The sequence below is a fragment of the Nelumbo lutea genome, chromosome 6, assembly GCF_056320005.1.
Source record: "Nelumbo lutea isolate HS-2025 chromosome 6, American lotus-T2T, whole genome shotgun sequence".
In the NCBI taxonomy this organism is placed as follows: domain Eukaryota; kingdom Viridiplantae; phylum Streptophyta; class Magnoliopsida; order Proteales; family Nelumbonaceae; genus Nelumbo; species Nelumbo lutea.
Window position 1 is genome coordinate 37649280 of NC_142689.1, and position 72089 is coordinate 37721368.

Sequence of the window (72089 nt, forward strand, 5' to 3'; positions counted from 1 at the left end):
TAAATGGAAACCAAACACCAAATAATGTTTGATTTGTTTTTCTTAAAAAAAAAAAATTATGTCACAGATATGATCAATGAACCTTCATTCATAATGGAAGTCGGTCATTTTTGAACAAAAAATATTCATCCCTTTGAACCCCATATTAGACATATATAACTGCACTTTAGCTAATCAATTTCCATTTCCCACTGGACAAAAATAATGAAAACAAACACAATGGTCGATACCTCACTATGACTTAACAAAAGATAAAACCAATTACTGAATTATGGAAGAAGCATCCAAACCTAAAAACCATATCTAATTATTCACTGTTTCAACCAAATGATTCAAATTTGACAGAAAAAAAAATATAGAAAGAGGGAGGGGGATAAAAGCTTTCTAAAATATGGCTACTTGGTACAATTTGAGGGCACAAACCTTAAGCCTTGATTGGCCTTGATGGGAAATGTGTGCATGAAGAATAGCTATTCAATCGGCGATGAATCCAAGAATGATAGACAACAATAGTGATGTTGGCATGGCATAGTCAACTAGTTGGCCAGTTGGGTTTGGGTATAGATTGTTGTATTCGGCATTGTGGATTCGACGACAGTGGAAACAAGAGTTCCTATTCAGGATAGTCGATGCTACCAGTAGCAGGAGGTGTTGTAGTGCTATGGGAAAAGTGAGATGGAGGTGGAGGAGTTTTTGTCAAAAGGAAGCTGCTAATGAGGGTCACAATAGTGCTACCTTCTTAGGAGGTTAAGTGTTTGATATTGGAGAAGTGATGAAGTAGGACTGTGTGGGCCCTCATAGAAATTCTTTACCATTGTTGGATCTTATCGCACGTACAACTGTATTCAATTGTGTGTGTGTCATATTACAAAATGAGATGAACAAAGAGTATGTGTTTGATTTGTGTTTCATAAGAAAGATCCAAGTTGCACGGTTGTAGTCATCAACAATGGATAGAAAGAACCGAGCATCATCATGTGTTGGAGTATGGTAGGAACCCCAAATGTCGTAGTGAATCAGATCAAATAGAACAGAGGCTCGAGACGCACTTATTGAGAATGGAGTGCGAGTGTGCTTGGCCCATTCACAGATGTCACAAGCATGTTTTGGTGGAGCAATGCTGCATTTTGAGAAATGAGATAACTACCTTGTTGATGCATGCCCAAGTCTTTTGTGTCAAATATTGTAACTGCCCGTATTAGTGATTGAAAGAGTAGCAGAAGGATGTGCAAGCTGAAGGCAGTAGATCCCATTGGTCAGCATTCCTTTGCTAATCACAATCATGGGTGTTGCGTCCTGAATTACACATGAAGTAGAAGAAAAAACAATAGTGTAATGTAACCATGTGGTGAGTTTACTTATGGACAATAAGTTGTATTGAAAACCAAAAACATATAGCACATCATGAATAAGGAATCTTGGGCTTATCATGACCAAGCCTTTATGTGTGGTAGACAGAACTAAACCATTTGGAAAATTTATTGATAGAGGAGAAGGCAACGATTCATGATGCAGGAATAAATATTTCATTGGGGTCATATGATCAGATGCCCTACTATCAAGAATCCAATCAGAAGGACCAACTGTAGTTAAAAAACTCTTACCAGACATATTTGAAGCACATATGGGCTGCATGTCCGTACTCAGTAAGCGTAAGAGTTGGCTGTATTGGTTAGGTGCAAGGGATACTTGTGAACTGCTGGTAGAATCAATCTTTGCCTTGGTTCCACGACCTGGCTTTCGCTTTTCCCAACCATCAGGATATCCAATCAGCTCGTAGCACCTATCTTTAGAGTGACCTTGGTGCTTATAGTGCTCGCACTGTATTCTGGGCCGAGGATTGGGTTTTCGATCAATAGGTCTGGAGGCAACCAGGGCAACAACATCTAGAGGATACATAGTCTTCTGAGACATCAGAATTTGATGTTTTTGTCTTGAACTATGAGTACATATGCTCGATTGATGGTAGGAAGTGGATCTAAATCCAGAATGGTGGATCTGACATTATTGAAGATGTCGTTCAGACCCATCAAGAATTGGTATAGCCTGTCTTTTTCTCGATCTGTTATCGTTTCTTTGATTGCACTACAATTAGTTCCACAGTCACAGTTGGGAATGGGTGACAAATTACCCAACTCATCCCTAGGACCTTTTCAGCTTTATGAAATATGAAGAAACTAGAAGATCTCTCTGGTTCAGGTTGGAAAGATCTAATTTGAGTTGATAGAGTTTTGCAACTTGTCCTTGAGAGAAACATTCTTTGAGTTCTTTCCACATGTCTGTAGCTGACTCTATGTATGCAACACTTTCATGGAGCTCACGAGCCAAAGAGTTGAAAATCCATGCTATCACCATGGAATTGACTTTGATCCATGCCTGTTCTTCCACCATAGACGGACTTAGCCTTTGCATTGAACCATCCACAAATCCATATTTGTTTTTCGCTCTCAGAGTGATGTGCATTGCACATTGCCAAGTGAAGTAATTGTCTCGGGTGAGTGGGCAAGAAACTAGAATAGCTCTGGGATTATCAGAGGGATGCAAATAATATGGAGAACTTGGATCCAAATTTGTATTCATCTTTGGTTTCTTGGAAAATATAGTTTAATGAAGAAACTTGATATCTGCAAACTTTGGCAAATGTTGTTACCAGAATGAAGACCACCACCCGATGGGAATTTTGCCATCGAAAACAGGAGGTGGAGCTCACACAACAAAAAGGGATGCAGCGAGTCTTGATCGTTGTCAAGGCTCTGATACCATGACAAACCGTGGAGGTTTGCGATGAGAAAAGAAAAACTCAATGCAAGAAATGGTCTACGATGAGGTTTCAACAGAATGGAAACAAAGCTATTGAAGGAACTTCTTTATTTCATGTATTAAATACAAGAGAGCTTTTACATATTTATAAGGGATGGGGAGGTTGGTTGGTTCCGATCTTGAATCTTGTACAACTAGTACAACTGTCTTGCCAGGTCAGCATAACCGCCTAATCGTCATGTGTTCTCACTAACAAGGGGAGAAGAAAAAGCAAGGGAAAAGAATAAGATAAGAGAATAACCAACTTGAATTGGCTCTCCTCCTCTTTGGTTTGTTCGGTCAGTCGAACATAAAACGAAGAGAGCTGTAAGGATTGCCGATAGCAAGACTCCTCTAGTAGTGTTGTAGTGGTAGGGGATGCCTCGATTGACATGTTTGTTGGTTCATTGTGGTGGGTTTACACCAAATATCAAAAACAACAACAACAACAACAACAACAACAACAACAACAACAACAACAACAATAATAATAATAATAATAATAATAATAATAATAGTAATAATAATAATAATAATAACAATAATAATAATAATGAAACCTTTTTTGCATCTGAATTGCTTAAATCCACCCACCCATGGTTATAAAAAAATCATGCTCACATCAAAATCCTTCACCATCAAACCGAACTGGTTTTACCTGTCAAGAAACCGTCATCCTATTTTTTGTCGATAAGGCCAACTTTTGGCCCTTAATATCAATAAAAGCAATATTTTTAATATAATCTCTAAAATAAGTTAACGTTTTTGAAAAAATATCAAATAAGGGTGGGGATACTATTCACCACCTTCCTCTGGTGAACAACAGTGACAATCTCTACCACTTCCGGTCTCTCTCCCTTCCTCTTCTTCTTCTTCTTCTATCTGGCTTAGATCTGATCCATGGAATTGTGGACCACACTCTTTGAGCCACAGTTGTAGAACTCATCGTAGACGGGAACCCAGCAAACCCAATGCACTCAGGTGCAACAAATGTTCCTTAGTGTCAAATATCTCCACCATGTTCCAACCACCCAAATGGTCCTTAAGGTTGTACTTCGAAACAATGCAAATAGAATGTTAATCCTGGTTAGGAATGTCCTATTTTTTGTTTTTTTATTTTATTTAAAAGAATATAATTAAAATAATTAAAATTTATGTTCCTATTAGAAAAGATTCAACCATATTTTAAAAATATTAATATATAGATGTATGTATACATATATACATATATAACGTATGCATACATATATTAGTGGGGATCCCATAGGGCGGGGATCGGGGACCCCATGGAGCGGGGTGTGTTGTCCCCATCCCCGCCTCGTCCCCACTAACAGGATGAAAATTTCCCCATCCCCGTCCCCACGTGGGGAAAATCATCCCCATCCCCACCCCATTCAGGGCAGTTCCCCACGGGGATCTGTGAAATGTGGAAAATTGCCATCCCTAATCTTGATTTAGGGTAAATTTGCACTCTAGTTCATTGCATGTGTTTAGCAACATTACATTTATGCATTGACAAATGATAGACCAATGCATATTTTCATTGATAATAAGATGTAAAAGTACATCAAATAAAAAAGAAGTAAATTTGCATTCAAGTGGACTTTTGATAAAAAAGTATATGCTTTATTGAAATTCATGTTTGCATCCATTACGGCTAAAAGTCTATTTGATAAAAAGGAAAATTTGTCAGTGCAAAACTAACCCAACTTTACAACTTATATGAACCGGTTTACACACTACATATTTGAATGCCCAAAATCCCCCTCAAATCGCTATTGAACATGGGGTTCAGCACACGAATAGCGATACGTTAGGCCTCATGTTGAATAAGGTCTAGCTGAATTACCTAATGACATCCGGCACGTCTACTCCCACTACTAATAACGCGAAGCCATTAACCCACACCTCGTAATTATCCTCCATTGTCGAGAATACCTTCTCAATCTCTCCCTGCTCGAATCTGTCATGGAATCTAAAGTCATTTAAGAACCTATCAAGTAGATAGGAAATTCACCTAGGCGAGGCACCAATAAGGATGAGTTTGTTGAAGAGATTGGGTCATTGGTACGGACGACCCCGACATTGAGGGATTTTAAGAGTGTTTCTCATGCTTTTCTGTTTAATAAAAAGGAGATAGTGATTTTGGTGCGAGAGGCAGCCTTAGTAGGATGTCATTAATTTAGGCAGTGTTCGGCACCACATTTATCTCGTGGATGTTTGGTCCTATCCACGGGATGAAGAATTATTCAGCTAGGTGTGGACGGGACTAGTCCACGCCACACCCCAATATAGCGTGGACCGGTCCTGTCTACACCCCAATATAGCATCAACGAGAAAAACTCGTGGATGCATCCCTTCCACGATTTACTTTTGATCCCATGCTTCACAAGTCTCTCTGAAACCCTATTGTTTGTTTTACATTACCGTTAGATCAAAACCCTATTTTTGATCCCATGCTTTAATTGTTTAAATATTATTTTTAATATTTTTTTGTTAATAAAATATTAATTATTTTACTTAATTTTTTTAATTTTTTTAATTTTTAATGTTTTTATCAAATAAAATAATATTTTTAAATATTTAAAATATATATATTTTAAAATTTTTAATTATTTTACTCTTGTTTTATAAAAAATTAATATTTATTGGTTAGTATTAATTCATTGATGCTTTTTTCAAAATATTTATCATATAAAATGTAAAAATTAGATATTTATGATTAATTGTGTATATTATTCATAAAATGTATATGAGATACATGAAATAAAAAAAGTGGGTGTGAACTGGTCCACACCACACTACAGAATGCCACTGTGGGTGTGGACTGGTACAGTCCACACAGTTTGTCTAGAGTTCAGAATAGTTGTGGATTGTGATATGGTGTGGATTGGTCCCTACCACAAGGAGTGGTGTGGACCAGTTCACACCCATCAATTTCTCATCCATACTACAAAACACCTCCTTAATGAGTAGAAAAACAGATATAGATGGGGCAAAATTGGTGAGTTGTTCATTTGTACTATCTGCTCTCTCTCTCTCTCTCTCTCTCTCTTTCTCATCGTTCATATAGCAGAGCAGAGTGGAGAGGGATCTCATTGTTGTGCTCTACTTTGAGTTTAGAACTTAAAAGTGAAGAAGAAGAAGAGAGAGAGAGCCCGGACGTGGGAGAGATTTGCATATGTTATTCAGCATTAGTAAGGAAGAAGGAGGTCAACAGTAACTTTGCCCTTGATATTTTCTAAAAAAAAGTAAACCTATTTTAAAGTTATATTAAAAAATAAATTTTATTGATATTAGAGGCCAAAGTTGCCCTTATCGACAAGAACCCCTTTTTATTCTTATTTCAATTTTCTAACCGGCGGTTATAAAAACAGTCGGATTAACCCATTTTTCTTTGTAATGAATTTATTTAAAAAATAAAAATTAGGAAAAGAATCTATTGAACGTGAAAATTTGGCAAATTAGAATAATTGGCTGACGTTTGATGTACGAGGTCTTATCTGCAGTAGTTTCATAAAGTAATGGCCTCAAACGCAAGATTGACGTGAGGGTCGAGGAACTGAAATCCAGTAAATGCTACGCTTAATTTAGGCACCTAAATGCTACGCCTACGCATACTTTTACCGTCGTGGATTGCAGTATAGATTTTACTTTAGAATATTTACGGTTGACTTTTATTGACGTAAAAGGGCTATAGGTAGACAAAAAGTACATGGGGAAGAGTAGTAATAAATGATTTTAACGGTCCGTTTGATTAGTAGTTGGAATCAGAATCAAAACCTTTTAAGTTAAAATCAGAATGGTTTATTCTCTTAATCTGTTTGGTTCATATAAGAATCAAAATGGGAATTGAAATTAGTTGGAATGGAATTTTTATTCTCACATGAGGGTGAATGGTCATGCCCTCAAATAGGGGAATGTCATTTCATCAGGAATGAGAATGGAGTTTCAATTCTACCCAACCAAAGAGTAGGTGGGGCCCTAAATGTTTAGAAACAACTTATACATGCCTTGTAGGTTTGCCCCACACAACATAAATAGGACCATTATTAGTGCACCCATTTAGAGTTGTTAATACCTTATTCCAAATACTTTCATAATACCAAAATTGCCCTAGATTCTATGACAAAAAACCAGAACCTAGAACCCAAAAATGAGAGGCGAGTTTGTCAATTCTTTGTGACTCGTATTCAGAATGTGGTTCATTCCTTAAGAAGGTATTCAGAATAGTGTTAGGCCCCGTTCACTTTGACTTACCTGGGTACATGAGTTTTACCTAAGGAAAGTGTTTTATAGGCAAAACTTGCTCAGGTAAGATAGGTTCTAGCGTTATTGTGTGATATAGGTTACTTGGGTAAAGGGAAAGACGAGAGGGAGGGAGCGTTATTTTAGCTCGCGTAATTTGCTTACCCTATCCTCCTGGACGGTATCAGTTACTTAGGCAACTGAATACTAACAAACAAACAAACGGGGCCTTAAAGGCACTACTATAATTATAATAATATTGTTAGTTCATTATTATATTTTATTACTTTTATTATTTTCCTTATTGTATTACTTAGTTTTTCTCTTATTTCTAATATTTTTTATTCATCTTATTTCAATATTAAGTTTTAACTTAAACATTAATATTTTAATACATGGATGAAAAAATAAATGCATATGTGTGGAAGGTGGATAAATATATAAAGAAAATAAATAGATAAATAGAGAAAAAGATAAGAGAAAGGGAAATTAAAGAGACATTAAAATTAGATAATTTATTGGGCAAGTGGGATAAATTAGGAGGTACTTTAGAAGGGAGAGACAGTTCAATAGAAATTTTAGGAGAATTGGTTTAGGTGAAGGAGAGAAAGATAGATGGCTGCTGATATGACAACATGAGAGAGCTAGAGCTGGGGAGGGTATAAGGAGGAAAGAGATTAGGTGGGAAAGGGGAGAAATGAGCGGCACTTGACCCGTTCATTTTGTTTTAGAGAGAGAGAGATGGGATATTTTATTATCTTACTTAGTAAGGTACATAGGAAATTGAAAAAGCAATGGAATGATTTGCCACCCACATAGGATTCGGATTGAATTTGATTACATCTACACCGAATCAATTTGATTTGGATCTGATATGAAATCCGATATGTTGGACTTGGATTGGATTTAGATTTTACTCGCATCTAAGTTATTGTTCTCAAGGCTTATTTTGTATGTATGGAAGGAGTGTAAATACAATAAATATATTTTGTATTCTTTATAAATTGAGCCTAAATGATAAAAAAATTAAAATATTTCAAACAAATTGACTAATTACTTTTAGATTAAACATGTATGTTAAATGTATATGAATATAAAATATTAAATTTCAAATTATAAACCTTATATAATTGTTTACAATATCTAATGTGTTTATATAATTGTACTATATATATAAAGTAATAATTAATTTTTAATTAGGCTCAAATTTTGGAGTTAACTCCATAACTTATCAAATAATTAAATCGGATGCAAGTTCTAACTTCTATATTATCATTCATGAGGAGATGTTCCCAATGTACACTCTAATGCCTTGTGGGTAGGTCTAGTAGCAGATCCAAATGCTAAACACAACACTTGTACACCATAGTAGATCAACTGGTTCAACCAATTTCAATGGCAACGTGTGTAACTCCAACTTCAAAGGCAAAAGTGAGCCCTTTAGAGAGTGCTAGGGCTTAGCAGAAATTCAAATAGAGGAAGAGGCACTGCTCTGGCAAATAAAAATTGACCATGGTGATCATTAGACTTGTTCATAGGCTGAGTTCAAATTTGGCTTTTGCCAAAATTTAAATGGATCTGACTTGAAACCTGAATCTGACATAGTGTAAAGTCAGGCTTGAATCTCTGATGACCAAGAATCACACCCATCCTGAATAATAGATAATACATATGAGATGACAAACCAGCCAGATAAGAGCTGAAATGGAATTGCAAGAGAACGTGGGGTACTCCAAAAATGTTTGTTCTAATAAGATTCCTTCGTACGTAGCTTGTGGTCTTCTCATCTATCATATTCATAGACAGAGGCAAAGAGAGATCATATCCATATCCATGGAGAGAGAGAGAGAGAGTAAAGCTACCATCATCAAGTTGTTGTACTTTCCTTCTTTGCGGTCTGGCTTTTATTATTCCCATCTTTTCATGCTTTTTCTTTTTATCCAAGATAAAAGATGAAAGCAAATGATAATGGTAAATAAAATTATGATTTAATTCGCCCAGAGCTTAAACCCACCCAAAGCATGTCATATTGGAGTCCCCCCCCCCCCCACCCCCACACCTTCCCTCCTTGAATTCCCTAAAGCTGTGTTTGGTTTGAAAGAAAAAGTAGGAAAAGGTAAGAAAACCTATACAAGCTTTGTAAATGTTCCTTTACCTTTCTCTTCCTTTCCTTACTTTTTCCTTCAAACCAAACATAGCCTTAAAGTCAATCCATGTTATTATTTCCCATTTTCCCATTAAAATCTAAAATCTCAGTTAGCACCCGCTTATACGATGAAAATTGGGCTGTTTTTTTTTTTTATAATAAATAAGACAAAAATGAAAAATTGAAGGAAAGTTCTTGAAAATTTTTAAACAAAATGTAAGAACCCAACCCTCTTATGTCTTTGTGCCCATAAAGTCTGAACTCTTACTTAAAAAATGTCTGAACTCTTAAGACAACCATGAACGTTAACTAATGAGTAACTATTTTTTATTTAACACTTAATATTTCTCATAACATTCTTTTTTTTTTTTTAACCTTAAGGCAGTATTTGGTTTAAAAGAAAAGGCAAGGAAAGGTAGGTACCTTTCCCTTTCTTTTCCTACCTTTCAAAACAAACACAACCTAGGGAATTACAATAAATACTTATCAAATTCGATAAATTACAGAAATTTGTTGCCAAAATCATTTTGTGATATTTGGTCCTTTACGTAGAAGAAATAGTTTTTTTTTTTAATTTATTTTTTCTCATTGAATGAGCAGCTGCTGAAAAATCTAATTTAAATAGAAAACTTTAAATTACCAGCTTGCCCTCATTATTTATTTATTTTTATAAGTTTGCCTTCATGAATACAGCAATAATGGGGAGAAACAGAATAATGAAATTAAATAAAAAAAGGAAGCTTCTATTTCCAATTTTTTTGCCCATTCTCACCTTCATAGTTAATACTGATTTGATTGGGCCCACCCAATTGAATTGACATTAACACTTCGAACTCACACGCAAGAGGAGGAGACCATTTCTACTGGACCACCCAACTGAGCTTCTCCACAGTCAAGAGTTGGTTGCAATTATATAACGACAACTAGCTTGTTACGGTTGAAGTAAAGCTGAGTCAATTAAAAAGAATGAGAGAAGAAAAGAAGCACATCAATAACGTCATTCATCCTATTAATTCGAGTGTTGGAGCCATTCTCGGATGATTTTTCACAAACAGATTGTGGTCAAGGTGGGGATAACGCCCTGAACGAGACTTCATTCAAGGACTTCAGCTCTGGCGTCCTTCATGCTGAATGGTGGGCTTTTCAGTCCTTTGCTTCCTGCACAGAGAACCAGGTTCTCATTTGTTAAAATAATGCAACCAGTTCCTGCAGTCTCTGAGTCAAACAAAAGAGCCATCAACATACATGGAAATACTCTGTGAATGATATTATATGATCATGATGGTAAGCTTGTTGAATAGAGTTCTCCTGCGATATTCTGGGCAAGTAGGATTGCATGCTTTCCACCAGTTGAACCGGGTTGACCTGCATGCTGAGAGAGATCTGTTAGCTCTCAAAGTAATTTTGGTGGTATTTCGTTCTTCCTCGGTTAGTATTCTCTTTTCCAGCTAAAAGGGGGCTGGTTTTCTGTTTTCTTTTTTCTTCTGCCGCTAATTGATCTGGGTTTCTGAGAAAATTTGGTTTTTTTGTTGAAGAATGTGAATGTGGATTGTAATTGGGGTTTTGGCAGGATATATTTGGACAATGGCGTATGAAATCGAGAAGGGTTTAAGAGGCTCTCTTTAATTTTCTAGAGAATTTACATCGGAGCAGAAAATTGGAGCTTCCGGGCAAGATTACAACGTTGGCCAGTTGAAAATAGAGGAAAAATATAAGATTTTTTGCAGAAGAAATGGACTTCAGGTCCAGCAATTGGACTTGCAATAGCTAGCAGTGTCGCCAGATCTGAATGTAAGAATAGGCTTCAACGGGATCTGGTCACAACTCACTGCCGGATCTGGATAAGCACAAGTAGTACCACCAGAGCTGGATACAGGCTCGTGGTGGGAGTTGCTCTTCACTCGAACTGGTCACAGAGTCGCCACTAATTTGTTCCTTGGTTGCAGGTTCCGCTGCCGGATTACAAAATATCTTAAAGTATAAACGCGTGGTTACAGGCTCGTGGACGGGGCTTTCAGAGGTTGTGGCCGGAGTTTTCAGCTAAGATTGCAACTGTGGTCTTGCTTGAGGCTAGTTGAAAACAGAGGAAAAGGATAGATTTTTACAGAAGAAATGGACTTCAGCAAGGAGTTCTCGGTTCCAGGAGATATGGAATTTCCGAACCAGGGCGGCTCCTGGATTCCGGTAACTCCTGCAAAGCCTGTTCCTACGAGACCGCAGCCAACCTCCGGCAACACTCAGGGTAACCAGCTAGATCGATCAAATTGGCTACAGACGCTAGGTCACCTACCTGCTCTCCAGGAGACTTCAATTTCAAATGAGTTGGCTGCATGCTATGGTTCGATGCATTTTATGGATCAGCATAGAAGTCTCAACAATTGCGAGGCGGCATTGGATGGGAATAGCAGAGGTTCTGTTCGCATGGTTGGCACTCACACACAGGCTTTAGCGGATACCTCTGCATGTGGGCAGTATGTTTCTTTTGGGAACCTCCTGGCTTTCACAACCCCGGCTTCAGCAACTTCTGCAGGTGCCCCCCAGAATGGGAACAATAATGCTGGAAGCAGCCTTTTGTTTCCTATACAGTATTCTGACATTGGGCGAGGAGAATCCAACTCCGCTACCTTGTTGCTTGCAAACCAGGACTTATCACTCAGATCAAACCACTGGAATAACAACTATCCGCAACAAATTCCACAGTGTGAGTAACTGTGTCTACTTTTTTTCTTCTTTAATGCCTGAGATTTTCCCTACATCTCATATTGAAAGAAATACTCCTTGGTGGCTTGCATCTAAATCGTTGAATTCTTGTTATGGTTTTCTTCTGACTAATGAAAACGTAGAGTTGTGATTTTACAGATGGGTTTCCTGTTCCTTATCTTCCCTCCTATGATCTTAATGCCTTACCTAATAGAACACTAGATGACACCTTGGATGAAGTTATGTCCTTTTCACCAGTAACACCAGATAAGGGCAACAGAATTCAGAATGAACAGCTTTCTGAAATACACAGTATCTCAGTAAAAGAAAGGTCTAATAAGGAAAAGGATAAGGCGCTAGTTACACAAAATGGGAATGAACCTACAGAGCTTGGTGGTAAAAAATTTCCACAAACCATGCTGGGTATGCCTTCTACTCCCTTGGTTGCCTCATTAGAGGAAAATCACAATCTTAACAAGGAAAGTAGCCACAACATTCCAGAAGATCACAATCATAGCAAAAGAAGTGACAACAAGTTGGAAGAAAATCAAAATCATAGCAAGGGAGAAGACCATAGCATTGTGGAAAATCACAATCTTGATAAGGGAGGTGACGACTACATTGATCTGAACAAGAAACCCCAGCAGAAGCCAAAAAGGAAAAAGATTAGACCCAAAGTCATAATAGAAGGCAAACCCAAAAGGACACCAAAGCCAACAACTCCTAAGCAGGTCAGTACAAAAGAAAACCCATCTGGGAAGCGGAAGTATGTAAGAAAGAAGGGCCTCAAAACCTCAGACACCCCTCCAGAGGCAGTATTGGAGATCAATGGCCCATCACTTGAGCCTTCTGTAAAATCATGCAAGCGTGCTCTAAATTTTGATTTGGTGGATCAAGCAGGAGCCGAAATGCATAGCTATAGCACATCACTCTCTCATCAAGAGATAATTTTTCATGGCAAGGACAACTCATCATGTAGGCAGACTCTTAATTTGAACTTAGAATCTCAAAAGCAAGACTTAGGCATCCAGGTGAACAATGACTCTCAAACAAAATCTACAGTGCAGCCCAGGCAAGGTATTGAAGTCACAGTAAATAACACAACAGGGGGGATTGCACATGACCTGGACTCTTCTGTGAATCAACTGATTCAGAACTACTTTTCGCTGCCTGAAAATCCAGCCCCTACAACCCCAGTACCAGCAAGGCAACACCCAACAAGGGTGAATCTGAAGGCCCTTGCAAGGAAAAAAAATGACACAAGAACAGCAAGTGCGAGCCCAAGTACTGGAGAAAATGGTCATCATTTTAAGCATCAACATTTACATGGAGAAGGCACAGGTGATACAGTCTTAAAGATAGGGATTACCCCTTCTAACCAAGAGGGAGTTATACAATCAACATCACAGAATGGTCCACAATCAATACTAGTAAGTTGTGATCATCCTGATAATGGTGCGCATCCACTAGTTACTGATACCACAAAGACAAGGGGCTCAAAGAGGGAATATTCTCATACTATAAATGGGGCACATCTAAGAAAAATAAATCTGATTGGTACCCATTACAATTCATTACAATTTTACCAAAATATACTTCATGGAAATGAACTCCAAAGCAATTATGGGATGCATCTTCCAGAAATTTACAAAAAATACAAGACTGAGAAGGAGCCTAATACTTCCACATCTAGCACTTCATCTTTTATGGTAGTCACAAAAGACGGTCACAAACATGCATCACAGAGTAACCATGAAACACTGGGCCTCCAACTCAATGATGGCACACAGAGGCCAAAGATTGGAGTTAGTAAATCTCTACCAAATGTCTATGCTAATTGTACTGTTGTGGAGCACAATCAACCTGTGCAAAATATCTCCAAAGAATTGCTTTTATGCACAGAAACAGAATGTGGGGCTGCCATTGATAATCTGGAAACTTCAGAAACTTTTGACCTCAAAGAAAAGACCAAAAAGAGATCCAAGGGTCCAAATGAGGTTCACAACTTGGTCTCAACTGCAATTCCTCATTGCACCCAACTGCTGCAAGACACTCCTAAGACACTGACATCTGGTGATGGGCAAAGAACTGAGATTTTCCATGGACATCAAGCTTGCATGAAAGCCTTCTCTTCAGATAACAATAAAAAGACTATCAGAAAAAAACGAGCTAAGAAGGGATCTCTTAATGATTCAATGTCTTGCTCCAGCACAAATGCAGGGTGGTTGCAAGAACAAAAGGGTTCTTTGTACCAATCCTTGGCCAAATCAGCAGGTACTTTCCCCCATGTTCTTTGAAGCAAATCCATTTTATAATAATTGTAGTAGCAGTAACAAGATATATGGCACATTTGATGCAGGTCCACCAGCTGGAACACATCCTCAAATCATTTCAATAGATGAACTTGTTCACAGATTGAGGCATCTAAGCATTAATGGCAGTAGCAGCACAAATACAGAGAAAGAGCAAAAAGCACTAATTCCTTACACTGGATATGGCACAATGGTTCCCTATGAAGGGCCAAGACGTCGCTCCCGGCCCAAAGTTGACCTCGACCCAGAGACAAATCGAATATGGAATCTTCTGATGGGGAAAGCAGTCAGTGATAATATTGATGAAATGGATGCAGATAAGAGAAAATGGTGGGAAAAAGAAAGGACAGTGTTTCAAGGAAGGGCAGACTCATTCATTCATCGCATGCGTCTTGTCCAAGGTACCACAATGACACCAAAGAAATATGTGTTTGACAAGCTTTCAAATATATACAAAATCAGCTGCATTAGCTGTTTTTCTTTTTTCACTGGTATGTCTCCTCTAATAATATTTCAGGATAGCTAACTTGGAGTCAAATAGATGCACCTGTAGTATTTGAATAGCCTCAATGAGTGAATGAAGACAGATTTAGCGTGCCAGATACAAAATAGGAAGCTGCATCAAAATAAAAAATGAAGAATCCTTAACTCCCAAGTTTTCTAAGAAAAATACTAGAACCTCCCTTCAGTTTACCCTAATCCTTGAACATCCCCTATCAAAGGACTTTCCCTTTAAACTTGACAGAATAGAAGGAATATCAAGAATATTCTTATGGGATTTCGGATGCCTCTCAAAAGACTTGTGTGTAGAGGAAAATCCATTACTTCCAAATTTGGGTCTGGTCACATTCGATCACATGGACTTATAATTGTCATAATATAAATGGATTAGATCTGAATTTTATGTATTAGATTTAGATCAGATTGCATCCAAAAGATTGTCTTAATGCTTTGGGTGTAGAGTGTGGAATGCTTTAAAGCACTTTGGGATATGGATCTTTTTTGTATTTTCACATAAACATATAATACAATAAAATTTTCATTTACTTAATCAAAATATGACAGCATGAATCTAGAGACACCAATTCGACATATTAAAAAAAAAAAGAAAGTAAAGGTTAAAGAACCACAAGAGGAACAAATAATAGAAATATTAAGATCTCAAATACCTAATTACTTCTAGCAGATACCGGAGCTTGTACCTTCTGCATATATTTACTAACAGTAAGGCAAAACTCTTCACAGGAGATAGACGCTTTTCACGGTGGAAGGGATCTGTTGTGGACTCAGTGATTGGCGTCTTTCTTACCCAGAATGTATCTGACCATCTTTCCAGGTAAGCCTGTTTACCAAGTAGATCTTAGAATAAAGTGTCCTCTACACTCTGATAGAGAAACTCTCTCATTTCTTTCTGCTTTGCAGCTCTGCCTTCATGTCCTTGGCTGCACGATTTCCACTTCAGCCAACAAATAGCCGGAACACATGCTATGAGGATGGGACAGTTGTATTAACAGAAAAGCCAGAGGTGTGCATAATAGATTCAGATGAAACCATGAAATGGAATGAAAAATTGTCAAGAAAACCAGTCTACAATAAAAAATCCATGATGCTCCATGAAGCTGAGCAAATGGAAGAGAGAGAAGTGGCAAACAGCAATGAATCATTTGGAAGCAATATGGGAGGTGACAGCCTGGCAGACAATTCAAGTAGCAGGCAGAGAGTTGTCCAGAGCAGGGCAGCAGAATTGTACCAGGGATCACCAGAAAACAGAACAGAGAGCCTGGCCAGAAAAGAAGGATCTCTGAGTTTTGCAGAAGCAGATGATAGAAGGGCACAGGAGGATGCAGTTTCATCTCAAAACTCTGTAGGCACATCCATTTCTCAGACCACTGAAAGGATTCGATCATGTTTGGAGTCCAACTCAAAAGATCTAACAACAGTTCACAGATCTATTGGTTTCAATGCTACCACTTCTTTTATGGAGCTTCTTCAGATGGCAGGAACAACCAGGTTTCAAGAATTTTACAACTATGGATATGACAGATTGTCATTTAATCTAAACTCCATGGATGGATGTTACCAATCAAAAAATATGGAGTCTGACAAGAAAAAGTCAAGTATGGACAGATTAGCTAACTTGGAAAGCTCATTTGCATCCATCTACCAGTTCAATTCCCTTCACCCCCATACACAAGTACCCATTATCCCTTCCAGTAAATATAGTTTGCACATGACACCAGATTCAGGAGTACTTGAAGTTGAGTGTCTTGACCTGTTAAGTGAGGAAAGCAGACCTTTGCCTTCAGCTGTGTCACAAATTTCTGAGTTAAATAGCACAGACATCACAAGCAAAGGATTTGGACCAATTCCAGATTCTTTAAGTGAAACAACAGCTCTACAAAATGAGATATTAAGTGCTCATGCAGGACCAAGAGCTGACCCAAATGGATCTTTAAGCAAGCATGCAGTGCACCAATTCAGTAGATTAGAACCAGAAGCTTGCAGAGAAAAGAATCCACACTCTTACAAAAATAAAAAAGAGAGGACAGAAACCTCCCAAGCAGAAAGGGCTCCTAATGCAGAACCTAAAAAGCTTCTTGATGAACTTGTTCAAAGGCAGCAGAATACCATAATGCAGCAAGTTTCTAGATCAACAAGTTTTTCTGGGGATACTATTGACGTTGTGGAAAGAACATGCTTGGTGGGTGAACTGAAACCCATGAACAGTAAGACAGCAAAGTTAAACTCAGAAGAGCAAGTGCGTGCTTCTGGAAAAACATCTAGTGGGATAACTGTGGGCACAATGAAAGACAAGAAGGAAAAAGTTGAGAAGAAGAAAAATAATGCATTTGACTGGGATATTTTAAGAAAGGAGACTTGTGCCAAACATGGAACAAGAGAGAGAAGTAATGATACAATGGACTCAGTGGACTGGGAAGCAGTGAGATGTGCAGATGTTAATGATATTGCTAAATCCATCAAAGAACGAGGAATGAACAATATGCTTGCAGAGAGAATAAAGGTGAATTGCATCATACATGTGCAGAAAAGAAATCACAATATTATTTTCTTCAGTTGAATCCATCAATTTGAATTTTTTATTAGTCATAATAGGTCTAATCAGCTAACTACAGTCAGCATAATTTGTGCAGGATTTCCTCAATCGACTGGTTAGAGAACATGGAAGCATTGATCTTGAGTGGTTAAGAGATGTTCCCCCTGACAAAGCAAAGTAAGCGTAGACATACTTCCTCCTTGAAAACATGAGTTGAAAAATCATAGTAGGTCAACAAATTGATTAATGCATCATAAACAGCAACTGTGTATGATACATAGTGTACTAGGTTCTATATATTCTATAATTTTTAAAATGTTTTATTGCTCATAGGGAATATTTGTTAAGCATAAGAGGCTTAGGGTTGAAAAGTGTGGAGTGCGTACGCCTTCTGACACTTCACAATCTTGCTTTTCCGGTAAGATTTATGTTGTCAAGTACTTGTTGTATAAGGCAAATATATGAAAAACTAAACCTTCAACTGAACATTCTACTGTTGTCATTAATAAGGTTCACACTTTTTTCCCTCAAGGTTGACACAAACGTTGGTCGCATAGCTGTAAGACTTGGATGGGTTCCACTCCAACCACTGCCTGAGTCACTTCAGTTACATCTTCTAGAACTGTAAGTATTTGTATGCTAACCAATCAAAAATATTGAAATTTTCCATCACATGAGCATGCTAATCTTAAGGTCCTGCACAGGTACCCAGTGCTGGAGACAATTCAGAAGTATCTTTGGCCTCGTCTATGCAAACTTGATCAACGAACATTGTAATTCCAGAATTAATCCTTACTGTTGTTTACATTCGTTTAGGTTGCAAGTATTTCGTATGTAAATTATATAAACTAGCAATGGCACCAGAAACTATGGATCCAAAGACCAAAGAAATCTGTCATTAATTTACTTTATGGTGTCTTTACAGGTATGAATTACATTATCAATTGATTACATTTGGAAAGGTACAATATGGCACTTCAAAGAAAGATGACATGATTTCTTTCCTCAACTTGGAATTAGTTGCAAGCAGAATAAAGGGATATCATGATTTGTTTTGTGCAGGTTTTTTGTACTAAAAGCAAGCCAAACTGCAATGCATGTCCAATGAGAACAGAATGCAGACACTTCGCAAGTGCATTTGCAAGGTTCTATATTATCTACTTTACCATAGCTTAGATGTTTACAACCAAGTATATCAGATCTGAGATCAAATTCCATTGCCATCCTCTACTAACTGACAATGCCTGCTTAACCCCCTCCCAACAACCATACCATCAGGCATCCTCTTATTCAAACATGGGATAGATCTGAACCCACTAAATGTTCCAAATAGGAGAGGTCATATATTCCTAATAACTGGATCAATCCAATAATTATACAATCATTGAATCTATTGCATCATTTTAGAGAAACAAATGCAGCTGTACAAAATACATATATAATCATTGAATCAAGTTGATCTTTGTCCTTTGTGGTTCACCCTAAACTTATAGAACCCCTTCAACATGATCACCCAGTAGAAACTGACTACTGAGCTTCCTTTCTTCCCCTGCAATTCACTAATCGATGGATCTGAACACAATAAGCAAATCAATCAGATGGTCATATGATCATCTGAGTTATTGCATTATTTAGAGAGAAATAAAGCAGCAGTATAAAATCTGCATAGAGAGAGAGAGAGAGTACTTGGCAGGGTTAGTAGGTACAAGGTATACTTGGGTTCAAAGATCAGCTAACAGTCTAGTTGATAGGTTAGCTAGACAAGTGGTGCAAAAGACTCAGTTGTACTGGGGGAATGTAATATGAAGGCCAAAGAGTGTGACATGGCTTTTCTAGCCTGTTGTACCACGAGGGGTGACTGGAACAAACCTGTATATGCATAAATTCCTTTTATATAATCAATAAAATTGGTTTATTACCAATTGATCAAAAAAATAAATAAATGATTATGAAAACTAAGTGCATTTCATATTTTTAATAAACAAGATGACTAATGGATGGCGTTGGATGCAGTGCAAGGCTTGCCCTGCCAGGGCCAGAAGAGAAAGGTCTAGTAAGTTCAACTGCACCCATTGCAGATGACCAAGGTCCACAGATGCGTATAAATCCAGTACCACTACCTCTACCAGAGGCAAGCCCATTACCAACAACAATCACTGAAGGGAACATCTGTGAACCTATCATTGAAGTACCAGCAACACCAGAGCCAGAACGTACAGAAGTGATTGAAAGTGACATTGAGGATGCTTTTTTTGAGGATCCTGATGAAATTCCAGTTATCAAACTCAACATTGAAGAGTTCACACTGAACCTGCAGAACTACATACAAGAGAATAAAATTGAACTGCAGGATGGTGACCTGTCTAAGGCTTTAGTTGCCTTGACTCCACAAGCTGCTTCTATCCCTGTACAAAAGCTGAAGAATGTGAGCAGGCTTCGAACAGAACACCAAGTGTAAGTTGGAAACCACTTTTTCATGTTAACATCATAACTATTTTTCAAAAGAATTATCACCACGATTCATCTAATCCTTGTCCCAATTATACAGGGTTAGTTACATGAATCTTGTTTTGCAATTCTGCTTTGTTATATCCATTGCTAAATTGTTACATCATTTCTCACTTCTTTTTTGATCAATAACTGAAATTCATTAATAATTAAGCCAAAGGAAGATACAAAAAGGAGAAGTTAAACTCTCTTAACTCCCCCAGATAGATGCCATAAAATGAATTACAATATAGCCCAAAAATTAGAGTTTCTTCCCACCCCTTGTTTAGCTAAAGCATTAGAAATGGAGTTGGCATCTCACTTAAACCAATTCAGCTTGACATCCATTCCTTGTGTTAAGTATCTAAATTTCCTTTTCTCATTTATGAAAGTCCACCATCCCCTCTCCTCCTCTTCTTGAAGCCAGCCAATAACCAGCTTAGAATCCCCTTCTATTAAAATCTTAGTAAGGTTAAACTCTTTGGCTCTCTTGGCTCCTTCCAACACAACAAGGATTTCTGCTTTTAAAGAGTCTCCAACACCAATGGGAGCAGAGAAAAGAGCCTCCGTTTTGCCATCTTCATCCCTAAAAACACCTCCAATACTTGAAGGTCCAGGATTTCCTTCACTGCAACCATCAAAATTCAGCTTGATGAAACCATTAGTAGGGGGAGACCAAGTAGGTACAACTAGCTCTTTCAATGGCTCAGATTCAGCCACTTCTCTCCACTTCCTCCTCAATTCTACTGCAGGAATACCACCAAAAAGATTTAAAGTTTTCACCCAATGGATCACCCTAACTGTAATGATTTCAATTAGAGCATCCAATGATCCAAACTTCTTTCTTTGCCTTCAAGCAGCCTTTGATTTCTCTCTTCCCAAATAGTCCAACAAACTGCAGCCCTTAAACATCTCCATAATATTTTCCCCTCTTCTTTTGCCAGCTAACAAAGGTAGGGTCAAACAGCTTTTGAACATTTGGTGGAGACCATTCCCAAATTGACAGTGTAAGGGGATAGGATATTACAAGGTGATGAGTGGACTCACCATTGGCCTTACAAAGGATACACCAATGAGGGGACAAGCAGCAATTAGGTCTTTTCCTTTGAAGAAGCTCGCAAGTATTAATTCTATCCCAAAAAACTTCCTAGCAGAAACCCCCAATCTTATGCGGGACAGGCTTACCCCAGATTTCTTTCGTCGGAAACAGTTGGCCCCCAAAGTCACTGGATTCAATAATGATAAAAGGAAAGAGGAACAAGTGAAGATGGCTGATGGGGAGAGAATCCAGAGCTGAGAGTCGATGTGAGAGGGATCCAAGTAAACATTCTCAAGGTTTTGAATCAAACCCAATGTCCTGTCAACCTCACAGTCATGAAGACCTCTTCTAAGGCTAAGGTGATGCAGTAGGGCTAGCAACAAACTATCACAATATATATATATATGCGAGAGAGAGAGAGAGAGAGAGAGAGAGAGAGAGAGAGAGAGAGAGAGAAATCCCAAGGAATCACTCCAAGGGCCCTAGAATCACTCTAGGGTTTGTAGGAATCACTCTATACAACAAACTTGTAAGAGATCTCTAAAGAAATCTCATTAGCTTCAAAAGGAAGAGAATACATCTTTTTATTGAGTGACTTGTGTGGCCCAGAAAACTGTTCACCATAATTACAAAAAAGCCACCTCCCATCTTGTGCATCAAAAAACATAATAACTTTCTACCTACTAATGAAAATAAACTAAAAGTTGAAAGAGAAGCACTACTAATCTAGAGGAACAAGATGCTATAGCCCAAGCCCACACGGGAATGGTCAAAATGACAAAAATACCCATACTATTCCAAATATACAGAAATACAGAAAGTTTTAGAAAATTTCAAATTTGATTCTTCAGCTCCTGCATTACAAGGTCCCACCCAAAATGAAGGTGGAATTAGAAGGAAACAAAAAGGAACCAATGGGTTCATCCCTACGATTAGAGATTGCATAAACGGAAGGGTATAGCTCTTTGATGGAGGTGTTACCCAACCAAACATCATTTCTCACTACTTCAATCCAGTCCTTTCGGTCTGCTCCTAGCTCCTCTAGCCATAGTTGTCAAGGCGACGCCTAGGTGGGTGCCTAGGCGATGCCTAGGCGACAAGGTGCCCTTGGAGGCTTGCCTTGCCTAGTCGCCTAGCAGTTTTGTATACTATCTTATAAAATACTTTTATATTGTTACTTTTTTGAGATTATAATTATAAAATAGACATTATTAAACAAAAACAATAATTTTTTGTGTTTATAAACTATTTTTTTTATTATTTTCTTATTTGTTAGGTTTTAATCAACACAAGCATTGTTAACTACTGTATTGAACCCTCAATGACTTCAGAATTTGAACCAATAAGGGAAAAACTTAAAGTTTTGTCTAATCAACACATTTCTTCCTCCACATCTTCTTCTTCTTCTCCTTCTTCTTCCACCTTTTCTTTTTTTCTTTTCCTATAACAAAAATAGGGGTTCAGATCCCATATTTTTTTAATTTTCTTTTCTTTCTTCTTTTTCTTCTCATAAATATGTTGATTTTCTAGACATAAACATGAAGTTTATAATTTTCTTATGAAAATTATGGATAGTTATTAAGAAAAGATGGTTATGGAACCTAGGGAACTACCTAGGATATGTATTTTCACTTAAAAAAATCCAACGCCTAGGTGACGCCTAGGTGCCCGCCTAGGTGACTAGGCCACAAGGCGCCCCCTGTCGCCTAGCCTCACCTTGGTGCCTTGAAAACTATGCCTCTAGCCCTTTCAACTTGTAACACATTTTTTTTGAAAAACGGTAAGGTAATTTTATTACTAAAATTTACCATTTCAACCTGTAACACATCACTTCTTATTGGTGTTGTAGATGGCCTTCTCTTCACGTGACCAAACCATCATAGTTTACTTTTCCTAATATTATCACCTATTGGAGCTGCCCATAGGTTTCCTAGAAAAAGTTAATTTCTGATTCCATCCTTTCTCATTTTCCCATTCATCTATGTCAACGTTTGCATTTCTACCACACTCATTTTTTGGACACACCATTTCTTGAGTACCCAATAGTTTGTCAAATTCGATATTGCTGACCTTATAACCATTTTATAGTATTAAGGTCAGCAATATCAAATTTGACACTCAAGAAATGGTCTGCCCGAAAAATGAGTGTGGGAGGAATAAGATGGGTTGAGGCTCCATCTTAGGGGGCTTAAGGGGGTATAGTGATTTTTGTGGAAGGAAGAAGTGCTTGAAGCAATGGAGGAATTGATAGATAGGTATACTGTATTAGTGAAATTCAAGAGCGTGGAGGATGGATTCAATTGGGTGTTAACTAATGTCTATGGACCACATACTTATAGAGAGAAGTGATATGTGGGAGGAATTGCATGCAATTTGGGGTTTGTGGAAAGGTGCTTGGTGTTTGGGAGGGGACTTCAATGTGATAAGATTTTTCAACGGAACTTCTAATCCCAATCAGTCTATCACCACTAGTATGAGTAAATTTAATGAATTCATAGACTTGTATGAATTGAAGGAGATCTCCCTATTGCAATCCAATTTCACTTGGCCCAATTTTTAGGAAAAACCACTATGCTCAAAGCTGGATAGATTTCTGTTCAATAGAGGATGGGAAAATCATTGGGAAGGTTTGGTTTCTAGGGCGTTGCCTAGAGTCACTTCAGATCACCATGCCATTAGATTAGGAACATAAATCTTCTTACATGGCCCTGCTCCTTTCAAATTTGAAAACATGTGGTTGTGATATGTCCCGGAGATCTCACACACAATTCTCAGACACATAGCAAAAATACACAGCTCAAATGAAAAGAAACTTGTATTCATTCAGTGGAAAGTAATAACAGTTGGTCGGTTCTTCGAGAGACCGCCGACTCTCCCTAACACTCAAAATATTCCTCACACGCAGAATGATCCCTCCCTATCCCGAAACTCCCTTCTTATTCCCTCCTGACATCATAACTAACTCCCTCTAGAAATGCCCAGCTGCCATAGCTACAATAAGCCCCAGCTGGCATAGCTACAATAAGCACACCAATATCTAAACATTTCCCTCCTTAACCAACTGCTGACCTGGCTTACGCTGCCTTTCCCTCTCCTAACATATGTAAGGATAATTGGGGGCCTATCAGGTTGACGCATCTGGATTTTATTCGAAAAGTGGAGGATTGGTGGAAGGAGGAACTAAGAAGAATAAGGTGGGAAGGAATCAAATTCCATCAGAAATTGCAAAGATTAAGATCTAAAATAAAGGAGTGGAATAGGGATCATTTTGGAAGGTTAGAAGAAAGGAAACTGACTCTAATTTCCCAGATTGAAGAGTTGGACAATGTGGAAATTGAGAGAAATCTCCATGCAGAAGAGAGGGATTTAAGATGGAAATCAAAAAAAGAATTGGAAGAAGTCCTCAAGAGAGAGGAAATATCTTGGAGACAAAAGTCAAGACAAAAATAGATAAAGGAAGGGGATGGGAATACACAATTCTTTCATGCGATCGCCAATGGAAGAAGGCACACAAAAAACTTTGTGGCTAGGTTGGAAATCAATGGAGAGCTAATCTCAAATCAAGATGAAATTGCCATAATCTTTGTGGACCACTTCAAATCCCTTTACAGGAGACCTCTAGAGGATAGATTGAGCTTAGAAGGTTTGGAGTGGCCTTTACTAGATGAGGAGGTAGCAAATTGGATAGAAAGAGATTTTGAGGAAGAAGAAATAAGAAATGCAGTGTTCTCCATGAATAGGTCTAAAGCACTGGGTCCAGATGTGACTTTTATTAGGATTCGGCCTGCTTGTTAGTCTAATAACAGTCAAGGGAAAGAAAGAAGAGAGAGAGAGAGAGAGAAAGGAGAAGAGAATAAAGGGATGAAAAGGTCTGGTTCGAATGAGAGAAAAGTCAACTCTCCCATTCAGCCAGATTTGTTTTATATTACTAATATATTGTGGAAAAGTCACATGTGCCCCTACTTAAGTTAGGGACATTAGATTTAACATAACCTTACACATGAGCAACCTAAACGTAAGCACAAAGACAGAAACACCCCTACATACTTGACACTAGCACTCCCCCTCAAGCTGAAAAGTCTATATCATATAATCCCAACTTATTACATATGTAGTCCACTCTTCCCCGACTCAATCCTTTAGTAAACAAATCTGCCCACTGGTTCCCTTTGCTAACATATGCAGTATCTATCACTCCACTTAGCACCTTCGCTCTAACAAAGTGACAGTCAACCTCTATGTGCTTGGTTCTCTCATGAAACACCGGATTAGAGGAAATATGAACTGCAGCCTGATTGTCACAATAGAACTTCATTGGAGTATCAATGGTGTATCCCATCTCCTGTAGAAGATTCCTCAGCCACACTAATTCACAAGTAGTATGTGCCATAGCTCTATATTCTGCCTTTGCACTGCTTCTTTCCAAAACTGTATGCTTCTTACTTTTCCATGTCACCAGATTACCCCAAGAAAAGTGCAACAACCTATTGTAGATCTCCTATCAGATATAGAACCGGCCCAATCAGTATCAGTATATCCTTTTATTTCAAGTTTTCCACCACTTCTGTATATCAAACCACGACCAAGAGCCCCCTTTAAATACCTCACAATTCTTAGAACCACATCCCAATGTAGAACCAAAGGTTTCTACATGAATTGGCTTACCACACTAACTGCAAATGAAATGTCTGGCCGGGTGATGGTTAGGTAGTTCAGTTTACCTACAAGCCGCCGGTATATACCAGGGTCTTCAAATACTTCACCCATATCACTGCTCAGCTTAGTGTTTGTTTCCATAGGTGTTTCAACTAGTTTAGCACCTAACAAACCTGTTTCTTCAAGTAGATCAATAACATATTTCCTCTTACACAAGTTAATACCATGCTTAGACCTTGTTACTTCTATCCTCAAGAAATATTTCAATCTACTAAGGTCCTTTGTCTGAAAATGTTTCTGCAAAAAATCCTTCAACCTGTCAATGCCCATTTTATCATTTCCAGTAATGACAATATCATCTACATACACCACCAATAGGATCTTCCCTACCTGAGAGTCATGACTGAAGATTGAATGGTCAACTTGTCACTATTTCATACCAAACTTATTTACCATCTCACTGAATCTACCGAACCATGCTCGAGGAGACTATTTAAGCCCATAAATGACCTTCAATAGTTGGCACACCTTACCATCCTCCCCCTGAGCAACAAACCTCGGTGGTTGCTCCATATAGACCTCCTTGAGCAGATCACCATGCAAGAAGGCATTCTTGATACCAAGCTGATAGAGGGGCCAATCATACATCGCAGCAAGAGAAATCACAACACGAATTGAACCAATCTTAGCAACCGGGGAGAAAGTCTCAGTGTAATCAATACCATAGGTTTGGGAATACCCTTTGGCAACCAGTCTAGCTTTCAACCGCTCTACACTACCATTAGGTAAGTACTTAACAGTATAAACCCACTTACAACCAACAACATGCTTACTTGAAGGAAGAGTGGTGAGTTCCTATGTATGATTATGAACTAAAGCTGAGAGTTCTTCCATCGCACGATGCCATCCTGGAGAGGCAAGGGCTTCCTAGACATCCTTAGCGATAACAACATAGGATAACAAGGAGATAAACTGGCGATCGAAAGAAGAAAGATGAGTGAGAGAGACATAATTAGAAATAGGATGAAGGGTACAACTACGTTTACCTTTCCTCAAGGCAATGGGAAGATCAAGATCATATATTGGGGTTGGGGATGGTGTGGGAACAACTGCCGGATATGTCGACGATGATGGAGTTGGAGGAGGAGCCGGTACATGTGGGTGATGTGTATACACGTGACGGATATGTGGTCGTTCAATAGGCCGTGGCACCAGAGGCAAGGACTTGGTCACAACTGGAATAAGAGGAATAGAATCCACAACTAGAAGAGGAAGGGGAGGAGGTGATGAAGAGGAAGAAACATCACCGGACCCCAAGAAAAATGGAGTAGACTCAAAGAAGGTAACATCAGCACACACAAAGGAATGTCGAGAGCTAGGATGATAACACTTATACCCTTTCTAAGTCCTAGAATAGCCAAGGAAGATGCACTTAATAGATCGTGCATCTAACTTGTCCCTTCTTGGCCCGAGATTATGAACAAAGCAGACACATCCAAAAACCCAAGGAGAAAGAGGAAATGGAGACAAGGTAGGAAACAATGTGGTGAATGGAGAATGACCATCAAGGATAGACATGGGCATCCGGTTAATCAAGAAGCAAGAAGTAAGCACTGCATCACTCCAAAAAGGTTTGGGACATTCATGCGATGCATGAGGGATCGGGCTGTTTCTAAAAGATGGCGATTCTTTCTCTTAGCCACCCCATTTTGTTGTGGGGTGTAGGTACATGAAGTCTGATGGATAATGCCATGTTGGTCTAGGTATTCTTGAAATGATGAAGAGAAATATTCACGGCCATTATCGGAACGAAATATTTTAATGTGAACACCAAATTGGTTGCGAATCTCAACATAAAATTTTTGGAAAATGGTAAACAATTCACTCATTTCTTTCATTAAATAGAGCTATGTCATCCTTGAATAACCATCAACAAAAATGACAAAATATTTATATCCATTGTATGACATTACTTTATAAGGATCCCAAATATCTGAATGAACCAAAGAAAAAGGACTTGACATATGGTTATCAACTCGAGGACTAAAGGGAACACGATGATGTTTCCCCAACTGACACGACTCACAATCCAAAACAGAAAGATGACTCAACAACGGAACCAAAGACTTCAAAACTTTCAGTGAAGGATAACCAAATCGACAGTGCCACTAAAGAGGAGAAAGAGATGACTAAAGAGCTGTTGACGTACTTCCACCACCATCAAGATAATACAATCCACCAGCTTCATGCCCTCCACTAATCTTCATCCCCGTCTTGAGATCCTAAAAAACACACGAAGAAGGGTAAAAGGTAATAGAACAATTAAGAGAATTGGTCAACTTACTAACTGACATAAGATTAAAAGGACATACAAAACTGAGGATAAGTGTACAAGGTCCATGTTAACATTACCAATACCACAAATGGAGGATGTGGAATCATTAGCAAGGGTTCACTACTACCACTCCGGTTATATGTAGGTCCACTACTACCACTCCGGCCATATGCCAATCCACTTCTACCACTACGGCCAAACTGAGCTCCTCGAATGGGGAATGGAGACTCCTTAAAGGCAGAATTGTGTGCAGCCCTACAAGGTGTACAGATTGCAAGAGAGTTAGGATTGGGAAATTTGGTGATAGAAGGGGACTCCAAGGTGGTGGCGGGTTCGCTAAAAAACCCAGATTCAGTGATCTGGGCTTACAGAAATGAATTGAAGAAATTCAAATGGTTAACTCAGCAGATGGAGTCATGGAGGTAACTATACAATGGGTGGGGAGGGAGGCAAATGCTTTTGATGATTCTCTAGCTAAACAAGGAGTAATTAGGGAACAATTGTACTGGGCCCAATTGTAACTTTATGATGTTTCTATATCAATGAGTGAGGCTGCACCTCATGCCTCATATTGGGATGCTTGTAACGAACTATTTATCATTTGTTTCTAATGAAATCAATTGAATTTTATCTATAAAAAAAATAACCATTTTATAGTATTATTCTTTTATCTGTTCACATAATCAAGCACTTAAAATGCCATCTTGGTTTCCCCAGTTATTTGTTTCTATTAGCAATACAAAATGGTTAACTTAGAAAATGAGCTGGATACAATATGGATTAGTAGATCAGTAGGTGTGCATGAGTGGTCCATTGAACTTGCCTTCTCTCGGTCTTGTTCAGATGGATTAAGCCCTAGAGTGCTGACTCCTTTATTATATGGGTTCAATTTGGGCGGACCCAACTTGAGCCTGGACTGACTCAACCCCAACAATTTTACACATGCTGGGTTTAGATTTTCAGTCCTTGGGCTATGCCTAGGCCCAAAAATTTGGGTTTTTTTTATTTTATTTTTTGGGCTGGGCCCATGCATTGCCTTTAGGTAGCTGAAGCCCATCCCAAACCCAGCCAATCTTTTCCCAACCTGAGCCTAGCCCAACTGTATACATACATGCATGCATATATAGAAAACATATTTGCATGCATACATACCTAAACTTATAAGCTTATGTTAAATTTTAATGTGGGCCAATTGACCAACCTGAGCCTGGACCAGGCCAACCTGGGTGCATCAAATTTCAATGCGGGCTGGGCCGGATTTGACAAATCAGACTTGACCATGGATTCGATCTGGGCTTGGGCCTTAGGCCAGGTTTGGGTCGAGTTTAAACCTGGCCCAATCCAACTGACTTGCTCCTCTACTTTATTATATCCTTGGTCACAGTTTAAAAGAACAAATAAATCGGTACAAGTACAAAATTCTGATGGCTGGTGTCTAGGAAATCCAACCAGATCAGCCATGGCCACATAAATAGAGTAGTTCAAAATCATGAAAGGAATATATTTATGGTGCATTCATGTGCAACCAGAGGAGAAAATTCAGCAAGGATAGAACTTATGTTTCTTCTTTATTGGTTTTGGTCAGGCTGGGATGGAAGACAACTTACAATTTGTGGTATGGTGGCTGAATGGGGGCTAACCTCCCTGGAGAGTTGGGCTATAAGAATGACATTAGAGAAGCAAAAGATTTGGCCCAACCTATGAGTACCTCATTCACATGGATCAGGAGAACAAAATTACTCCGTCCGATTCTCTCACTGTAGAAGGGGTAGATATGTCAAAGATGAATTGGGGGCTGAAATCAATCTGGGAAAGCATTGGTTGGGGGAGTTGATAGTTCAATTTGTAAACACTTATATATTGTGCAAGTGTTGATACTAGTTGCATTATAATCTTATGTATTAAAAAAAAATTTATCTGCTAATTTTATGATAAAAAATGTAGCAAAAAAAATCAGGTTCTAGGAAATCATTATCAATGTTGACAAGCAAGCTCACCAATTTAGTTATTACAGTGTAACTACAAAAAAAATTCCTACATGTTGTATACTATTACTAACTACTTTTCTCCTTGACTGCAGCTATGAACTTCCAGATTCACATCAGCTTCTAGAAGGGGTAAGTTATTTCTACAGTTGATACCCTGGAAATTTGTGTTGGATTATACATAACCAAAATAATTTGTTAATTGGTATACACTTTCTGTAACCTATATGCAGATTGACAGAAGAGAACCCGATGATCCATCTCCATACCTTCTTGCTATATGGACACCAGGTAAGAACATGATATTAGCAATCCAATGTGTTAGTTTGGCTAGTCTCCAACATAAAGGGACACACAAGTCCTACAAGGCATATTATACAGCCCATGTCATTTGAAATTGTGAAAGTTATGACAACATGCCACCAGTGCTGTGGTTTGCAGGTATCACAACATAGGACAGAAATTATATGCTTGATAAAGTGGACCATGAGCTATTTTTTGTTAAAATATGATATACATTTATTCCCAACTGTTGTTGGTTTTAAACAGAACAAAATATTTTTATAATCACAACCAATGTTTAACATCAGGTGAAACAGCAGACTCAATTGAGCCACCCAAAGCACGCTGTAGCTCCCAAGAATCTGGAAATTTATGCAATGATGCTACATGCTTTGGGTGTAACAGTAAACGAGAAGCAAGTTCCCAAACAGTTCGGGGGACAATATTGGTGAGAACCACAACCCCCATATGCAGATAATATCTACTATGGAAAATGAATCTAACTAGGTTACAGATTCTTTAACTGACATTTACAATACCCCTGGACAGATACCCTGCAGAACAGCAATGAGGGGGAGTTTTCCACTTAATGGTACATACTTTCAGGTTAATGAGGTAAAGGTTATGCTCTATCCATTCAGCATCTCAGCTTTTAGACATTAAATCACTGAACCAGATGGTTTTATAACAAAATTATTATGCCTGTCAGGTGTTTGCTGACCATGATTCTAGTCTTAACCCAATTAATGTTCCCCGAGCATGGTTATGGAATCTACAGAGACGAACAGTTTACTTTGGAACATCAATACCAACAATTTTTAGAGGTAAAAAAAGCAATACAAAGTGACTTGATTGCCCAATTACAAAGTGAGATTTCAAATAACTGACTTCCAGAACAATGTTTGTGGTTTCTAGGTCTCTCAACACAAGATATTCAGAATTGCTTCTGGAAAGGTATGAACTTTGTCCTCAGTGTTAACACCATTATTGGCTGAATGCAACAACTATCGTCGTCTTACCCTTTTTTTGATAAATAAAATTATTTTATTAGAATAAGGAGATATATAGATACAAGTATCACATGGAGAGGTGCAAACTGTGACCTCCTCAAACAAGCAAAGCCTTTATCAAACTACCAAGGTGCCTAATACAATTGTTCCCTGTTTGCCACTCGCTTGGCTAAACTATCAGTTATAGCATTTGCTGATTTCCCCACCCATTGTATTCTAACACACAGACTTCTTGTTAGCCACTTGAATTTCTTAAGTTCATCCTTAAAACACCATGTCATAGACTCTAGGTGCTGTAGCCAACCCATGACCACCTTGGAATCCCCTTCTATTCATACTTGTGCTACTCCTAACTGAACAACAAGCTGTACACCTTGAAGGGCAGCTAGTAATTCTGCTCTAATGGAGTCCCCAACACCTAAGGGGCCCCAAGTAAAGAACAACCACATTTCCAATCTAATCACTTAGAACCCCTCCCATCCCAGAGGCACCTGGATTACCTTGACTGCTTCCATCAAAATTCAGCTTAAAAAAAACCTTTAGGAGGAAGTGCCCAACTCATACACACCTCTTCTTCAAAGAGAGCTACCTGCCACTACTGCCCAATTCCTCGAAAGATCACTAAAAGAGAATTAATAAAATAAATCCAGGGATTTAAACCTCAGAATAACCCTATACAAGGTGCACTCATTCAGTTCTTGTTGGCTTCTCCTTGTCTTGGAATATCTGCCATTCATTTCTTCCCACACTATCCATATCATTGCTGCTTTTGCACACCTCTACATAATTATTCCTCTTTGTTGGTGCCAAGGAAAGGTAGACGAATCAAAAAGCATGCTTAGTTCTGTTGGCCTATTCCACTTGCACCGGAACATCAGGAAAAGCCATTCCCACAACTCTGCAATAAATAACAAGAAATTAGTAAATGGTAACAGTCCTCACCATGAAACTTGCAAAGAGCACCAATTGGGTAAGATACAAAGAAATGGTCTTTTCTTTTGTAGATTGTCCAAGATGTTTACTTTCCCATAGAGCACTTCCCAATAGAATGCCAAAACCTTAGGGGGAATAGGCCTTCACCAAACCTCCTAAAAAGGAAAAACTTGTTGAGATGAAGATTGACAAAGGGACTTGAAAAAGGAAGCATAAGATAAAAGTCTAGAAGGCCGAGGTATCCAAATCCTTTTGTTTGATTTAGAGGGGTCCTGGCTAGTGTTGTAAAAGGCATGGGAGGCATTCGCCTGGAAATGTGCCTCCAGGTGAGGCACCCCTGAAATGCCCTAAGGCATATGCCTCAGGTGCAAGAGGTATGTGCTCATATGCTTTTTTCGTGAGGCATGCTAGAGGTATAGACCTCATGCACACCTCATATAAAAAGACGAAAAAAAAAAGAAAAAAAAAGAAAGGAAAGGAAAGGAAAAGAAAGGGAAGTCGGTGTTAACTAGTGGTATGCATCTTCATTCTTAATATAAAAGATTTTTATTAAAAATAAAGAAAAATGAGATCCTCCTTCCTCTTCTTCCTCCTCATCTCCCTTCACTTAAGGAGGCATTCCTTATGTTCGGGAGGCTTACGCCTCTTACGTCTGAACTATGCCTCATGCCTCTCAGTAGTGAAACCCCTCACATCATCCTCCGTGTTTTAGAACATTGGTCCAGAATAACTTTATCAAGAAGGCTCAATAAGTTGGTTAGACTCTTAATTCCCCATCCCTATCTCTACGAAACCCAAAATTCCAATTTGGTGCCAAAGGAATTTCTAGTGGGGAAAAGAATTTTGATACAAACTATTTTTTATACCTAGAAACAATGAATAAGGACAGAAAGAGGTCCTTCAAAGGAGCTCTCCAACCCAAGTATCTCCCCTAAAAAGGATCGAGTTGCACATCAAACTTGACAAAGTTGCAAAATTGTGGAAGAATACTGTGAATTTCCTTCCAAGGTGTTGCCAAAGTTGCTCACGAAGATACTTTAGCATCCCACACATTGGGATGCACCATAACCACTGCCTCATGCCATAGTCTCTCTCTCTCTCTCTCTCTCTCTCTCTCTCTCTCTCTAGGGGCCACCACCACAACCACTTCCCCAAACAAAGTTGTGTTCTTTTGAATTAGATACTCCATGCCGAAACCTCCCTCCTCTTTACTCCACTTTCCCCCATTGCCCAAAGGAAGTCCTTCATTAACTTCTCCAGTTTCTTAGATTTCCTAGAAGGGATCCTAAATATAGATATAAAATAGATTGGTAGGTTAGCAAGGGTGGCTCTAATCAAGGTGATTCTACCCCCTAAAGAGATGTAATTCTTCTTCCATGAGGCCAATCTCTTTCCAAACTTCTCTACAACTGGGCACTAAAATCTACTCTCCCTAGGATTTGCCCCTAACGGAAGCCCCAAGTAGGTCCTAGACCAATTAGATATAGAACACTTAAAATCCTGTAATAGTCTCCACCTCTCTACTCTCCAAATTCATACTTGCTAATGCTACACTACTCTTTTCAAGGTTGTCCCTCAGACTGGAAATCCTTTCAAAGCTTCTATCTAACATCTTTAGATTTCTCACCTTCTCAAGGTCACCCCCTTTGTAGAGAATTAATAAGTCATTTTTTTTATCAATAACACATTTCATTAATTAACCAGAAAAATAATTACAAAGGGGAAGATAAACTTTCTTATCTTCCAGCTGAGGCTTGAGTCCCCAAGAAAGGAAAAAAGAGTTACAACTGAGCCCAAAGAATAGAATCCCTCTCCACCCCTTGTTTAGCTAACCCATCAGCAAAATAGTTAGCTAATCTTTTCACCCAACTGACCTTGACTTCCATCTCTTGAACCATCCACCTAAATTTCCTCCTCTCATTGCTATAATTCCATAACCCACTGTTGTCTTTGTTCAGCCACCCTACCACTACCTCTGAGTCCCCTTCAATTATAAGTTTTTTTGTATTCATCTCCTTAGCTCTCTGGACTCTTTCCGTAATTGCATAGATCTCAGGTCTGAGAGAATCACCCACTCCAATTGGGTCTGAGAACAGGGCTGAAACAATCCCATTCTCATCCCTAAACACACCTCAATCCCTGAGTGTCCAGGATTCTCTCTACTATTCCCATCAAAGTTTAGTTTTAAGAAACCAGCTAGTGGAGGGGTCCAAGACAAACTCATTCCTGTTTTGGTCCAAGTGCAACTAGCAATCTCACCCCACTTCCTCAACATGTCATCTGCTGTGTAATTTGTGAACAGCTCTGAAGATTTCAGCCACCGTACAACCCTTATATGGATCATTTCTCCTAACTCTTCAGCACTTCTCTCTACTTTAGAGAAGATCCTAGAGTTTCTTTCTTCCCATAAAGACCAACATACTGAAGCCCTCAGGCATCTCCACATGGTCCTACCCCTTTTTCAAATGCCACCCGAAGAAAGAAGAGGAAAAAAGACTTTGCAAGTTCGATGGAGGGTTCCAAGTACACCCAAAGAGGGAGAACGCCCACTCCCATATAAACTTTGCAAACTGGCATGACACCAGTAGGTGAAAACCAGTCTCCCCATCAGCTTTACAAAGAACATACCTGTGAGTCATTTGCAAATTGAAGATGGGTAATTTGAATTCCATCCCTGCCTATTCTCCACCCACTAGCTATATTCTCCCTGTCAGCCTTTGAGATCTTTGTACCAAGCACATCAACTATTAAGGTGAAGAGGAAGGATCAGAGAGGACCCCCTTACCTTACACCCCTAGAGGCTGGAAAGAAATCCTTTACCACTCCATTAACCAAGATAGAATAATGACAAGAGCTGATACAACCATGAATCTACTTACACCATTTTTTTCCAAGCTTCTAGTTTCTTAAGACGTGATAGGAAATGCTAGTCCACCAAGTCATAGGCCTTTTTTAGATCCAATTTACATACAAAGCCTTTGTTTTTATATCTTCTCATTTCCTCCAGAAACTCATTAGCAATCAAGATCTGGTCTGTAAGTTGTCTCCCTTATACAAAAGTTTCTTGGGCTTGGCTAATTGAGGGGAGAACTTCATTAATCCTTAAGAAGAGGACCTTAGCTAAAATTTTTTAGATACTAGTCACCAAGCTAATTGGCCTAAAGTCCTTAGGGTGATTAGCATCAATCTTCTTAGGGACTAAGGCCAAAAAAGTGGCATTGACTCCTGGGATCACTATATGATTATCTATAAATTCATTAAACACATCACACAAATCATCTTTCAATACATCCCAACAATCTTGATAGAAGCCATTGTAAACCCATCTGAGCCCAACAACTTGGGTCTATCCATAAAAAATACTTCTCTTTTAATCTCCTCTTCTTCAAAGCTCCTTTCCAATCCCTCCAAAGGTGACCTCTCATTCAAAAGTCTTCCATAAAAGGATTTAAAGTGATTGACAAAGGTTCTAGCTATTTCATCCTAATTAGAAATACCTCCCCTTCCAATTCTAATTTGGCTACAAGATTTTTTCTTTTACGTCCATTTGCCAGAACATGGAAAAATCTAGTATTCCCATCACCTTCCTTAATCCACAAATGCTTTGATTCCTGCCTCTAACAAATCTCTTCTCTTAGGAACACATCGTCCAAGACCTTTTTTCAATTTGAGCGATTAGGTTCAACTTTTGTTCCTCAACCCTACCAAAAGGATCTCTATTCCACTCCTTCAATTTGATTCTCAGCCTCTGCAACTTCTTGTGGAATCTAACCCCTTCCACTTTACCTCCTTTAACTCTTCCACCACTCCTTCACTTTAGTCCCAAAATCTGAATGTGTTAACCACATGTTTTCAAATTTGAAGGGTCTAGGACCACTAACAAAGGATTCCAACCCATCTTAAATTAGGCAATGGTTAAAGACAACCCTAAGCAATGCTCTAAAGACCAGATTACCCTAATGATTCTCCCAAGCTAAGTTGAATGGGAACCTATCCAGTTTCAAACATAAAGGAATTCCCTAGATGTTAGACCATGTGAACCTAGCTTGTAAAAGTGGGATTGCCTTCATCTCACAATCATCTATAAAATCATTAAATTTCCTCATGCTCGATGTAATTGACTGGTGGGAGTTACTAGTTTGCTCTGAAAATATTACGACATTAAAGTCCCCTCCCAAACACCAAGGACCATACCATAAACCTTGAATATGTGTGTATATGTCTGCATATGGCTATGCGCATGATGTGCGTGCATTTGCTGACAAATAGGCAAGGAAAAGCATCCATTTGTAAAGGAAGTCCAGTTCATTTGTTAGCTTTATGTTTTTATCATGGCACATAAACCACTCAAAAACTAGACCAATTGGTTGATACACTGCACTACAAGAGCTCAAACATAAAATGAAAATGGAAATGTATGACCCAAACAATCTCAGTGGGATCTCTTGTATATTTTAATTTAGATGAGTTTGAACATGCCAAAGTAGAAGGGTTTGTTTGTAGCATATTAGTTAGTTGGCAACGAATAGTAGTTTTAGTAGAATGCCTCAAAACTAAGGTCTCCAACCACGCGTAAATTTCCTAAATGTCAAACTCACTGACATGGCGCAACTCCTTCACATGTATGTTGTTGTGCCAAGGTCACGCAACCTAGACATGTTTTACCCTACTCTCCTAGACAAGGTGTCATGAGTCATAACAAAGAATGCACCAAGGTGTTAAACACTGTCAATTATTGTCATGAAAAAACTATAGACTAATTTTTAACACTTTCAATGCCTCGACTAGTGCAGATAGGGAGATGCACGAAGGAGAGGAGAGTGGCTTGATGGAGGAGGAAAACAATTCGAGTGGGTCTGCTATTGCCTTAGAAAGAGACAATGTCTCTGGAGGTGGAGGAGGTGAAAATTTTGGTGAAGAACTTTGTCCCCCTTCCAAGATCGAAGACAATGTTACCGGAAATCGTTTGTTCGAGGAGGTGGTGATTGGGAAGTTAGGCATGGATTTGGGCAGGAGGGGAGAGGCTAAGGAAGATTTAAATGGGGCTGAATCTGTGACATCCAAAAAGACTTGAGGAGCCTCTGGAGTTAGATATTCTCATACTGTTCACTTAACCAAAATCTTTTCTTGTCTGAAATTTGGTTTGGTCGGGTCTGGGCCTACAAAGAACTATAAAAGGGTGTATAAAAGAAGGAAGATTTTTAAAATGACATAAGTTTTTGAGAATGAGAATTCTCAGGACACCTCTATCCTGGGCAAGCAATTATGGACTGACCAACTTATCAGTGCTCCTGAGAAGGCTTCTAATTATGTTATTAGAGACCCTGATGAAAGTCTCAAAAAGGAGATGGAGAAAACTGGTATTGTTTCTATCAAGACAGCAGCTAGAAGGGATGTAGAAATTGGCAAAAGCTTGGGTTTGTTATTCTGGGGAGGTGAGGAATTTGCTTTAAAAGCCTTTAAAGAGTTTGAGAGGAAGAAGAAGGAAGAAAGATCAAGAAAAAAGGTAATTGGAGGAGGGAGATGGGATGAAGATGGCAACAACCAAGAGGTGGTAGGTGATGGGGAAGATTAGGTTCTCCTTTCTGCTTTTTTCTTTGTTCGTTTGTTGTTGTCCTTGTTGTTTCCAGTCTAGGATTTGGTGCCGGAGGAGTTAGTTCTGCTGTTCTTTTTCCAGAGTCTTTTGGTGGCTGTTTGTGTAGTGTAAAAAGTGTCCAAGTAGTCTTTCCTTCTCTCGGGTGATTTCTTTATCACCTTCCTCTGTAATTCTTTTTATTTTAATGAATTTTGCTCTTTACTTTTCAAAAAATAAAAAATAAACAATATACCAGACATGATGAAAACAAGGAATAACTGAACAAGCAAAAGATGAAGGTAGAAAAAGATTTGTAGAAACAACTCAATGAGTGTAACCATATTAGAAAGAACATCCTATAAAAATGTTGTATATATGCCCAAATGGCGCTGCTGTCTTTAGTAGAATACAAGATCTATAATCTGCTGTCTTCTTCTTATTGGTAAAGAGAAACTCATAATAGAATAGAATCAGTACAGGGCTACAGGCTACAAGTCTCGTGACAGAGCAAAGGAAAAGACTCCCTAAAGCAGGCCACCATAATGTATAAGAATGCAATAAAAAACTGCATAGGATGTTCCAAATAGGGAGACCCTCACTATAACTCCAATCTCTCAGCTATTTTTGCTTACATTTCCATCAATGGATTGGTGCATCTGAGCACCACCTAATATGATGTTCACTCTGGATTCAAAAGACCTATTCCTCTGGTTTGATGACAAGACTCTTCAACAGCATTTCTTATCCATCAATAACAATCTGCAAGTCATGCACCACTTCATTATGATACAAACCCAAAGATAACTTCTTCCAAAAAAGGAAAAAACAATGATAACATCAAACTAAAGCTATGTTTGATTAAAAATCTACTCCAAAGAATCATTATTTGAAGAATAAGTTATGAGCCAAAAATCATTCTTTTTTAAAGTTAGTTTTTCTAGCTCAAAAGAATCAATTCTCAGAATTAATTTTTAGACCAAATAAAAGGAATTAGTTGCAGAAAATTTTGTACATCCAAAATTGAAAATGATTCTTAGAATCACAAAATTCATCAGAATTAGTCCTCTGAAAGCATGAAAGCAATGGTAGACTCTACTTTTGTTTTCTGAGAAAGGTAAAGTATATTTAAATTACTGTGGGAAAAATGGGAGAAACTCCCAATACAGTGAATGACTGTACGTGATATGTGAATTCACAAACTTCAAAAAGTGATCTAATTACAGAATAATGTGTCAGCTATGATGATTGAAGTTGTAGCCCAAGAGATGATCTTTGCAGTTACACTACAGCAGATTTCTTCAATTTGAGAGTTTTTTTTTTCAAAAAAACAAAAAAGGCTTTGCAGTTCCTCTCAATTCAAATGGACCACAAGACAGAAGCAGGCAGCAGGTGCCAAATGATCCTTTACTACCTAAATCTGCAACTGCAACAGTCCATGCATCTTTCTAGAAAATCATGGGTTGTCTTAGGAAGACACAGCTCAATTGTAGACTCCCAAGGAAATGAGCCCAGATTTGTCTGCTCAAAGGGCAATACAAGAAAATATGACCATCTGTCTCCAAATCAAGATTCCAAAAAGAGCAGTTGGTAGAAGCAATGTTTATACCTCTCTCGATTAGCTTATCTTCCATTAGTCATTTGCCAAGTTCAGCAGTCCAGGCTAGAAAGTCCATTTTAGTTGGTATTTGCAGACAGATTTATGAAAGGAAGCTAGGGGTAGGAGAGATGGGTTGATAAATTATGGATTTAAAAAAATTCTTGTTCCACCTACAGAAGACTCTGCTGTCACCAGTGTTGGCATGCATCTGGTAATTTTGGAGCCTGACTAAACAGCTCCTCAAGCTGCTTGATTTCCCAGTCAAAAAGATTGCTGTCATCAGTGTTGGCATTAAGCTGGTAACTTTCTAGACTCTACACGAATCATCAACTGACCCCAAAACCAATATTGACCTCTCCCTCTTAATCTTCCAAAATCTCCACCTATTGCAGATGTTCCTAACACCACAACCATCGGCTATGATTTGCACTTCACCATTTTTTTTGATAATTGAAAAATTTTATTAATAGAACAACCATATACAGAACAGTACAGGCATTCCAAAGAGAGGTGTGAGGTATACCCTCACCCGGAAAATACAAGCATAATGACTAAATTACAACTAAACCCAATGTTGATGACCTATTAACCCCTCGCTTAGCCAGTGTGTCTTCCATCCCATTAGCAGATCTTACCCATTGTATCTTTAAGGTCATAGTGCTGGTTAGCCATTTGAACGTCTTCATTAAACCCTTATGTTGAGCAAGAGCAAGTGAAGAGAGGAGAGGAGAAGAGAGAAGAGAGGTGAGTCGTGTGACTGAAAGCCCTCTAGAACTTAGGGGGTGAAAGAATGATTTTATTATTTATACTAGTACAGACGAACAATATAAACAGAGGAGAAATTCCAACAGTACCCTTATGGTACTAAACCTGAATACATAAACAACTGTCAACACTCCCCCTCAAGTTGGAGCATAGATATCAATCATGCCCAACTTGTCACAAAGATCATGATGTCTGGAAAGGTTTAAACCCTTTGTAAAGATGTCTGCAAGCTGGTTCTCAGAAATGACATAGGGGGTACATACTTTGCCTGTGATAACTTTCTCTATGATAAAATGCTTGTCAACTTCGATGTGCTTTGTTATATCATGTAGCACCGGATTGGCAGCACTGCTTATAGCTGCTTTGTTATCACAAAATAGAGTTATAGGTTTGGTCACTGGGAAACCCAACTCCCCCAACAAATTCTTTATCCACATGCCTTCAGCGACCCCGTGGGCCATAGCACGATATTCAACTTCAGCAATGGATCTAGCCACCACATTTTTCTTTTTACTCCTCCATGTAACAAGATTCCCTCCTATAAAGGTGCAGTATCCACTGGTAGACTTTCTGTCACTTTGGGATCCAGCCCAATCTGCATCTGTATAAACTTCAACCTTCAAGTGTCCGTGCTTTTGAAATAACAAACCAGTACCCGGATACTTCTTTAGATATCAGAGGATTCTCTCTGCTGCTTCAAGATGAGAAGACCTAGGAGCATGCATGAACTAACTGAGGACACCAACAACATATGCAATGTCTGGGCGAGTCATAGAAAGGTATAACAATCTCCCTACAAGCCTCTGAAACTGTTTCACATCCTTGAGAGATTCACCATAGTTGTCACCTAATTTATGGCTGGGGTCAATGGGAGAGCCAACTAGCTTCACCCCCATCTTCCCAGTGTCCTGAAGTAAATCTAGGACATATTTCCTTTGAGAAATGAAGATACTCTTCTTTGATCGGGCGACTTCAATTCCAAGGAAGTATCTGGCAGGTCCTAAATCCTTCACTTCAAACTGAATGGCAAGAAAAAGTTTCAATTTCTGAATTTCATCCTCCCAATCACCAGTAACAATTATGTCATCCACATATACAATTAGAGCAGCAATTTTACCTTCTCCTTTTTTTACAAACAGTGTGTGATCTGATTGACATTGCATGTATCCTTTCTGCTGAACTGTCACATGGAATCTACTGAACCAAGCTCTTGGTGATTGTTTCAGCCCGTATAAGGACTTCTTCAACTTGCACACTTTCTGTTCATTGCCATGGGCTAGAAAACCAGGAGGTTGAATCATGTACACTTCCTCTTCAAGGTCACCATTCAATAATGCATTCTTGATGTCCAGCTGGTGTAAAACCCAATCTAGATTAGCCGCAAGAGAGAAAACGACTCTAATGGAATTCATCTTGGCAATGGGGGCAAAAGTTTCTGCATAATCAACTCCATACACTTGAGTAAATCCCTTTGCCACTAAGTGAGCTTTATACCTTTCCACTGTTCCATCAGACTTGTGCTTGACTGTGAACACCCATTTACATCCAACTGGAACCTTTCCCTTAGGAAGATCAACAAGTTCCCATGTGCCATTTTTGTGAAGGGCATTAATTTCTTCCCTCATGGCATTTGTCCATTCAGGAACTGAAAGAGCTTCTGCCACATTCTTAGGGATAGGGACACTGTTAATAGAGGTAAGGAAAGCACAGAATGAGGGTGAAATGTTCTCATAGGAGACAAAGTTGGAAATGGGATGTTTAGTGGTGCACAATCTAACACCCTTCCAGTGAGCAATAGGACGGTCAAGATCATTAGCAGTAGAGGAATCATTTTCAATAGATTCAAGAACATCATTGGGAACCAAAATACTTGAGTGAGTATGATCCTCCCCCAAGGAGTCTGGTGGCACTAGAGGTACAGCTTCTGGATTCTCTACAGCTCTTGAATTTGGTTGGCCTTTGTGACGACGAGAAAAAACACAAAAAAGGTGGAGGGTCAGGGAGAGAGGGAAGCTGAATCAGTTTCTCCTCATGCCTACACTCCCCCTAAGGAGAAATAGGATAGAAAAGGCTCATCTTCTAAGAAAGAAACATCCATGAAAACATAGAATTTATGAGAAACATGATCAAAACAACGGTATCCCTTTTGAGTGAAAGAGTAACCAAGAAATATGCAAGGGATAGCATGAGAATCCAATTTCCCACGGGTGGGAGACAGATTTTGGGAAAAACACCGGCAACCGAAGACACGAGGAGGAATAGAAAGAAGGGGAGCCTTAGGAAAGAGAAGTTGATGTGGGGCTTTGTACTCTAACCGACGAGAGGGCATACGGTTTATAAGGTAAGTGGAACAAAGAACAGCTTCAAGCCAAAACCGTTTTGGAACATTCATATGAAGTAGTAAACCCTGAGCCACTTCAAGGAGATGTCGGTTCTTCTGTTCGGCCACACCATTTTGTTGTGGTGTGTGGGCACAAGAGCTACGGTGAAGGGAACCATGCGAAGCAAAAAATTCCGTGAGGTCACTATGAAAAAATTCTTTTGCATTGTCTGATTGAAAATTTTGGATTTCAGTTTGAATTGAGTGAAGACCATCCGCTGGAAATCTTGAATGATTTTTGGTACTTCTTCCCTGGTTCGCATCGAGTATACCCAAGTATATCTAGAATAATCATCAATGATGGTAATGAAATACTTGTATCCACTCTCAGATGGTAAAGTAACAGGGCCCCACACATCAGAATGAACAATGTGAAACGGAGATTTAGATTTACTATTTCTTTGAAGAAAATGAGTTCTACAATGCTTACTCAACTGACATGTTTGACAAGAAAAATCAGAAACAGACATTGACTTAAACAGTTCTGGGAATACAACTTTCAAAGACTCAAAAGACAAATGACCAAGACGACAATGCCATAAATAGACTTTTTTCTTACAGGACTGACTCATAGACTCTGTAACATGAAGACCAGCCTTATTCTCCAGCATGTAAAGTCCATCAGCCATATGACCCCTACCAATCGTTCTCCCCGAGGCCAGATCCTGAATCACACAATGAGAAGGGTAAAAAGTTACTAAGCAATTCAAGGAATTAGTAACACAACTAACAGAGAACAAATTAATGGGAAAATTAGGAACATGATGAACATCAGAAAGGGTAAGGCCAAGAGGAAGAGAGAGAGTTCCTTGACCAGCTATGGAAGAGTATGATCCATCGGCTAGTCTCACCTTGTCTCTTCCAGAAAGAGGGTGATAGGTTTGAAAGTAAGAGGACGTACCAATCATATGTTTTGATGCTCCAAAATCAATGATCCATGGAGAGTCAGGGGTGTGAGAAGCAACATGGAAAGCAGTGGCAGGGTTACCTGACGTGGATGCAAATGAGGTTGAGGGAGGAGCATCCATCTGACGAATTGCTCTACCATAGAGCTCTAAATGGTCACGGAAGGAATTCATAATGTCCTCCCTCAGGTCAGGTCCAGTGAGATGTGTCTGAGTCACAGTAGAAATGGGGAGCTGATTCTCCCGAGTAGCCATGTTGGCCATGTGATGTTTCTTTGTATTTTGCTGTCCGTACTTCTTATTCACCTTTGAACCTTGCTTCTTAGTCAGATCTTGAGCCATTTTGGCTTCCCATGAAGATCCCAACAGGTATCTTTGATGTGTCGGGGTTTCTGGCAACGAGTGCACCACAATTTTTTCTTATCTTCAGTTTTTTTCTAGAGATCTCCTTTCCGGGAAGAAGATCTCACACCAGTAAATACACCCCCTTTTGCAACCAACACAACAGCATCCCCACCAGGGCTGTTCATCAAATTTCTCTTGCTTTCTTCAGACTGTACAAGAGCATAGACTTCCTAAACAGATGGAAGATCCTTAGAGCTAAGAATCTGAACCCTGATAGATTCATACATAGGATTCAGACCATGTAAGAATGCAAACACCCTTTGCATTCAGACCATGTAAGGAGCAATTTCTGGGCTGGAAGACGAAAAGACTCTGTAACTTCTGAGTCGAACTGACTTCACCAGATTAGGAGTTCGATTGGAGACAGCACTGGATGCAACAGTAGTTAGCTTGACATCACCCTTCAGGCCTGGACGACTTGCTCTGATACCATGTTGAGCAAGAGCAAGTGAAGAGAGGAGAGGAGAAGAGAGAAGAGAGGTGAGTCGTGTGACTGAAAGCCCTCTAGAACTTAGGGGGTGAAAGAATGATTTTATTATTTATACTAGTATAGACGAACAATATAAACATAGGAGAAATTCCAACAGTACCCTTATGGTACTAAACCTGAATACATAAACAACTGTCAACACCTTATAAACCCATATGACAGTCCCCAGTCTCTCTAACCACCTTACCAGCAACTTGGAATCCCCTTCAATGATTCGCTTCCCCATATTCAAGTTTTTTGCAATCTGAACCACTTGTATGCAAGAAATCCAGCGCTTATGGAATCCTCCACTCCCATTAGACTCGAGAACAAATCTACAATATTACCTGTTTTATCTTTTAATACTCCCCCTACACTAAAGGGGCCTAGATTACCCTAGCTGCTCCCATCAAAATTAAAATTTATGTATTCTTCAAAAGGATTTCACCAAATCATATTTACCAACCTTTTAGAGGAACTTCTTGCCACCTCATGCCAATTTCTCCAAATATCAAGGAGAATTGTGCAAAAATGTCCACCGTTCTAATCCAATATGTTACCCTAGTCATAACACACTCCATTGTCTCCCTGTTTACAATGATTAAAACATCGGTACGCCCAATACCCAAAGTTGGGTATTGATGTGTATCAATATGACTGATACTATATTTTTCTCATTTTCTTTACTTTTTTTTTATTTTACAAGTATTAGAGGTACAGAGGCTATCATCCCAAAGGTTTAAAGTTTTTAAAATCTTTCTATATTGGTTTATCCATGTGTATTTGGGTGCACCAATACTGGGGGTATCGTATCAATATTTTAATCCTTGCTTGGTTCTTTCCTTCTCAAGAAAAAATCTTGCATTTCTTTCTTCCCAAATGGTCCACAATAATTCTACCCTTGTACATCTCCACATAATTCTTCCGCTTTTTTAGGACAAGAGAATGTTGTTGGATCAAACAACTTGTCACCTTATGTATCATGAAGAAGACTCAGAGTATTAAAACAAACCCAATGCCTACTGACCTATCAAATACTCATTGCATCAGACTGCACAAATGACTATTTCTCTCCATTCAGCTAATAGATGACTCTCCATTCAACCTGCTAAGGAAACCAAGGAACATAGGACTGGACAGTTTGCATGTGGTGATTGTCTGATCAAATTCACATTGTGTGATCAATAAAACACAAAAACTGAAAATAATTGTGCACCTTAGGTTTTCTTTTAACTCATTATTGTTTTAATGAAAAAGGACCCATGTATCATTTTATACTCCCCCTCCCTACAAGGCTCAATTTTCCATTCTTTTAGCATTATTCGTTTTGTTCCTTATTTTAAAACCAAGCTGTCAACTCTTCCATTACATAAAATCTTCTATTTCCTTGGGAGTAGAGACGGTCTAGTGTTGAGTTAAATTCATTTCAATTGAAAAATACAAAAGAAACAAATTAGGGGTGTGAGAAAAAAGGTCCATGTCATTCTCTAACATCTAACTACATTTTCTTTCTTTGACCTCTTCCATATTAGTGAGGATGAAAGCTTTATCCTATCTGTAAAAAAGTAGCTACATCAGTCATTGGGGAATATTTCCGTTGAAATTATTAGGTGCCCAAAGAGTCCTAATTTCTTGTGGTTAGTATACATAGAACACATGGGATGTTCAAAGACATAACCAACCCCATTGGAGGTAATTCCCTAGATCACTTTTTAAGAGGGCTATTCGCATCCTCAACAATTTAGATTTGATTTGGCTCCCCATCCCCTGAAAAAGAAATAAAAGAAAGTAGAAAGGAAGTAGGGGAAACCTCACTTACCCCAACCTAAGAAATTTTAACTTCACCGTACAGTTGGGGAACAGTGAGGGGGGAATTGATGCCAATACCCGGGAGGGGGAGGGATTTAGGTGGGGGTGTTGAAAATTTTGAATTGTTGTAGGTGTACAGTGGAGTTAAAATTTCTGAGGTTGGTTTCTGTGAGATTTTCCCAGAAAGTATCTTTTTAATCACAAAGACCCCTCCTAGGTACATTAAAAATAGGGAGAATGACTGTTCAGCCCACCCCAGAATTCTTAGCCCCACTGTACAGGTGGGATCAATCTCAACCGTGGATCGATGCTAAATCCACCGGAAGGATGTGGTTTATGGGGGGGCTACTAGTAGACTATGGGGGGCTGTAATTTCAGATTTCTGCGGTGGAGTGCAATGTACTTAACCGTTAAAAAAAGTAGTGCATCATAAAAGCTACAAGAGAATGAACCTGAGTACTATCAAAAATAGTTATCATGATAATTTACATTCCCATCTCAAAATATGGTAAGTAATTTTCATACTGAGCTTCAATTGCATCCTAAAAGAAAACATTAGTGCATTATCATGCATTCTTTGCTTAACATTCCTAAAATATTTTGCAGGATTTGTTTGTGTACGGGGGTTTGACCAGAAAACCCGGGCACCACGCCCTCTCCAAACCAGATTTCATTATCCAGCAAGTAAGTTGAACAGAACAAAAACACAACCAGTTGAATAGTAGGCCATGACACAGAGAAAGCAGTCAACACACTCCTAACCAGGATCTGTTTCAAGATCAGATCACTGACCAACATTGCTGCTGTAAAACTAATGGCACTTCCCCTAACATGAGAGGCATTGAACAGGTACTACTATTTCTGGATACTTGGAAGGGGGGAAACATAGGAGAGAAATTGTAAAATCCCATGACAAGTGGGTTTGTAGTCTGTACATGATTATTATTATGATTAATTTATTCCGTGCTCGAAAATGAGCCATTCTTCTTCTATTGAGCAGACAATATCAAAGAAGAAGAAAAAAAAAATAAAGGTGGAAATACATGTTATTCTGCATGCTCAAGGAGATTCCAACATTCGTGTTACATGTTAAATTTTGTTCTGTACAGTGCAAATACAAATATAAGGTTTTGCACTCTACATATTTGTATTTGTATTCCTTCCAAACTGAGCCGTAGAAACACAAAAGCCATCATCCTTATCCTTCTTCTAACTGTTATGACTTATGAGCAAGTGGAATTTTTCCTTAAACCTATGGAAAATCCTTACATGTGAAAGGAAAAGCTGAAATATCAATTGACTATATCTTTTTTATTAGATAAGAATTTTATTAAAATCATACAAGGTCAGGATCCCTCTTAAAGTTAAAATCTGACCCAACCCGAGCATAATTCTACAGTGCTTCAATCAAAGCTAACAAGCTTAATTGCATCTCACGAGAAAATATGACAAATGGCCAATGCTGCAGCTAAACAGAAAAGCTTCTGTGATTGCTATACATGAGTAAAGAAAGCTTAATTTAACTGTCATGGAGAACTAACTAAACCTACCAAACTTATTTATCAAATCTAAAATAACAGTGATTAAATGGCATTCTTTTAAGCAGGTTTTTTTTTTTTATAAAAGAATTATTTTAAGCAGTCCTTTTCCTATCCTTATATGCATCACCTTGGATTTTGACTGGTCAAAGCTCTTCCTATTTTTGGGTTGCAATGCAAATGCAGATATATACGTTATATATTTATCCATTTTTTGGTTCATGAATGCAAATATAATACATATTTTAAACCGTTTTTGCATTCATCTTGTTGGTTTGAAATCATTGCAAAAGTATGGGCCCATCATTAAATGCCCCAACTATCTTATGCTTCAATGCATTAACTTTGATAAAAAAGTTTACAAAATTGTATCCAAAAAATAGGTACAACAATGCTCTGTATAAAAGTGTGAAAAAATACATTTCTACTTTGACAACCATTATTTTTTCACATTTCAAACAAATGCTTGTAAATGCGAGTACATAAATACCCCCACTTGAGCGTTTGTATCCAAACAAATGGAGCTATAATTAGTAAAATAAATAAGTTAAAGGCAAATATTATTATGCCAAAATGCTAACATGTGAGGAGGCCGATTCTCCTGCAACCCATGCTCTGTACAAAGATTTTACTTGCACGGAATTCCATACGAGAGGCTGAGGTTTTTCTATAGCCTATGATTCTCACATGCTAATATAATCTATTTAAAAAGTTATATAAAATTGAAGTCAACGACGTTGGGAAAAGAAAATGTAGAACCTTTTTTTTGGTAATCGTAAAAGAGTAAATTTTGGCAAATTAGAAAGAATCATTGGTTGAGATTTGATGTACGAGGTCCTGTCTACAGTAGTTTCATAAAGTAATGGCGTCAAGCCCAAGAATTTTTTCTTTTGGCATTCGGTGGTAAGTGGTGGTTGCAGGATTCCATTCCACATCAATGCTACAGCAAACCAGTTAATACACCAACGAGCCACCTCTCCCATGGCACACTATTGATCACCCCCTTCTGAAACGTTGACTCTGATGCAAAATGGCATGGCATGGCGGCTGGTTGAATATATGGGCGATTAACAAAACCATCCAACGAAGAAAATTTGAATTCAATCTCCGCAACACCGAATCGGCTCTCCCTTTTGACATTGAGCCACCGCTTTCCACAACAGACATCAAGACATCAAGAGAGACATCCTTGGTTTGGTCACCCTTCAAAGTCGCCATGCTAATAGACAAGCGGGACAATCAGTGGGGAATGACACTAAGCTGAAAGTGTTCACAAAGATGGATAAACAAAAAAGGGATGAAGACATAGGAAGAACAACGCTTGTAGCTCGGGTCCATGATTTGGTGCACTGTATTATCCATCTAGTCGTAGAGGTAGCCAAGACCAACGGAAGCTGATGCCCGCCGCCCGCCAGAATAGACAATGGAACTAAAACAGTGCGAAGGTCATAATCAGGATTAATAGGGAACAGAAACCGCAACGCAACGTATAGGATAAATGCCGCAAGATGGCATTGACTGTCTGATTTCCTAACCATGACATCATCTGGACCTCTGCTCTAAAACCAAAATGTGATCCAAGCATCAAGAGGCCATTTCCCACGCATAGTCGATTCGTTGACTTGTGCCTTGAAGACACTGATACCGTCTGCTAACTCCGCGTACAACTCTGGCAAACTGATAGGGATGGACTTAGAATACCGGAGATGGTAGGCAGACACTACACCACCCAAGGGAAGCGCAAGTATGGCAGCAACATCCTCAACAGTGATGTCAAAATCGTCAAAAGTGCCAACAAAGGTATGCATCTGATAGCACCAGCGAGAGAAGAGCAGCATCATGTAACTAACCCCATCTCTGCTAGGGAGGTCCAAGAAACGGTCTATGGGCCTCAATAGCCCGACATTGTAGAGCAACCAACAGTACATGGGGCTCCTCAGAATATAATGCGCCCACACCGAGTAATTTACCGGTGACTTGGAGGCACCTGTCTTCGGTTTGTAGCACCTGAAAGACACAGAACGATCCACGATATCATACTCGCTGTCCTTCCCCCTGGACACCGGCATAGGAGGCCAAAAACCATTCCTGCCATCAGCCATCTTAGCAGACTCATGCTCGGAAAGAAGCTCTGTAGTGTCAACATTTCTTACAAAATCAAGAAAGGGACACTCGGATTTATAGTCTTCTTCTGCCCACGGGGATCCATTACTAGTAAAGGCAAATGTATCAAAGAAAAGGAAGATAAATAGGAAACAAAAGGAGAAAATGAAGGCACACAAAGGCACTAACAGAACTCAAACAAGAAAGGGACCGAATGACGTCCTTTTTAGAAACTTCACATGGGCCTGGCAGCCAAAATGAAGAAAGGGCAGGACACCCGACAAACAAATTTAAATCAGTGCCACATCACAGTCGCCAGCTCAATTAGATAACCTCCAACCCTGACGCGCATGCGACCCATTACACATGAATGCAAATCTACATTTATACGTGAGGCATGATGAAGAACATGCCACACACATATAAAAGAAGAGGAAGAGATAGGCCAAAGCACCGCGAACCAAGTATATATGCTCACCAACACACATGGGGACTAAAAACTTTGCCTAGACAATCGAAATGCCTAAGTGTTTCTCAATAAAAATGCTTTTCCAAAAGATAGGGGGATAAAAATCAAATCAGCCACAATTGACCCTAACAAAGAACCTCCTATCGAAAAACAGGGGGTTGGAAATCAAACTATAAGCTAGGAACTATCTTTTGACAAAATACTTCCCATCGAGAAGCAGGGGTTAGGAACTTCGCCAAATGAACAAATTACTAAAATACTTCTCAATAGAAAGCACTCCGTTAAAAGATAGGGGGGCTGGGTATACTAAAACAATCGACCCCGATGACCATAAAAGTTAGTGCCAAATCTCAAAGATGAAATCAACCACCAGGCGGAAGATGAATCCAAAACAACTGCCCCCCATGTCACCCAAATAACATCAAGATATATCAAAGACAAAAATAATCTATCCGCCAATAAGTAAGGGGGCTAATAATCTACCCAAATTAAAAATATACATACATACTATCCACCATGCACCTTAGCTAGGAACAGGAACAATTATATGGCCCAACCTAGTGAGCACGGATTCTAAATCAAGAAACCCCTTGCCAGAAACCATGAAGGGTCACAAAAATCAAAAACCACGATACTCATGATTCTCCACACCAGTCCTCTAGCCTTAAAACAACAAGCCCAACAGGTGCAATAACCCCCTAATTCAAAACAAATCCCTCACCCTGCTATAGACATCCAAAACGAACCAACGATACAAATGCTTATTGATAAGTTCACACTTACCAATAAGTAGGGGGACTAATTGTAGGTACATGTTGCTCACCATGACTACATTAACACAGGAGATGCTAAACCAATGCTATAGAACTTGCACATTCTTGCGATGAGTTGAAAGCCTACATAAGCTTGTGATAAGCTCAAGGTCACCACAGACCTAGACTGAACTTAAAGTCATCGCACCGATGACAAACTCAAGGTCACCACGGACCTACACTGAGTTCAAATCCATCGTGAGCTTCCGATGCACTCAGAGCCACCGCAAATCAGAGATGAACAAAAAATATAACGACTAGTCAATATCACTCGTGACAAGATGTCCAGTAGGATTAAGAGAGACACGTAAGACTAGCACTAACATCACCCACGCCTCGTCAGTATAGGAGACCTGCAAAAGGAAGTACCATACATGTATTATGAGAATCCTTAGATGAAAGGAAACCTCGTCCTGAAGAGATCTCATAAGATGTCGCGAACCCTTAGCAGTGTCCCCCTAACAACTGACACCGAATCAAAGATTCCCTTTCCAAATGGGAATCAAACTCTTTTGGCTCCTTCCTTTCAGGACCGTAGGATCTCTCCCTATAAAAGGAGGCATGAATCATAACGAATACATGATTCTCTATCAACAGAAGCCCTTAGCCTACCCTTTGCTCCTAGCCTTCCTTCATCTTTCAAGGAGACCACCGCACATAGCCTTGCCACACCACTCACAATTGGTTGCACAGCTTCAGCCTTTAGGTTGCTCCACAACTATTGAACTATGTTGGTCTTGGCTTTTAGAATGTTGTCTATGGAAGGCAAGGAATGAAGGAGGGTCAGGAAAAAAAGGTAATAAAACTTGTGTCTATTTCTCCTTAGGAGAAATAGGAAAGTTGGGGACATTCTCAAAGAGATATACGAAATATTTCTTGGAAATAGGGTCAAAATAGTGATAGCCCTTCTAAGAAGAGGATAGCCAAGGAAAATACACACAATAGCTTTTAAATCAATCTTACCATGGGTAGGGGATAGATCATGGATGAAGCACTAACAACCAAAGACATGCCTATGTATAGGTAGGGCTATCAACAAGTTGGCAATGGGTCGGGTTCAGGTAGAATTGGAACTGACCCGACAAGAAATACTAAGGTTTCAATACTGAACCAGACCTAATAGGGTGTTTAATTTGATAGGGTATGTAATTTTAAACACAAAATTGAACCAGTTGGTTCTCTGGACAATCATGTCTAGCCCGATGGACCTGATTATAATAAATATTCTAAAAATATTATATATATATATAATATTAATTTATTTAATATATTATACATTTAATATGTATATATATATTAAGTTATACATATATATTAAATATATATTTAATTATACTTATATATCGAGTCAGGTCAGGTTTAAATCGATTTAGGACTATGCATAACTAGTTCCAAACTGATAAGAATTGAGATAATATATCAGGAACTAGAACTAACCCAATAGTTCCCATTCTTAGAACCAAAATCAACCCAATTGGTCAGAGTCTGTTTGGTCCAACTTGACCCATTGGCAAACCCTAGGTATAGGAAACATTGGATCCTTAGAAAAGAGAAGCCGATGTGGAGTCTTATATTCGAATAACTAAGATGGCATATGATTGATAGTATAGGCAACAATCATAACAACATCCATGTAGAATCCTTATCTAGCATTCATCTACAAAAGAATTCCCCAAGCAACTTCTACGAGGTGGTAACTTTTCCTCTCTATAACCCCATTCTATAGAAGGGTTCTGGCATAGGAGCTTTGGTGGAAAGAGCCGTAGGAAGCAAAAGAATTTAGTGAGGTTTCCATGGAAATACTCTTTCACATTGTCTAATTGAAAAACCGGGATCTCTAATTGAAATTATATATAGTCATGCACTGAAAATCTCTTACAAGTTTACGAATTTCCTTTGAAGAGTGCATAGGGTAAACTCATGTATAATTGTATACCAAGAGAACTCATCTATAAATGAAATAAAATACTTGTAGCCATTCTCAGTTGCAATATTAATAGGGCCCCATACATCAGAAAACACAAGATAAAAAGGAAAGTCTGATCTTTTATTACATAAAGGAAATGATGTTCTACAATGCTTACTCATTTGACACACTTAACACTAAAACTCATTGACTGACATAGACTTAAATAGTTTTGCAAAAAAATACTTCAAGGACTGAAAAGACATATTGTAAGGCTGAGGATGTAAAGTAGTATTTACTTCAAGGTTTAAGGAATTGGCTAAACTGAAAAAAAGAAAAAAGAGAAAGAAAGGGGGGAGAAACAAGTGGTCAAACCTCTAAAGAAGCTACCTACATCTCTGGTGAGGGATCAGGCCAATGTAGTTCAATGGGGCTAGAATTCCAATGAGAAGAGGGTAGTGGCAGATGACTAAGATAGGAAGATGGAAGAAGGCTAATATGGATGAGAGAAAGAGAGAAAGAGAGAGGATGGACTGATATTAAGGTGATGGGGCAAGAAATGATTCCAATTTTTCCTATCGTACCCTCTTTCACATTTAAACATGTGGTTAAATATCCTTCTAGAATCATCTTATTAATTGTTATTTCCAATTTTACCATTTTGTCGCATGTTTATTTCCTTAATTTATTCCTAGAACGTTCCCATGTTTGTTTCTTATTCAATAATGCTTTCTTGATTTCAAGAATATTTATTAATTGTATTGAAATATTCAACACTTGTATTTAATGGGCCAAATTGACCCAGATTATATGGTTGGTCTTGTCGCAGTCGTCGATCTACGTTGCTACTCAAGTCGATCCCCTCACATTAGCCCTTGCTTAACTTCGGTTACTTGGTAAGCGGCGTTGAGCAAATTTTTCAATCTATGTGAATTTGTAATATCTTGTGGGTTTTGCTTTATATTGGTCATAGGCATGAATGCATGTAGCGAGGGAGCGATGCAGCATATGATTGTTATAGGTGATTATCGAGTTTAGCATGGTGCAATTCGTGAAACAAATTGGCGCAATTGTTGATGATGCAATGAGTGTTTTGTGGGGAGCATGGTGTAGTGCAATTGTCGCGAAGCGTAGTGCGATGCAATTTTGTGCGATGTTTATTGAGTGGGATACTATTTACTTATTTGGAGACTATTAGTCTCTAAAGTTTCGAGAAATTTAAAATGAAGGTTAGTCCCCAAAATTCTGAGGAAGTTTTATAAGTGAATTATATAGTGTTTTCAACCCGTTGTTGACCCAGCCAGTCGAATCCTTTGAACCATCACCTGGCCAAGATTTTGGGTCTGGTTTAGTCAAGACCCATTAGACAATAAAAAACCATTGACTTTGTCGAGAACTGTTTGACCCAGCTGGTTCAACCATTGACTCATTCGACCTAGTCATCGAGTCGCAGGTTGCACACTCAATGTATGCAAACTTTAAGAGGTCATAACTTTGCAGTCTGATGTCTGATTGCGGTGATTTTTTTTTTATTTAGGGTATGTTTTCAAGATCTATGCGTTGCAAGGCATTGTACCCTGCTATTTTCGTAAAAAAAAACACCCTTTTCTTGGCCTCAAATTGAAATTTTTAAGATTTTTATAAATAAAAAAATTAAAATCTGAGTTAAAAATATAAATTAAATATAAAAATACATATAATATATCTAAAACATATTTATACATTATTTATTGATAAAATATATAGTTATACACGTATATACATATGTATATAAATATATATACTTAATACATATATATATGATGATGTGGCACGATCTGAACCACTTGATCTGGCCAGTTGATTCGGTGACCTACGACCCAAAGGAAAAAACGGTTCGGCCTCCAGGTCAATTTTTAAAACATTGGAATTATATATTAGTGTATGGGTTTTTGGGGAAAAAAAGTTTCTATTTTGCACACCGTTTGTCTAGGTTTGTTTGGATTCGATACCTTTTATTAATTTGGAGACTATTAGTTGCAAGGATTTTTGGAGTGTGATACATGCATGAATTTTCTATCAATTTTTATGCAATATCAACCCCCAAATTTTTGAAAAATTTTAAGTTTATTAGTCCCTAAAATTTTGAAAATTTTCAACTTTATTAGCCTCTAGTATTGGGAGACTGGTATTAGATAGTACAAGGTTGTAAATTTTAATCGTTGTGTAGGTTTTGTATATTGTGATTTACGAGAGATCGTGTTGCTTGATTTGTGTATGGGGGTGTGTGTGAATTGCATGCCGGTATGTAGTGTTGTGATTGTGGTGGTATGAATATGAGTGTGCAATGTATGGGCATGTATGTGAATGTTTTGTCATGTGTTAATGTGAATGTTAATATGTTAATGTATGAACTTGTAATGAAACCTTATGAGTATGGTGTCGTGGGTTATAAGTTTCTGATGTAAGAGTTGTTTCATCATATGTGAAGGATGTTGAACAGTAATTGGATAGACCTAGAGAGGTTTATCCTACCAAGGTTGACATTAATGTGTTGCCAAGTCGATTGGGGTGGCTTGTCTCAGTTGCCAGGGTGAGACTTGAAGCACATGTAGTGTGGGTTTTTTTGAAACCCTGAAGCAGACCATTTTTTAATTATGTCCTAGACCTTGGAGACAGATGGGCAAAACTGAAAAGTTACATCTAACCCCTAGACTCAATTATGGTATTGCACTAGGCGTTAGATTGAGCTATCTTTGATATACCAATCAGTGAGATCCTTAGAGGAGTCAAAACCTAGGTATGTTGGGGCAGTTCGAGAATTCACCTGAGTGGGTAATCATAGTGATAGGATCAGCCCCTTTGTCGGACAAAGTGAATGATCTAGGAATGCACTCTCTCTGATGAAAACCTAAACTGTCGGTAGTTGATTTCAAACTTGTTGAGATTTGTTTTGCAAAATATATTTATATAGAGATATGCATATATATTATGGTTTATGGTTTCACAAAATGTTTGCAAAAAGGTTTTAATTCCTGGGATCCATGTGAGTAGAGAGTGCAACACTGTACCTTTAGCCGAGGGAGAGGTTCTCTCTTGTCGGGCAGTGTTTGACCATTATGGGATGAGAGGTTGAGTATAAGACCATTTAGGGTTATACCTGATGGGATAACCTCGCATAAGTCCATAGTCCTTGGACCTTCATAAGGTGGCTAGACTCAGGGACCATTTAGTATAAATGTTGAGCTTGCTAAGAGCCCATACTGATGGGCTCAGGCCTTGTAATAAAGGCTGGGCTGAACCCATATGGCTCTTGTGGAGATCAATGCTAGGGTCCCACGCCATACAAAGAAAGCCAAGCTAGCCAACACTTAAAGGGAAATGAGCCTAAAAGCTTAATGAGCCTAAAGCCCAATTCGAATTGGATTTAATTTGATTAATTAAATAGGGGCGAATCTCGGTATGGATCAGCAGATAAGTATAAGAGGACAACTTTTATCCATTTAAAGAGTCTAGATCCAAATAATGATTTTGATTAAAAAACTTCTAATTGGATTAGGAGAAGCTAATCCTGATCTACAAATAAGATAAGGGTAAGCCTTATCACTTAAAGAATCCAAATCCAAATAAAGATTTGGATCAATAAACTCCTAATCAAATTAGTTGGTTAACTCTTTTAAGGATTATATAAAAGGAGGACGGAAAACTGGAAAAAGGTTACTGTTGGAGCACAAACCGGCCGGTCTTATCTGTCAACGATTTCACCTCTAAGCTGGAGCGACGGGGGAGCCTGAAACAGAAAATATGGGGGAACTCCGGGGGGAACCCGGTGAGATAACTCCGAAGCTTAAGTTAGTAAACTCTCAAAGGCAAAGTATAGACCAGATGGCGCAAAGTTCACATACCTTGTTGTTGGGGGTAGGGGGCCTTTTATAATCACTTCGTGCACTCGCTCCGAAGCTCTTGTCAGGTCGGGTATGATTACCCTTGCATCTGTTAGTTCGGGCGTCATCCTTTCTGCTGGGACAGAACCATCACTACCTTTTGTCGGAACCATCTCTATAACTGGAGATGGCGGTGGCAGGTGGCCGTTTGGAGTGCGGCCGTCAAGCGTCAGATCCCAAGTTAGTCGGGTGCGCCGCCCTTGGGCACGGACTTCCTCGGTGTCAGGCACAGTACGGTTTGTTTGGTTTTGGTGCCTTGAGGGTGATGTGGTGGAGTGGTGAGCGAGGCGAAGTCTTGAGTTCGGAGATATGTCCTGTTCTGCTAAGGTAGGCCAGTTCGGTGAGGTGTGTCCCGAACTGCTTCAAGGCAAGCCAGTGAGGTGAGGTGTGTCCCGAACTGTTTCAAGGCAGGCTAGTTCGGTGGTGTGTCCCGAACTGCTTCAAGGCAGGTCAGTTCGGTGAGGTGTGTCCCGAACTGTTACATGCAGGCCAGTTCGGATTACTGTCCGGTTTGGGGCCAAGGGTGAGTTTGGGCCCCTAATAGGGAGTTCGGACCGCTGGTTTCTCCCCTTGGTGCTCGTGCCTTAGGCGTGTTTTTGTGTCGAGCTGTTGCCTTTGCCACGTGTTACGTAACTGTGAGATCGGGCCAAATCTTCCTTCATCAATTGCCCCCCACTCCTCGCGCCAAGGGTCTTGCCCTGGTGTGGGGAGTTTTGCGAGGTGGTAGGTGAATTTGTTCCGTTCTTCGAATCTTGACTGCACGAGATGCTTTTGCCAGGGTTCTTCGATTTTCTGGATCGTCTGAGAATGCGGGAGACGTGCATACTGCTCACGAATGTTGACGGACATGGCAACGTTCGTCTATTTCAAATTTCAAAAAGTTGTGCCACTGGGACATGACAGCGGGTCTTTCAATTTAAAAAAAAAGGCGTGCCAATGCCGTTTTGAAGGGACATGCGTTGGCGGTTTTGTCAGTTGCAGAGAGGCATGCAGCGCGTTATTAGTTTCAGAAAGACGTGTGCCGGTGTGACGCTGGTTTCAAAAGACGTGCGCTGACGTTTCGCTCTTTTCGGAAAGACGTGCGCCAATCACGTCTCGATCTTAGGGGGCGTGCGGTCAACGCGAATGCGGGCCGTCGGATTGTCTTTGATCTGCACTGTCGATTCTTGGTTACTGTAGCTATAAATAGTAGGGGACCCCAGTCAATTTGTCACTTCTGCGGTTTGCCTCTTGAGCTCGCGTCCAGGTTTTTCAGTTCGCGTCTAGGCTAGTTACTTAGCCTTCAAGGTTTTTGGCTTGTTTCCATCTCCGGAGCCTTCAAAACTTTCTTCCGGTGAGTACCTTCCTGAATCCATTTCCTCGATGTCTAACTTTGATAGCTCAGATGACTCTTCAAGTAGGACTGATGTAGGTTCTACAAACTGAGTCGTATCCCCCGACTGTCTTAGTGATCTTGAGGTGGGACTTGAGGATGACTATGAACCCGTAGGCCGAGCCGCTTCGGGCAGTTTGGCGTTTACCTCTCGCCGAGGTCGGATGCTAGACAGGTTTGGTCCTTCGACCATGATGCCCGAGGGGCTCCAATCTATACTTATGTCTTACAATCTGCCTGGGGGGTATACATATTTCATTCCTTCGGGTAGCTTTCCTTGGGAACACGGTCCTGATGAGATCGTGATTTTTCGAGAGCAGCTCGTTGTAGGGCTGCGATTGCCTTTCCACCCCCTTCTCGTCGAAGTCATCAACCACTTCGGTGTTACTATTGGCCAGCTTCATCCTAACTCTATTCGGAACCTGGTGGGGACAGTCTCCCTTTTTTGCGAACAGAATTTCCCTTTAGACTTGGAGATATTCTCCTCCATCTTAATGCTTAAGAAACAAGCGGGTTCTCTTCCTGGGGAAAGACGGGCGTATTACCTGTCTCCTCGCCTTGGCTTTAAGCTTTTGCACGAGATTCCCAATAAGATCCCGTTGTGGAAGCGGGACTACTTTGGTGTGCGAAGTGCACAAGGGTGGCCCTTTCAGACCGGGTGGGGTGAGGCTGCTCCTGATTCTGGTGTCACTCTCGATAAAGAGACGGTGAAGGGCCTCCGGCAATGGGCACGGCAAGGTTTAAAGTGCCACCAGTACTTAACGGAGGCCAAGCTTATTGCGGCCGGCCTGAGTTCGGGTAGGTTTCTTAGCTCAGGTTTTTTGTTTGCTTTGTTACTTCATTTTTTCTGATGTCGAACTCGTTTCTATAGGTGTGATGGACGCAAAAAGGACTCGTGGGGGGCGCCTGTTCCAAGGCATGAAGAGGAGGAAGCGGGTCGCCAAGCGAACTCACACCGAGCTGCCCCCGGATGAGGAGCCTCAAGTTTCAGGCCACACGCCGGAGGATCTGCCCAGGGAGACCGAGGTGACTCCACCAATGCATGAAGCGGTCGGGGCGCCTTACGCTGAGACCACTCACACGGGTGCTCCTGCTCATTCTGGGTCCGCTCATATGCAAGCTGGGCCCTCGGGTTCGGGAGCTCAAGGGGAGTTCAGGAGCGTGTTGACGCCGAACTATGCTCTTCAGAAGAGTAGGGAGGCTACTTTCCCCGAGGAGATCGCGGCGTGGACCGATCTTCCTTTGAATCAGGTCACCTGCCGTGTCGTAACACATGCTATGGTGGTAAGTTAGATTTCGTCTGCCTTCCTTTATTTTCTATCGCTTTTGCTGTTGTTGCTCACTTGTTTCTTTTGGTAGGTGAATTCTTCAATTCACGCCTTAGCAACCCAGGTGGAGAGGAGCTCGCGATAGGCACGAGCTGCTAAGGCGGTCGCTCATGCTGCCGAAGAGGCTTTCCGAGCCACCGAGGCAAATACCCAAGCTGCTGAGGCGGCCGCTTATGTTGCCGAAGAGGCTGCTCGCGTCGCCATGGCAAGGTAGGCGATGTCTCAGTGGGATGCTGAGGCCATGGGGGTAGTCGTCAAGCACATGGCGGACTTGAGGTTGGACCTACAGCATCAGGTCAAATATCTTCAGGAAGACATCAAGGAGAAAATGCATATTTTTTCACAAGGTATTGAAGACGCCAAGAAGAAGGTCGTTGAAGACTATATTGCTTCTCCGCATTTTGACGACCTGATGGTGGATTCTTACAAAAGGGGATTCAAGCTGAGCCAGTGGATGATCCGGAACACGTACCCCGACCTCGATGTTAGTGTTATATCCACTTCGCGTATAACTCAGGATATGGCTAATGCTGCTGATGGCGAGCCGGATTCTGAAGGAGAGGCAGGGCCTTCGGGTGTTGTTGAAGTGCCTTCTGATGGCGAAGAAGTAGCTCTGGGCATGTAATGGAATAGACAATGTACTCCCTTTGATGGCCAATGTACTTTTTCTTGCAATGGAATAGAATCTTTTTGGTTAAAGTGTTCTTTTTCCCGAACTGATTTTTTGTCGAACTGAATATGCCATTGTTTCTTGTAAGGGTTATTGTACTTGCGCGACCTGTTTTGGCCCCAAGGCTCTTGTAGCGAACTGATTTTTTGCCGAGCTGATAATATGCCCGACTTTTCTTTGCTTGCTTACGCCGAGGTTCCTCTTGTAGCGATTTCGTCCACTTCGCTTGGTGGTTTATAAGTAGTATCGCCTCAAGTTAACAATGTTCCATGCTCGGGGTACTTGCTTGCCTTCTAAGGTTTCGAGCTCGTATGCCCCCCGAGCGCTCTCTTTACTTTATAGAGCCCTTCCCAATTTGGGTCAAGTTTGCCCACACCGGGTTCGGGCACCATAATCTTACGAAGGACCAGGTCGTCGACCCGGAAACTTCGCTGCTTTACTCTGGCATTGTAGTAGCGAGCTACCTACTGCTGGTAGGCCGTTATCTGGATGTGCGCGAGGTCCCTTACCTCATCCAATAGGTCAAGGTTGGTACGCAACTCATCTCCATTTGTCTGATCATCATATGTTTCCAATCACAATGTTGGTACTTCGATTTCCGCCGGGATCACTGCTTCGGTGTCGTAGGTGAGGTTGAAGGGGGTTTCTCCCGTGGCGGTTTTTGCTGTAGTTCAGGAGCGCGACTGATGTGAAGTTCTGTCGAATCCCCATGTTCTGGCACCACTCTTGGAACTTGATATCCTCGAACTGCTTGCCATTATTGGAGATTAGTACCCGAGGTAACCCGAAGCGACATACTACGTTCTTCCAAAAGAAGTTCTGTATGTTTCGGGCCGTAACTGTTTCTAGAGGTTCGGCTTCTATCCACTTCGTGAAGTAATCCACTGCCACAACTAGGAATTTTCTTCCACCTGTTGCTGGCGGGAATGGCCCCAAGAGGTCGATGCCCCATTGTGCAAAGGGCCACGGGCTGGTGAGGTATTTGAGGTCGGAAGCAGGCTGATGGTGGATATTGGCGTGCTTCTAACACTTGTCGCATTTTCTGACGAGCTCGACGACTTCTGCCTTCATCGTTGGCCAGTAGTATCCTTGTCGAAGTGCTTTTTGGGCGAGTGCTCTGCCCCCCAAGTGTCCGCCGCACAGACCTTAATGAGGGTCACAGATTACGAGCTCGGCTTTGGCAGGTCGCAGGGAACGCAAGTAGGGGAGCGTGTAGGACCGTCGGTACAACTGTTCGTCAATTATGACGTATTTGGCTGCCTGGCGCTGCACCCTCTTGGCTGCATTGCATTCTGCAGGGAGGGTTCCGCCTAGCAAGAAGCTCGCGAGTGGGTCGATCCAGCTCGGCTCTGCTTCAAGGACGGGAACGACCTCTTCTGCTCCCTCGAGAATACTAGGCCGAGGTAAGTCCTCTATGTACACAGTTCTCATGTTGTTGTGGCTCGTGCTGGCTAACCGGGACAGAGCGTCGGCCTCAGTGTTCTCTGACATCGGGATTTGCCAGATGAAGTGTGAATGGAAGTTGAGCAGTGCCTCTTTTACTTTCGCCAATTATGTGATCATGGAGAGCTCGCGTGCTTCGTACTCGCCCGTAACTTGGTTGACCACGAGCTAGGAATCGCTGCAGATGACCAAGTGCTTTGCTCTTACCTTTTGCGCTAGGTTCAGCCCGATTATCAGTGCTTCGTATTCTGCCTCGTTGTTAGATGTCGCGAACTCAAAGCGTAGTGCGTACTCCAATTTTGTGTCGCCCGAGCCGCATAAGACTATTCCAGCCCCGCTGCCTTGCTAGTTCAAGGAATCATCTACGTGAAGGATCCAGGGCTCCTCATCCCAGTTCGCATTTCGCCTGACCAGGAGAGATGCCACACTGGCTGCTACTTCACGGGGTTCAGACTCTATTGGCTTGGGAGCTCCGAGTTCGCCCGAACTGGGGACCTTAGGCTCAACCCGTTGGGCTTCGAGGCTGAAAGTGCATTTGGTGATAAAATCTGCCAAAGCTTGGGCTTTAATTGCGGTCCATGGTTTGTACTGGAGATCATACTCGCTGAGTTCGATGGCCCACTTCATAAGCCGACCGGAGACCTCAGGCTTCAGCAAGACTTGACTTAGGGGTTTGTCGGTTAAGACGATGACGGTGTGAGCTTGGAAGTATGGGCGGAGTTTCCGAGCAGATATCACCAGTGCGTAGGCTATTTTCTCTATCTGCGGGTACCTCGTCTATGCTCCCTGCAGAATTTTACTAACATAATAGACGGGCCGCTGGACCCGATCTACTTGCTTTACTAATGCCAAACTGACCACCTCGTCGCTCGCCGAGAGGTAAAGTTCTAAGACCTCGCCCTCTTCGGGTCTGGCTAAGGTTGGTATGGTGGCGAGGTAGGTCTTTAGCTCGTCGAATGCGAGCTGGCAATCTCGGGTCCATTCGAACTCTTTGCCTTTGATTGCCTTAAAGAAAGGCAGGCAGCGGTCTGCCGACTTGGACATGAAGCGGCTCAGAGTGGCTATGTGGCCGTTTAGCCTTTGAACTTCTTTTACTTTCCGAGGTGGTCTCATATCAAGGATGGCCTTTATTTTGTTTGGGTTGGCCTCAATACCGCGTCGGTTGACAATGTACCCTAGAAACTTACCCGAGGTGACACCAAAAACACACTTGTTTGGGTTTAGTCTCATTTTATACTGACGGAGAACTGTGTTTTGACGACCATGTCGTCTACATAACATTCTATTTTCGTGCCGATTAAGGGCCGAAAAAGCTTATTTACAAGTCTTTGAAAGGCCACCCCAGCGTTCTTTAGCCCGAAGGGCATGACCTTGTAACAGTACAGGCCGAACTCGGTAATGAAGCTAGTTTTTTCCTCGTCGGACTGGTCCATCTTGATCTGGTTGTAGCCTGAGTAGGTGTCCAGGAAGCTTAGCAGCTCATGTCCCGAGGTTGTGTCCACTAGGCGATCAATTCGGGGCAGGGGGAAGCAGTCTTTTGGGCAAGCTCGGTTCAGGTCGGTGTAGTCGACGCACATGCGCCACTTGCCGTTGGCTTTTTTCACCAGCACAGGGTTGGCTACCCAACTCGGGTAATTAGCCTCCCTTATGAAGTCCGTTGCGATGAGCTTTTCGACTTCTTCGTCGACCGCCCTCCAACGCTCCGGGGCTAAGTTGCGTTTCTTCTGTCTAATGGGTTTGATTACAAGGTCAGTGTTAAGTTTGTGAGTTATAAGGTCAGGGTCAATACCGGGCATATCTACTGCGGACCATGCAAAAATATCTAAATTTTGGAGTAAGAAACTCACCAATTCAGTTCGCAAAGGCTCCTTGACGGAAGCACCGATCTGTAGTGTTCACGTCGAATCTGTAGCCGAGGTCGGGACTGCGACTGTTTCGTCAGTGGGCAAAGCTCGTTCCTCGCCCTGCTCCGTGGGCCGCTCCAGTTCAAGGTCGTCGGCTGCCTTGGTTTTTCCCTTTAGGGCGGCAACATAGCATTTGCGGGACTCAAGTTGGTCGCCCCGCGCTACCCCCACACCGAAGTCCGTTGGGAACTTCATTGCCAGATAATAGGTGGAGACCACAGCACGCAGAATATGCGTAATTGGTCACCCTATTATGGCATTGTATGGGGAGGGGGTCGCGACCACTAGAAAATTGTGGTTGAGTCTTACCGCGCATGGTCATGTGCCGACTTCCACAGGTACTGTTATCTTCCCCAGGGGCCTGACTTCCTCTCTGCTGAGGCCCACCAGAGGAGTGTGCGCGGGTTTCAACTCGCTTTTCTGCAACTGTAATTGGTCGAACGCCGATTTGAATAGGATGTTCGCCGAACTGCCTGAGTCCACTAGTACGCGCCGGACTTCAAAGTCGCTGATCCTTAGCTTTATGACGAGTGCATCGTCGTGGGGGTAGTGAACACTTCGTGCATCGTCTTCTATAAAAAAGATCGGTTCTTCTGTCTTCGGCCTCTTGGAAGGGTTCTGCTCCTCTCGAGCTGCTTCACAAACTGACGTCCTTGCTGTCACCGAAGTGCATCCTGCCACCACCGAACCGCCTACTATCACGTGGATGGTTCCCCGGACTGGCCTCTCTTCTGGGGGAGGTCGCTGCAAGGCTTCGGCCGGTCTGCTGCTTGGCTCGGGGACATCCTTCCCGTGTTCCCCTTGCCGACCTGCTTTATTACTATTGTCGTAATGTACAAAGTTTCTCAAGTACCCGTGACGGATGAGTCCCTCTATCTCGTCACGGAGATTATTACATTGCTCGGTGCTATGACCGTGATCTTTATGAAAACTACAATATAAATTTTTGTTCCTCTCGTTTGGGTTGCTCTTCAGGGGAGGTGGCCACTTTATGTAGGGGGCGTCCTTGATCGTCATCAGGATCTTGGTCCGCCTTGTGTTCAATGGCGTGTAATCCGTCCGAACTGCTAAGGGAGCTCGGGACGGCTGGCTTGGCTTCGCCTCTCGGTTCTGGCTTCTTCTGTCGCCGGGGTTGGAGGGCTCGCCTTCTCTTTTTCTTTTTTCAACCCCGCCTTCAGCTCTCTGGTTGATCTCTTCCTCTGTTCTCATAAACTTGTCCGCGAGCTTGAGGAAGTCTGCTACGGTTGCGAGCTTGGCTGGCCACCATGTGCCATTTGAATTCTTTGTGCGTCACCCCTCTTTTGGCCGCGGCGAGCTATACCGTGGGGTCTAACCGAGGGATCTGCAAGCATGCTTCATTGAACCGCTTGATGTAGCTCCGGATGGGTTCTCCCTCTCTTTGGATTACCCCGAAAATACTTTCCTCGGTTCTGGGGCACCTCTTACTGGTAACAAAGTGTGCGGTGAAGATCTGCACGAACTGGGCCCAACTTCTTATTGACCCGGAAGCAAGGTTCCAGTACCAGGTGCGGACCACCCCTCTGAAGGTGGTGGTGAAGGCCACGCACATGCATGACTCGCTGGCCCTAGCGAGGTGCATTTGTGATTAGAACGCGTCGACGTGGTCGTTGGGTCAAAGGACCCATCATACTTGTCCAGAGATGGGAGTTTGAAATCTCTAGGCAAGGGGACTGCTAGAAGTTCTGCTGAAATGGGGGAAGGAACAGAGAGAATGGGGACGGTTTTTACCTCGCCCGAGCTCGTTTCTTCCTTGCCTCTGAGCTCGGGTAGCACACGGGTAGCAGTTCGGCGACTTCGTCGGTGCCTTCTTTGAGTGGGCCTGGTGCTGGCGCTGCTGGCCTCCGTGTTGCCGAGCTCGATGGGCCCGGAATGCTGGCTTGCTGCTAAGGCGCTGAACCGGTTCTCCGTGTGGGAACTCGGGTTTGGAGCGCTGAGGTGACTTCGTAGGCGAGGTTCCTGACCCACCCACGAGCTGCGAGGCAGGGGTGATCTTTCTTTGCTTTCGGCCCGGGGACGAGGCCTGACTATTTGGGGGGTTCTAGGGTCGGGAAGCTTCTCCTTGGTGAGGTCGGCCACTTTGAGGGGAGGCCTTGACCGGCTTTGAAATAGGGTGCCAGGGGGGAAGCAGTGGCTGGTTCAAAGGTAGCTGAGGGAACTGTTGCTGATAATGGTGTTGGGAGAGGTGGTGCAACACCTTGTGCTGCTGGAGTTGGTGCTGCTGGAATTGTTGTATTTGGGCCTACATTGCTCGCATGCATTGCATTAGATCATCTAGCTGGTTTTGGTGGGCTGCTAGTGGGACAGCAGTTGGTTCTGTGAAGTTTGTTTCGATGGAGAGTGGAAGAGGAATGTTCAACGAATGAGTGTTCAGAGGTGCCACCGCCTGTGGCACATTCAAACTTGGGATCCCATCCACTGAAAGGGGGATGGTTAACTGCCCAATGCACACCGCTGGAACATGGAGTTGCTCTCCAGTAGTGGCTGTTTTTGTTCCACATCCGGCATTGTTGGAGGAGGCCATTTTGGTGTTGGAGTGGCTGTTGGGGTTTTTGAAAGAAGGGTAGGTAAGAGAGATTTAGAGGGAGGCTTTTAGAAGCGTTTCCCACAGACGGCGCCAATTGATGGAGCGCAATCCGGCCGGTCTTAGCTATCAACGATTTCACCTCTGAGCTGGAGCAACGGGGAGCCTGAAACGGAAAAGATGAGGGAACTCCGGGGGAAGCGAGTGAGATAACTCCGAAGCTCAAGTTAGTAAACTCTCAAAGGCAAAGTATAGACCAGATGGCGCAAAGTTCACATACCTTGTTGTTGGGGGTAGGGGGCCTTTTATAATCACTTCGCGCACTCGCTTCGAAGCTCTTGTCAGGTCGGGCATGATTACCCTTGCATCTGTCAGTTCGGGCGTCATCCTTTCTGCTGGGACAGAACCGTCACTGCCTTTTGTCAGAGCCGTCTCTATAACTGGAGATGGCGGTGTCAGGAGGCGGTGGCAGGTGGCCGTTTGGAGTGCGGCCGTCAAGCGTTAGATCCAAGTCAGCCGAGTGCGCTGCCCTTGGATACGGACTTCCTCGGTGTCAGGCACAATACGATTTGTTTGGTTTTGGTGCCCTGAGGGCGATGTGGTGGAGTGGTGAGTGAGGCGAAGTCTTGAGTTCGGAGATATGTCCTGTTTTGCTAAGGTAGGCCAGTTCGGTGAGGTGTGTCCCAAACTTTCAAGGCAGGCCAATTCGGTGAGGTGTATCCCGAACTGCTTCAAGGCAGGCCAGTTCGGTGGTGTGTCCCGAACTGCTTCAAGGCAGGCCAGTTCGGTGAGGTGTGTCACGAACTGTTACATGCAGGCCAGTTCGGATTACTGTCTGGTTTGGGGCCAAGGGTGAATTCGGGCCCCTAGTAGGGAGTTCGGACCGTTGGTTTCTCCCCTTGGTGCTCGCGCCTTAGGCGTGTTTTTGTGCCGAGCTGTTGCCTTTGCCATGTGTTGCGTAACTGTGAGGTCGGGTCAAATCTTCCTTCATCAGTTACACAATTTCATAGTTTTCTACATTTAATTCTCTCTCCTTCTGTTCTTGCCGCCCTACCCTATTCAATCTCTAGTTCTTTGAGTGATCAAAATTGAATCTTGATATCGATTCTTGCTGGAAGAGTCAAAATTGAAGCTTTGCTCATATCCCTGCTTAATTCTTGCTGAAGAATTGGGGTTCTTACTAAATAATGTCCTTATTGATCCTGCCTCACCCTAACTTGTGTCATCTTCAGTGGATGAAGGATTGGACAACCTCTTTGGGTGCCAACACCTACATTGGGAGGAGCTTCTTGTGTGCATTTCGAATCAGATATTCCTCTCCATAATCTTGGTTTCATATTTGGTACAGTTTGTTTCAAGAACAAACCTTGAAAAATGTAGTTTTTCTATATCAGGGAATAGGATTCCCGGATGGGAGAAAAAATTTTTTGAAATTTCGCCCAGCCACCTTGCATGGTTTGGCCATCCATATGATGGATCTCCCATTTCTTCAGTGGTATCAGAGCCAGATTTAATTCTTGAACCAAATCAGACCTAATTTGAGCCTGCGCAAATGGGTAGAATCGGTTCTACCCGATTTGTACATATTCATGTTTTTTCTGAGAATTAAGTTCTTAGTAATGAGGCGTATGATCTGAAATTAATTCTTTATTATTCTTTAATGATTATGGAATGGTTTTGAAATTATTTCTTGCATTCTTGGGCTTTCGTGTGATGGAGATCAAATTCTTTAAAAGTGGCAAAATTTGCACACCTTGCAAGTTTTCATTCTATTCATTTTGGTTTGTAAATATTTTTTTTTATTTTAGACAAGATGTATAGGATTTGATGTGATGTAATTAATAGAAAATTAGGTTTTTCTATTTTTTTACGTCTTAAGACTTGTTGGAGCGCGTGGAAGAAGAGAAGACCTTTTGTAGTTTGAGAAACTGCAATCTGTGATTTATAGATATTGATTTCACTATCTACGATTAACCCTTTGTTTTGCAAGTTTGCAATCACACATACAACCCTTTGATATGTTTTCTTGCTGATTTTTATTGTCTTTAATCGGCTGTAATTAATTTCAGATCACAATCTTGAAGTGAATCTTGCAATGGACACCAAACCCTAGGCCGATTTGGTCCAAACTAGTTGAACTGAACTTGTGGTTCAATAAGGGTCTATTCTCAGCCCCAAATTCTGATTTGGACCAAGGGTTTGATGGCCCATTACAAGATGCAATTTGACTTTCCCTGTAAAACCCAATTTTGTTAAGTTAAAACTGCATTAGCCCTAATTCAGCATAAATGCTATACATATACCTAGATAATGTTATATGATAATATTTCAGGCTTTAATAGGCTGATATTGATTTAACTTAATTAATTTATGGTTTTACAGTTGATTTAATTGATTGGATCAACTATGTGTTTGTTTCATGCATGTGATGTATGTGTGATGTGCTATGTACATGGGCCATAAGCACTTGACCCATGTTCATTCGTTAGTGGCTCTCTATGCACACCATGGCTGAATACAAATCATTGCCATGGTGCCCTAAAGATCATCGGATGATCTCCCTTTTCGATGGGCCCCATATCAGCTTCCTCCCCAAGAGGAACCATGTGGAACCTTAGCCATTTTGGGTCCATTTGAATCTGACTTTAAGAAAGTTAGTGGGAGTCACTTTGGTTTGACCTAAATTAGATCTAGGGATGTAACTTGTTCCCTCCAAATATATAAGTACATGTGATAGAGAGATTCATATGATGAACTCTCTAAAGGCCTTCCATCATTAGCATGAGGGTGGATTTATTAGTAATGAGGAGATGCACCACAAAATTGGGCTATCCATTTGCTGGTGAGTCTGTTTGATTGTTTCATAAGATGATAGGGGCGTCATAGACCGATATGAGAGGGGCTTATCCTAAAATGGAAGACTCTCTCACAGTACCTTGGTGTTTATGAATACGATGGGTCTACATTTACTGGACAGAAAGGTTTAACCTAAAATGGCAATGAACATTGTTTGACAAAGGCCAAAGGGAAAGTTCATAAGATGGGTGGATATGATCATTTATAAAAAGTGGTGGGGTTATGCAACTGAAACAGTTGGCTCCATGGACCGTATGTGATTTCCCACATTTCTAGAGACACAACTACGTCTCCATCACTGAGATGGGAGGGAAATCTTAGAGATGAAGAAATGGAAATAAAGCATAGATTAAAAGACTTTTCTATATAAATTAATGTGAACCAATTTAGGTTATGGACTAATAATTTGCATTGCCTTTATCAGAAATGGCAAATGGATAGTTCACCAAATTATTGGACGACCACAAACATAAGGGCCCAAACTACGCCGACTGGTTCCATAATCTTATGTTGGTTCTGATGTCTAAGAAATTGAACAAGGTTGCTGAAAACCTTGCTCCAGATCGTTTGAGTGATCGGGTTTCTGAGGCCCATAGGAAGAAGTATCAAGAATGGAAAGAGAAGAACTCTTTTGGCTGGTGCTATATCATAGCCTCCTTAAACAATTCGATCAGATCAAAGTGTCCAAGGATATCCTAGATAGTCTGAGGACAATGTATGAAGAGCAGGATCGTTCTACTTGACAAAAGATCCTAAAGATGTTTATGAACGCAAAAATGACTGAGAACCAACAGGTTCATGACCATTATCTAAAGATGATGGGTTATATCAATGAACTGGAGGCTCTCGGTTCCGGGCTTGATCATGACACCAAAATTGATGTCGTCCTAAATTCCTTGCCTCCCTCCTTCAATCAGTTCATCATGAACTATAACATGAATAAACTAAATGTTAGCCTTCAGGAACTCAACAATATGTTGCAGAGGGCTGAAAATTTGATTAAGAATGACAAGTTGATAGCCATGCTTGTTGAAAGTGGCAATTCGGAAAAGAAAAAGATGAATGCAAAGAGGAAGCCTCAAAAAAAGATTAGCAAGCCTAAAAAGCAAAAGAAGGACAAGACATCGGATGCTTGTCACTTTTGCAAGCAAGGTAATTTTGAATTTTTTGTCATAGAGACCAATTTGTTGGTCACTTCTACTTCCTGGTGCATTGACTCTGGGGCTTCTACTCATGCATGTAACTCATTGCAGGGGTTAAAGACAAGCAAAAGGCTGAGTTATAGAGAAGCGACTCTCTATTTGGGAACTTCTGTAATAGTTGCATCTATAGTTATAGGAGCTATAGAATTAATTTTTAGAGAAGGCATTATTGTATTTAAAGATTGTCTTTATGTACCAACATTAAGAAGAAATTTGATTTCTGTTTCAAAATTGTGTATGGATGGTTATTCTATTTTATTCAGTAATGTAATTACTATTAAACGGAATAACAATTTCCCCACTTGCGGAGAATGTGAGAATGGTTTCTATGTTCTCCATCCTTCTCTGGAAACAAATTTAATCAAAAGTACATTGGATGTAATCCCCAAGAAGAGAACTCGTGATATATTTAATCCTATGTGTCTTTGGCATTACTGACTTGGCCACATTAATATAGGTCATATCACAAGGTTGGTAAATAATGGTCCTTTGGATTTTCTAACTATAAAAGATCTTCCAACCTGTGAACATTGCCTTCAGGGTAAGATAACGAAGTGGCCATTTACGGGTAAGCCTGAAAGATCTACAGACACTCTTGACCTGATACATACTGATGTATGTGGTCCCATGAATGTTAGGACATGTAACCAGTACATTTACTTTATAACATTCATCGATGATTTCTCTTAGTACGGTTACGTGTACCTAATGAGACACAAGTCTGAATCCATTGAAAAGTTCAAAGAGTTCAGACAAGAGATCGAGAAATAATTGGAGAGACAAATTAAGGCCCTTCAATCCGATCAAGGAGGTGAATATCTCTCTGACGAGTTCAGGGACTACTTAAAAGTAAATGGGATTGTATTACAACCAGCTCCTCCTACAACACCACAATTAAATGGTGTTGCATATATCCTTTTGGAGTTTCGCATTAGATATGGTTCATTCACTTCTCGTCCACTCAGAGTTACCTATATCCTTTTGGAGTTTTGCATTAGAGACTACGATTTACACGCTGAACCGGGTTCCAACCAAATCCGTTCCTAAGACTCCATATGAGTTATGGACCGATAAGAAACCAATTGTAAGACACTTGAAGACTTGGGATTGTCTGGCACATGTTAAAAGAACAAGTGCTGACAAATTGAAATCCAAGACCAATTGTTGCCTATTTGTAGGCTACCCCAAAAGCTCTATAGGTTATTTGTTCTATGACCCAAAAGAGCAAAAGGTGTTTTGCAACCGAAATGCCCATTTCTTGGAAAAAGACTATATCTTGGACAATCATCATTAAGTTGTTCTTAATGAGGAGAGCTCAGGGGTAGTGGGAGATGTCCCATAGGCTCTAGAAAATAACCAACCTAGAAGGTTTACCCAGGTTTCTAAACCTCTAATTTGTTACAGCTATGATCAAGAAGGTTACGTGATTGAAGCCATGAACAATGAGGAAGATCCCACGACTTATATGGAAGCTATGTTGGACATAGATTCCTTAAAGTGAGTAGATGCCATGAGAGCTGAGATGGACTCAATGAATACCAATGGAGTCTGGACTCTCATAGATCTACCCCTGGTGTAAAAGCAATTGGATGCAAATGGATTTACAAGAGGAAGAAGGGCCTCGATGGGAAAATTGAAACCTACAAGGGTCGTCTTGTGGAGAAAGGGTACACTCAGAAAGAGAGAATCAACTATGAGGAAACTTTTTTTGCTGGTGGTCATGCTTACATCAATTAGGATCCTGCTAGCTATAACAGCACACCATGGTTACGAGCTTCTAGGAGCTAGAACATCCAGTTTGACTCTACTATCAAACAATTTGACTTTAAGCAGAATCTAGATGAGCTTGTGTTTACAGGAAGACAGTGGGAGATAAGATTACGTTCTTGGTTCTGTATGTAGATGACATTCCACTCATTGGGAATGATGTAAGAATGTTAACTATGGTGAAAGTATGGTTTTCACAACAATTCTCCACGAAAGATCTTAGAGAAGCCTCTTACATCTTGCGACTTCGACTCTATAAAGATAGATCAAAGAGGATAATAGGATTATTCCAGTCTATTTACATTGACAAGATTGTCAAAAGATATAGTATTGAGAATTACAAGAAATGAAATGTTCCTTTC

At 40.6% G+C, this 72089-nt stretch overlaps 1 protein-coding gene across 3 annotated transcripts; it reads left to right on the forward strand.

Moving 5' to 3' along the window:
* Nucleotides 1-10268: 10268 nt before the first annotated feature.
* Nucleotides 10269-46948, forward strand: LOC148848602 (protein ROS1A-like). Of its 3 annotated transcripts, XM_088951680.1 has the most exons (21): nt 10269-10621; nt 10764-10984; nt 11140-11894; nt 12053-14167; nt 14253-14606; nt 15451-15541; nt 15628-17227; nt 17358-17437; nt 17594-17678; nt 17793-17884; nt 17965-18033; nt 18186-18222; nt 18323-18405; nt 19274-19714; nt 29858-29894; nt 29996-30053; nt 30353-30492; nt 30594-30659; nt 30754-30868; nt 30960-30998; nt 46499-46948. In XM_088951680.1, the coding sequence occupies exons 3-21, from the start codon at nt 11306-11308 to the stop codon at nt 46612-46614; spliced, it is 6207 nt and encodes a 2068-aa protein (XP_088807806.1). In that variant the 5' UTR covers nt 10269-10621; nt 10764-10984; nt 11140-11305; the 3' UTR covers nt 46615-46948. The 3 variants fall into 3 exon arrangements, 2 of the variants coding, with proteins under 2 accessions (XP_088807806.1, XP_088807807.1); XR_016101169.1 differs by lacking the exon at nt 30353-30492; XM_088951681.1 differs by having other exon boundaries at nt 10301-10621; nt 10764-11894.
* The last annotated feature ends 25141 nt before the right edge of the window (nt 46949-72089 follow it).

What these genes read in the sequence shown, in the direction of transcription:
- LOC148848602 (XM_088951680.1), top strand. Translation starts at nt 11,306, where the DNA reads ATGGACTTCAGCAAGGAGTTCTCGGTTCCAGGAGATATGGAATTTCCG. An exon ending in GTTCCCCCTGACAAAGCAAA is followed by an intron (nt 17,438 to 17,593) that starts GTAAGCGTAGAC and finishes TATTGCTCATAG; the next exon opens with GGAATATTTGTTAAGCATAA. An exon ending in TTCACAATCTTGCTTTTCCG is followed by an intron (nt 17,679 to 17,792) that starts GTAAGATTTATG and finishes TTTTCCCTCAAG; the next exon opens with GTTGACACAAACGTTGGTCG.